We start from the raw sequence: 72,089 nt of genomic DNA on the forward strand, positions 1-72,089 counted from the left end.
TGAGATGAAAGGACGTTGTTAGTGCAAGACTACAAAAATATAATGATTCTTCAGCTGGAGGTCAGGAAGGAAAGTTCATGTTTGGAAACTAATGGGGGATCTGCGGGAACAAAAAAAATATGGACAAGAGAACCTTATTTAGGGGCCAACAGCAAGTTCTATGTACTTCTATTGTTCTATAGTCTTTAATTGTTGATATATATCTGGTTACCCTTCGGTGTTTAGTTGTTTATTATTTCTGTCCTCACCACAGATATCCATTGATATGTATTTGCCCCAAAGCATAGGAGTAATAAACTGTAGAGACCCTGGCTGAAGCTCGTCTGCCCTCAGTTCAGTGGCGGCGAATTTATGGCAGACTGGTGATTATAGACCTATCTCACTTTTTGGAGATTGATGTTAAAAAAGGGTTTGGATAAAGGGGTTTGCATTGATATATATGGCCACCATATATCATTTGAGATGATCGATAAGAGTCACTGTCATTAAGACAGAATTAAAATTCATTAGAGAACTAATTTCAAAAATCTAAATAGTGATAGAGATAGCAAAACTTTTGATTAGTCAGTCAGGGTGTTCGTATCCCAATCGATCTCTAGAACAAGTGTGGAGAAGCATGTGGCTGCTCTCCCCACTCACTGTGCCTATGACACAGGATGGTCACATACAGGGCTGGTGTAAGCACAAGGCTTACCCAGACAAGTGCCTCCAGGAGAGAAGGAGAGAGGCCCTGTGTTCTGATGTTCAGCCTGCTCAATGTAAAGCACTAAACATAAGAAGACACAGGAGAAGGAGCAGGACCTGTGAGTGTCCTGCACAAAGGGAGGGGTGAAGGACCTGATCACATGACCTGCAGGTCCTCAATACTACAGTGTGGAGAGCAGCCTGACAGAGAGGAAGATGGAGAAGACTGAGCTGTAAGTGCTGTATATATATATATATGTGTGTGTGTGTCAGTCAGTAATGTGTGTGTATGTTAGTGGTGTCTCAAGTGATTGTGCATAGTTGATGGATGGATGAGGGGCCCGCTGAGACTCTCTCACCAGGGGCCCATAAAAACCTGGAGCCAGCCCTGGTCACATAGACTTACTTTGGTAGTCTCTATCTAATGCACAGAACTAAGAAGAATGCCTAGCAGGCACTTCTCCCCCCTCATTCTAGCGATCAGTCAGAGTCTAAACATTCAGACCCCGACCAATCAAAACTTTTGACTCTATGGGGGAGATTTATGAAACATGGTGTAAAGTGAAACTGGCTCAGTTGCCCCTAGCAACCAATCAGATTCCACCTTTCATTTTCCTGTGAGGGATGAAAAGTGGAATCTGATTGGTTGCTAGGGGCAACTGAGCCAGTTTCACTTTACACCATGTTTGGTAAATCTCCCCCTATGTCTCATGTCTCTGACATGCCAGTATTTTTTATGTAACAATGCCAAATTAAGAAAAGGCAGGGGTGACACAGATTTTTTCCTCTCCTGCTAACCTTTTAACCTTTTAATTAATAAAATTGTAAGAAATCCAGAAAAATAAGGTGTTGGGTAACATAGAGGCAGTGTATTCACACTGAATCTTGGCTGAATCCACATTTTAAACCATGCAAATTTCCAACACTAATGTAGTGGGATGCCTCTTTTTTGGCATTGATTCCACCATAGATTTTCTGATGGAAGAATCTGCTGTATGAACAATCTCTTCAGCTCCCCCTAATGGTGGCTGCAAACAGACAGGATTTTATCTTTTACTTAGGTCTACACAGAAAATGTGGAGCTCTGTGTCAGAGCAAAAATAATGACTGGGGGATTGTTATTTATACTGTTCCCTAGTATGAAGTCTCAGAACTGCAATCAATATTCCCATCAGTATATGACAAGGCCTCTACCCTATTACTCAGTTGTAGGTTTGGTTCCTGTAAGCGGTGACTACTCTAAGCTCCTCTTGCCGCATCGTCCCCTTTCAGAAATGTCACTTGTTTGACTTTAGCCTGAGCTCCAGTAAGGCTTGACATATTGAGCTCACTGGCTTCCCCTACATCTGTTTCAATCTTTTTTTAGACCCCTCTAGTCTCTCCCCCTTCCCTCTCTCTCACACACCCTATACTGTACTTCTTCCATCCTGCAAGTAACATATGCACTGAGCCCAGAGCACTGAGGAGGCCAAACACAGTTGTTCAAGCAAAGAGCAGGTGCCAATGTCCCCTGATTTATCTCCCCTCTGGTATCTCCGGAGCCCTGCTGAGGCAAACTGCACCCACCCTCTACAAAAAAATAGGTGGTCCTAGATGAGGGTACTGAGCTGGGAGATGTGTTGGTGGGCTGATTTGATATCATTCGACTTCTAGAGTATTGGGGGACGGCCTGATTTAATACTTTTCATTCATCGCTACCTGTTGCAGTTGTGTGCGGCTACATGACTCAAGGACAAGTCAAGTATCATGGGCAAGTGAAGCTGGTAACCCAAGCACAGAGGGCCAGGTAAGTGAAGTATGCATGGCTGCAAATACAACTAGCCACTGAGGTGTTTTTTTTTCTATTCAAAACCTCAGAATTGAAAAAAAATCTTGTTTCAGATGTTCATGTTTTTCAAATTTATGTTTTCACTTGATTGAAAAAAAGTACATTTTGAGAGTCCCACCAATTTAAAAAAAAGTCAAAAAATTATATTTTGTAATATATTTATTAACGATAGATAGATAGGAGATAGGGTGCGTTTACACAGAAAGATTTATCTGACAGATTTTGGAAGCCAAAGGCAGGAATGGATTTGAAAAGAGGAGAAATCTCAATCTTTCCTTTATGACCCGTTCCCTGTTTATAGTCTGTTCCTGGCTTTGGCTTCTAAAATCTGTCAGATAAATCTTTCTGTGTAAACGCACCAATAGATAGATAGATAGATAGATAGGAGATATATTTAAAGAAAAGTCATTGCTGCAAATACATTTCTATTTTTATGAACTTTAGCACTACTTTTAGCTGTTTAGAAATATTATACAGATTACTTACTTGGCTGTATGTCTTATTTTAGTTATAGGGACACTGCTAGTATTGTAAAGCCCGGTTAATTTTATATAGAATAATGCATGAATATTACATGTGTGTATAAATCTGTTATCAGGCTGCTGGGATCTGTAGTCCTCCAGCAGCTGACAGCCACTATGTGCAGGTTAGCTGCTTGGATTCTATTCTAACCCCAAACTTGTTATCCTGGGACTATGTGAGTGCAGTGCGGCTCGGATGTCACACAGGCAGCTCGGTGGTGTGGTCTAACCCAGCTGCCCATGAAACCGCAGAAACAGCCAAGCTGAGAATTTTCCCTCACACCAGTCACTTTGTTCTTCTCCCTATTTGTACAAGAGCTTACAAGCAAACATGAAAACAGCTGCCACCACCAGGGCCTGTTCTACCACTAAAGGGTCTCACTCAAATTATACATATTTCTGGGTTTCCTCCTGGTACTCCAGTTTTCTCCCATATCCAGAAAAAATACAGATATGGGAATTTAGATTGGGAGCCCTCATAGGGACAGACGGATGTGAGTGATGGAAAGCGCTGCGGAATAAGGCTGGGTTCGCACTGCATCTTTGCTGTTCATTTAACATATCCATTTAATGGAAAAAAACTGATGCATTTATATGCCTTCATTTGGATCTGTTTTTCCATTGACTTCCATTGTTAAAGAAAAATAAATCAGTTTTTTTAGCTCTTAAAAAAGTTTTCTTTTTTATCTGTTTTTTGTTTTTTTTTATAATGGAAGTCAATGGAAAAACGGATCCAAATCGAGGCATACAAATGCATCAGTTTTTCATCCGTTTTTTTTCCATTGAACAAATAGAAAAAACTAACAGCAAAAGCGCAGCCTTAACTCTATATATAACTAAAGAAATTATTATCATCTAGCTCAACCAATGTGACTGATATGACCTAGTGTTCCCAGACTCCTATTTGATGCATATTGGATCAATTGGGAAAGTTGGGTAACAATAATGATGAATATGTTGACTGGAAACTGATAAGGAAGGGTGATTGGGTCTATAATATTCTTCGAGGAATAGTCCTGCTAGTGACACAGCAGCTGCCCGCTAACATTGCAGGAATTTGCCTTTGACAGTTCAGTCCTGTGGAGGGGGCTGGGGGTGACCAGTCAGTACAGAAGTCATTACAGGAGAGGTGACAGATGAATCGCACTGAGCTGCGACCCTGCTGCACACAACATGGCACTTAGCTGTAAACGGGATGAAGATCTGGGGATGGAATGGAAGGAGACACCTGGGGTCATAAAATCCCACTGCTTCCACATTCAAAGTGTCAACTCTTTGCTTGACTTACTGATTTCCCAGTTACAGCACCTGTATGAGATTTCAGAAAGAAAGGGGGATCTTTTTTTCTGGAACAGCGCCACTCTCGTCCACAGACTGTGTCTGGTACTAATATTGCAGCTCCACGTACTTGTCTATAGAATCATGTTAGGCTGGGGGTATGCAGACATACCGGACTATACACCATTGTCACAATGTGAAGTAGATGGGGTCAGACTGTGAGACAAACGTGCAACCCCATCTACTTACCTTAGACACAATGCTGTGTAATCTAGTGGTTTTTGGTCATGCTACCCTCACTGCGTAGCCCCAGCCCGATTGAGAACAGGGCTTCATGTAACAGAAGCAAGATCAGGATAGGGAACAATGCAAACAGTGTCAGCGGTGCAGAGTATTTTAGGAAAGGATTGGGAACAGTGACCTATTTATATAATGATTTGAGAGAAGATAGGACTACATGTGACATGCAGTGGTAGGAGAAAGATGGAGCAAAATAAGGGTTCTTTTACACGTACAGATAAATTGCGCTCATTTAGCGAACGACAGGTGATGATTCTTTCTTTTAAATGGTAGGCATTCAGACAAGAGGTAAATTGCTATGAAAAGTTGTTAATGCGATGGTAATTACATACATATATATGTATATATACTGTGAATGATCGTAATTGAGTTCGTATCTATATACTGTGAATATATATATATATATATATATATATATATATATATATACACTGTTTACACCGAATGATTTGAGAACGATTTATAATGATTTTTAGGTCCGCTCAAAAGATGCAATCAACAATATACGAACAAATTTTCTTTTGTAATTTAATCATTGCCGCGTTTACACCAGATGATTATCACTTAAATTAGACACCACAGACAGATGATGAAGTGTCTTTATAAGCATTTCCCATAGTAAGTGTACATTGATAATTTGTATAATGTTTTGGGGGCAATACAATACTTTAATAAAAAATTTTGCTGGACTTCTCCTTTAACTTAAAGCTCTCTTATAACATATAAGGAAAGCGGTTATCAAAAAGCAGACAATCGTTGGTAATGCTACCTACTTGGGGGTCTCTGTGCAGCGAGTCATAACTAATGTAGATGCACAGAGAGGCTTAACTACTATATGAGGGCAAAAAAGGGATTAACTAGTATATGGAGAGACAGAGTGGCCTAACTACTATATGGGTGCACAGAGATGCATAACTGCTATATGGGTGTGCAGGAGGGTCTAACTACTATATGGAGACAGAGGGGCCTAACCACTATATGAGGGTACAGAGGGGGCAGTACAGATGTGAAGGATGACGATGGTGCATGAGTGAGGAGCTTAGTCGTAGCTGGGGGAAGTCCTCATGATGGCCAAGGCCAGAAGAAGCCTCCCTGTGATTCACTTAGAGATGACATTCCCTTTAAGTCACTCAGAGAAGACATTCCCTGTAAGTCACTGGATATAACCGCACTGTAAACACTTATATAGTGTGCAGAGCCTGTGTAGGGCAGGATCTACCTCTATATAGTAACTGTATGAGGTGATATTGGTTTTTGTACGGTGGATTTTATTTGGCAGCTGAGTGGTGATATTAGTAATTACGTCTTGGTAATATTTGTCTCTGTTGGAATTATTGGTCTTATTATACTTGATTTGGTGAGTAACAGTATAGTGGCCATGGTATGGCGGCAATATTTGCCCCTTGTATACTGATATTATTGGTAAAATCGGATTTGGTCAGTAACAATATGGTGGTAATTTGTATGGTGATATTGTTTGCTCTTTATATACTGGTGTCATTTAATAGCTGTATCAATATGGTACTTGAGTATATGGTGTTATCATGCCTGAAAAATAATCTTATATTCTTAGAGAAGGGTCCTTTTAGATGGTGCGATATTGATGTTATTTGTATTGGGGGGAGGGGCTCTTTAAAGGCTGTTTAGAAAATACCCTTCAAGGCTTTGATAAAAAAAATGTTATAGCCTCCAGAATACATCCTAGCTGATACATCAACATCCATAAAGTTCTAATAGGGCGCACCATGAACATATCACTGCGCTGAATTAATATAGGACTTGGCCTCAAAATCCCAACCTGTTCAACAGCTGCGAGCAGCCCTCATACGAGCAGATTAGTGATGCATTTCATGGCCTGGTCCCCAGAGCTCAACTTGACATATCAAACATGGCCGCTCCCCCTGCTCCGCAGCACCTGGCTGGAGTTAGCACATGGGAGAGCGTTGGCCCATGCTCTATGTGCGTGTCTCTAGTAGAAATATTACTAAATCAAATCAATCATCGGTCAGATGCGCTCCATCCCCCGACACCTCGCCGCTGTAATTACATGTGTGCACCATTAACAGGGAACATGTGAGGAACATCATTTCTCATTTATGACTCCCACCTGACAGCAATAGACGGCCAGAACTATGGAGGCCTGAACTATTATTATATGTCTGCCTATATAATGTCACAGTGCTATAAGTCCCTCCAAATATCCACAAAAAGGTTAATGGGGTCTTCGAGGACTTAATTATTACCGATAGGATAGACAATCAACATTAAATCCGTAGGGGTCCTGCTCCCAGAACACTGCCGATCAGCTCATTGAAGGGCAGTAGCGACCATGCAAGAGCATAAAATCAAAGAAAAAAAACGGTCATAATTTTGAGGTTAAAATACAGCTTTATTTTTAAATTTAATAAGGTGCTCCATTAAAGTCAATGGAAAATTGGCCAGCAGTGCACACAACGTGTAGAATACCAGTCCTAATTTATATTTGCTGCGTTTGCAAAAATACGGCAGTTTTTTCTTTAATCTGGTTACTGTATGTGAACCAATCCCTTTACTCACCAGGTACAGCTCTGTACATTTTTCAGTGGTTCTTCCTGGTCGTGAAGCTTAGCCCATTATAGCAGGGATAGCAACTCCCATCATGCCTGGACAGCCAAAGCTTTAGCTCTAGCTGTCCAGGCATGATAGGAGTTGTAGTTTTGTAGGTTTCCTATCCCTGCAATATAGTGAATGAGAGAAGATGCAATTGGGGCAACACCTACTAATAGAAGGCTGGTAAACATCTTTAAAGGGGTTGTGCAGCAAAAAACTTTTTCTTCCAAATCAACTGGTATTAGAAAGTTGTATAGCTTTGTAATTTACTTCTATTAAAAAATCTCAAGTCTTCCCATACTTATTAGCCACTGTATGTCATGCAGGAAATGTTGTTTTATTTTCAGTTTGACACAGTGCTCTCTGCTGCCACCTCTGGCCGAGACAGGAACTGTCCAGAGCAGGAGAAGTTTTCTATGGGTATTCATAGAAAACCGAGACAAAGTTCCTGTCTCGGCCGGAGAGGACAGCAGAGAGCATTGTGTCAGTCTGAAAATAAAATAACACTTCCTGCATGACATACAGTAGCTAATAAGTATGGGAAGACTTGAGATTTTTTAATAGAAGTAAATTACAAATCTGTATAACTTTCTGACGTTAGTTGATTTGAAAGAAAAACTTTTTGCTGGACAACCCCTTTAAAGGGCTACTCCAGGGATTTTTTTTCCATCCAAATAAACTGGTGTCAGAAAGTTATATAGATCTGTAATTTATTTCTACTTAAAATTCTCTAGTCTCTTCCAGTACTTATCAGCTACTGTATGTCCTGCAGGAAGTGGTGTATTCTTTCCAGTCTGACAAAGTGCTCTCTGCTGCCACCTCTGTCCTTGTCAGGGACTGTCCAGAGCAGGAGAGGTTTTCTACAGGAATATACTGCTGTTCTGGACGGTTCCTGTCATGGAGAGACATGGCAGTAGGGAGCACCGTGTTATACCAGAATAAATACACCACTTCCTGCAGAACATACAGCAGCTGATAAGTACCGGAAGACTTTTTAAACAGAAGTAAATTACAAATCTGTATAACTTTCTGACACGAGTTGATGAGAAGAAGAAAACATTTCCCTTTAAGGCCCTGTGCCTTTTCAGCTATTCAGCTTCAGGAAATTATGATGGCAAACTCTGACATGCAGTCGTGGACATCCTCCTGTATTCATTGTCATCAAGCTTTTCTAGAATCCTGAATGGCAAACATGCCAACGTAGATATATTTATATCACCTGCTTATTTATTGCTGTTCAAAGGGGAACTATCAGTAGATTAGACTAATGTATAGCCCTGCTCATAGTCCCGAGGAGGAAGGTATGTCTCTTACCTTCCTCCTCCGCACCATTTCCATGCTGTTAGCAGTTGAATCCATGACCCGGAGCACCATTAGGAGCACTGCCCAGCCCCCCCGCTCCATTGATCATTATATAATAATCTGGCTTGGCTTGATGGGGGCGGCTCCTAACGGTGCTCTGGACCATGGATTCAACTACTAACTGCACTGGAACAGCGCCAAGGAGGAAGGTAAGAGACATACTTTCCTCCTCAGCGCGCCATGCGCATTTGAGTGGAAAATAATAGGTAGATTTACATCCCTGCATATGCATTGTATAACAGATGTAATGGCGGTTATATTTGTTATTAGCAGACCCCACAGCAGTAGATTGCGGATGGTGTCACTGCCAGGCTCGGCCCCCCCATCAGCTATTTCTACAACCGCGGCTGCTGCCAGGTGCATGTTTTAATTGGCCCTGTCCGGAATGGAATCTAAATTTAGTGTCAGCTTTTTTGCCTTACCAAAATAAACGTAAGCTGGAGGGGCAGCACTTTCACATACGGAGAGAGGGTCTTATGGGACAAAATAGCTTCACCATTAAGCTCTCATGTGCAGCCTTTATAATGCTCCGATCAGGGAATCGCCTTATGGGAAATTCTGGATTTTAATACTATTATAGTATCTGCATGCTGTGATGAAAAGTTTGATTTTAGCAGCTAAATGATTTCATTATTAAAGGGAAACTATCAGCAGGTTAGACGAATCTAACCTGCTGATAGTCCCCTATAGTGCACGGGGCACTGAGAATGAAGATATGTGTGTTACCTTCCTCCTTGGCACCAGTCCTGTGCTGTGCGGTGTAATCTTTGGCCGGGAACACTATTAGGAGCACTGCCCAGCCCCACAGTGTCATCCGGCCCGCTCACTCCATTGATAATCAGTAGAACAGGCAGGCCAGATGACACGGCAGTGCTCCTAAGGGGGCTCCCGGCTGATGATTACACAGACTTACTGCACGGGACTGGTGCCAAGGAGAAGGGTAAGACATCTACCTGCTGATAGTTCCCCTTTAAGTAAAGAAAAGTATAGCTGAGAAAAGACCCATGCCCATCCTGTGGAGGAGTGGAGAAGATTTACTTGGGTAGGTGTTGAAATAAAATTAATTTAGCTTTAATGTTCAATTTTTTCACTTAACAAATTGCAAAGTGACCTGCTGCAGAATAAAAATTTGTAGCCAATCAGATGCTTCCCACATGAAAGTGGTCTTACTTAGCAGAATTGTTTCCATACTACCATAATCCAATCTCTCTACAAGCCCAAGTTTTGCAATGTCCGCACTAGTTACTTTACTATAGGCCTGTAGCTAAAGATACTGTGGTAATAGTATACAGAGGTAGAGCTTGGGCCATGGTCTCTAGATGGACCCTAAGGTGTCTCTCTCCTGTATTATGGAAGGTGGGGCCACTGTGCAGAATTTATATTGGAGCCCCGGAACTTGATGTTACACAACTGTGCTTCATATACAATAGATGAGTAATATGACCAATCTGCGTTCTTGTCATTTCTTCATTGACTTGGCATGGACCAGGACTGACAAAGATCAAGGCTTGTGCTGTCTATACCGGGAACCAGTTGATCATTAGCTTTGAGTATGAGGAGAAGCAAACTATGGCTCTTGCTCAATGACTGCACAGTGAAGCGCCGTATAAAGCTTGTTTATTAGGTTTATTTCAGGATGAATATATTGGAAAACCCATAAATGGATGACTATGAAAAGGATACTTTGTGATCGGCTATCTACCTGATGGATTATCCTGTAGACTCATCAGATAATGTTGTAGATGATATGAGGATCCACCCTTATGTGACTTCTTGCAGTGTCCTTCATGAATTAAGGATTGGATCCTACTGGACAAGAGACGTCAGTGATGTTTTCCTCTCCGGTCCTGGTTGTGCTGCCGATGCCCTTATCTGCTCTGTGTGAAGGGCAGATTGGTTTTAGGCAGAGTCCTTAAACTGACAGCCACCGAAGCTCCCAAAATCCTTGTAGATCCAGAAAGACAGCTGCTTCTGAAAGTCCCGGATTATCACTCTAATGGAGGAGGACAGAAAAAAAGAGTGGACTGGGGTGAACACTGGCTGTCTTTGAAATATATTTCAGGTGCACAGAGTTCGTGCTTTTTCAACCTCTATATTTGCCAGAGGACACATAACCACACAAACACCAGAAAACACGCTCCACCGTAAGTCCGGACTGAAGAACTAATAATAGGATTATTATATTATTACACGTTACTAATATAGATACAAGTTTGGTGATTTGTTGCCCTCGTGTTGGTTATTCTAATAGGACAATGTGTTGTTTATCGACTCATGTTGGGACACTCGATCTCTCAATTATTCTATTAGCCCAGATTGCGTTAGATACTTAAAGTGGATCTCCTCAGAAATTGTTTTTAATTTAAGAAGCTTCTATATAGAGAGAGAGATGTAAGATGAATTAATTTAAAGTTATTGTGTTCCGTTTGTAATAACTTTGTGTTTAAAGGGGTAGTGCGGCGGTAAAAAATTATTCACAGAATAATACACATTACAAAGTTATACAACTTTGTAATGTATGTTATGTTTGTGAATGGCCCCCTTCCCCGTGTCCCACCACCCCCACCCGTGTACCCGGAAGTGTAGTGCATTATACATACCTGATCTGTGCAGACATGCGTCCGCCATCTTGTGCCAAACGTCATCTTCGGCCGGCCGTCATCAGCCGCTGAGCCACGATTGGCCGAGCACAGTTATGCTCAGCCAATCGCGGCTGAGCAGCTGATGACGTGGCCGGCACTCGGGAAGATCGGAGGTGTTCGGGCCGGCCGGCCGAAGATGACGTTTGGCACAAGATGGCCGACGCGTGTCGGCACGGATCAGGTATGTATAATGCACTACACTTCCGGGTACACGGGTGGGGGTGGTGGGACACGGGGAAGGGGGCCATTCACAGACATAACATACATTACAAAGTTGTATAACTTTGTAATGTGTGTTATTCTGTGAATAATTTTTTTACCGCCGCACTACCCCTTTAAGCTGATGCTAAGAAGTCTCCTCGTGACCTAGAGAGGTTCACCTGGCCTCAGCTGTGGTCAGAGCGGTCCCCTCCCTTTCCCATTAACAACAATTGATTTTGGCAACGAGCCAGGGCCCCCGTGGTTACAATATTTACATTGTTACAACAATATTTTGACACTCTGTAAGAACGGTTAACCCTTTGTGCTGTGTACAAATCGACTTTCTTCTATGAGACGTTTGTTTTGTTTGTGATCACATAGTTAGCGGGGAGGGTAAAAATATTACAATATGCAAATAATGGACTCCTATGGCGCCTGTTTCTGGCTGTGCAAAACAATCATATCTCCTTGAAGGAGAAGTCCAGCGAACATTTTTATTAAAGTATTGTACTGCCCCATAAAAGTTATACAAATCACCAATATACACTTATTACGGGAAATGCTTATAGGGTACAAACCCACTTGACGTATTTGCTGCGTGAATCAGTCTTAAAAATAAGCAGGCAAAACGCAGGTTGGCTTTATACGATTGTTCTGTGTTAAAATACGCAATTGCGTATTTTTGAAGCGTGAAGCTTGTTGTTAGCAAAGCATAAGTTGTTAAAATACGCAATTGCGTATTTTTGAAGCATGAAGCTACATGCGTTTTTCGCACAGGTTGTTAACAACTGATGCTTTGCTAACAACAAGCTTCACGCTTCAAAAATACGCAATTGCGTATTTTAACGCAGAACAATCGTATAAAGCCAACCTGCGTTTTGCCTGCTTATTTTTAAGACTGATTCACGCAGCAAATACGTCAAGTGGGTTTGTACCCATAAAGTGCTTTTTTCCCTGCACTTACTACTGCATCAAATCTTCCTGTTTTCTGACTGTTTCATGTTTTTTTAGAAAAAAAACTGTCAGAAAACAGGAAGTGCTGTGTTTTCCATGAACTAAAAAAATAAATAATAAATATAAATTGCAAACTTGTTTTATATCACATCTACTGTTGATTTAGATTTTGAAAGGTATAACAACAGTGACACTTTAAGGCTGTATTAGGGTAGCTTCACACGTACCGTATCGCTGCGTTTTTGGTGCGATTTTTACATGCGAGTTTTGATTTTCACATGAAAATCATGTGAAAATCAAAACTGGCATGTAAAAATCGAACAAACACGCAGCGATAAAAACGCAGCGTTAAATACGCAGCGAAACGGTACGTGTGAAGGCACCCTTACATTAAATGATTATCGGCCTTACTTTGCCAATTACTGACCATAATCGTTTAGTGTAATAGGACATGTTGAAACCCGGACGATGTAAGGATCTTCCAGGAAGCCCTACCCGCAGCCCCCCTGCTCGCTGTCTGTGCATGTAAAAGCACAGGCAGAGAGTGGAGAACAAGGGGGGAAGCAAGCGATTTCCCTTTAAAATTGTGCAGTGTGAATACAGTCAAAGCTGAGTTTATCATGGTGGTCTCTTGTGATGTGTAACTTATGGTCCTACATGGTATTGAATGCTTCTTAAGTCCCTATTACACCAAGCGATTATCAGCCGTATCTGGCCAATTATCGCCCCTTACGGCCGTTAATCATGGGTATAATAGCTCCTGTTAAAAGGCAATGATCAGCTGACATGCAATGATGTTTCACATGTTGAAAAACTAGAAAGATAGCGACTCTTTCCTATGGGCCTAAACATCTAAAGATCGTCCAGACAGCCCCTCTCCCACAGCTTCCCCCACTCCTCCCCTAGGGGTACGAGGATCAAGCAAGCGCTGATCTGACAGGTTGGTGCTCACTTGCTCCTAAACATTGGCCCGTGTAATAGAGCCTTTACTTAGCGACATTATCATTCAAAAACAATGCCAACCGATCCTATTACATTGGACGATTATCGTGTAAATTATCATTATATCGTTCAAATATATATGTCAACGATAATCGTTTTGTGTAAATGCAGGCAAACGACCAATGAGAAATTGTTCATCGTTTATTTGGTGCTGACACTATATTCATTGTTAATAGTTCGCTAATCATTCACTAATCGTTCAGTGTAATTCCACATTGTTCCTTCATTTGCTGAGATCAGATGGAGTAGACGATTGTAGTAACGAGTATGGAGTTGAACGATTTTAGGTTAATGATAAATGATCTAGTTTGCGATCGTTTATCGTTTAAAAAAAACGCTTTGTCTAATAGTACCCTAAGGCCACATTCACATTGTATATTTTTCCATTGGAAGTATACACTATAAAATTTACATCAGGCTCGCCCTCTTTATATTCCAAGGATTTTATGCAGGTTTTGAGTGTGGATTCTTATTTAAAAGCTGAATCCACGCAGTTTTCTTGCAGATTTGGAAGCAGTGTTCTAACTAGAGATGAGCTAACTTGCCAGATTTCTGGTTCGTATGATTCCCGCTGTCTGCTCGCTCCGTGCAGCGGGTGGATACAGCGTAAGGAACGCCTAGAAAACTGGGATACAGCCAATGCCAATGGCTGTATCCCAGTTTTCCAGGCGTTCCTAACACTGTATCCACCCGCTGCACGGAGCGAGCAGACAGCGGGAATCAGACGCCGAGATTTCTGGTTCATACGAACCAGAAATCCGGCAAGTTTGCTCATCTCTAGTTAGAACCTACGTGAATTCAGGAAGGGTTTATTTACATATCTGGTTATGTTGTAATTTTTTGCGGGAAAAAAAAATCACAGCAAAAATGATGACTACAACATATGAATAAACCCAAATTCAACTCAATAGAATTCTATTAAGCCTAGGCAAATAATACAACTCAGCATAGAGAATATCTGAAGATCTTAGCTTCTCCCTTGTATCTAGTCCAGAAAATGAAAAGTCTAATGAGCAAACAGGGTTGCTGGTGATTACATAATCTCATGTCTTGTAAGCTTCTTGATCTCCCAAAATAAGCAAGGTCTTTGTTATGAGAGTGCACAGTATTTTCATGGTAATATACATCTGCAACGTCTCCCTTCCTCATGACATCTGGCCACATGTTGATCTGGAAGGAAATACTTCTCGAGTCTTCAGAGAGCAATTTGCTTGACAGAAAAAGAGTTTGGCCAAGACAACTCCTCTTCCCAGCTGCGAATCCTCTAGTGTTCAGCAGGTGGACGTAAAGGGTGCCCCTAATTTTAATGCTTTATGTTCCGATCTCCATTCCCTTCCCATAGTGCCGCTTGCCTCAGTTCTTTGATGCATAGAAAGTTATGGCAGCAAATGGTTTATATTAGAAGAAGGTCAAGACAAGTCTGAGGCAAGCAAGCTTAACTTCTCAGTCCCCAGTGCAGGTGAAAAAAGAGATATATTGAAGAACGGGTGGGGGGAAGGGGGAGCAGATGTTTCCGATGGAAGAACATGATTTTTTTCCCCCTCCTGGTTGTAACATCTGAGTTGGGACATAAATCTGCAGCATTTCCTTAGCCGAGGCGAGATGAGGATGGCGAGATGAGTGGAACGCATTCATACAATTTTATGGTACTGTGGCGTGTACACAAGATGATGTTAAAAGGCTCGGCCGACAATGTGGTCTATGTGTGGGAATCTCTAATTTGTTGATTTCCCAAAAAAAAAAGAACATTATGATGTCACCCCCAAAACCATGTCAGCTGGAACTTCAACAGATGGACGCGGTTGGTGCCAAAGAATGTGAAAATAATGAGAGATTAACCTAAAATAACATTTCTAACCTCAGGAAGCCTGAGAGGAATTGGGTTCTATGTACAGTATGGGAGTGTATACACGGCTGGGCATTGAGATAGCTTGCGGGAGACAATGATGTTTAGAGAGCAAGAAAGAGAGTGCCACCTAGTGGAGGGTATTAATATATACTAATAACAATTTGTCATTTAGTGATGAAATATCACTTTCCCAATTAATTATTGAAGTATCCGTAATTTCTGATGGAGAGGTTAAACTCCTGGTCTGCCTTCCAGCATCTGTCGTAGGACTGTAAGAGTTGTTAGGGTTGTTAGATTTCCAGGAGGTCCCATGGAGGGGAAGAGGACACATGGCAGAGATAGTCTAAGGCTGGGTTCACACTATGTATATTTCAATCAGTATTGTGGTCCTCATATTGCAACCAAAACCAGGAGTAGATTAAAAACACAGAAAGGATCTGTTCACACAATGTTGAAATGGAGTGGATGGCCGCCATATAACAGTAAATAACTGCCATTATTTCAATATAACAGCCGTTGTTTTAAAATAACAGCAAATATTTGCCATTATATGGCGGCCATCCACTCAATTTCAACATTGTGTGAACAGATCCTTTCTATGTTTTCAATCCACTCCTGGTTTTGATTGCAATATGAGGACCACAACACTGACTGAAATATACGTAGTGTGAACCCAGCCTATGGCTGTATTACACTAAATGATTATCGGCCTTACTTTGCCAATTACTGACCATTCAGGCCGATAATCGTTTAGTGTAATAGGACATGTTGAAACCCGGACGATGTAAGGATCTTCCAGGAAGCCCTACCCGCAGCCCCCCTGCTCTCTGTCTGTGCATGTAAAAGCACAGGCAGAGAGTGGAGAACGAGGGGGGAAGCAAGCGATTTCCCTTTAAAATTGTGCAGTGTGAATACAGTCAAAGCTGAGTTTATCATGGTGGTCTCTTGTGATGTGTAACTTATAGTCCTACATGGTTTTGAATGCTTCTTAAGGCCCTATTACACCAAGCGATTATCAGCCGTATCTGGGTAATTATCGCCCCTTACGGCCGTTAATCATTGGTATAATAGCTCCTGTTAAAAAGCAATGATCAGCTGACATGCAATGATGTTTCACATGTTGAAAAACTAGAAAAATAGCGACTCTTTCCTATGGGCCTAAAGATCGTCCAGACAGCCCCTCTCCCACAGCTTCCCCCACTCCTCCCCTAGGGGTACGAGGATCAAGCAAGCGCTGATCTGACAGGTTGGTGCTCACTTGCTCCTAAACATTGGCCCGTGTAATAGAGCCTTTACTTAGCGACATTATCATTCAAAAACAATGCCAACCGGTCCTATTACATTGGACGATTATCGTGTAAATTATCATTATATCGTTCAAATATATATGTCAACGATAATCATTTTGTGTAAATGCAGGCAAACGACCAATGAGAAATTGTTCATCGTTTATTTGGTGCTGACACTATAATCATTGTTTCCACAGCCTTTCTGTGTTTTCAATCCACTCCTGGTTTTGGTTGCAATATGAGGACCACAATACTGACTGAAATATACATAATGTGAACCCAGCCTAAAGGTTGGTTTGCATAGGTCATGGGACATACCATACTTAGATGGACGCATTGGCATGCTGGAGCGTAACAAGAATTGACAAGACCCCCATAGCAAAATGAGATGGGTGCCACCAGCTACTAACAAGTATGCAAAAAGAGTCAGAGGAGCCTCATTTAAGAGTCTTTAAACAAGGGACAAGCCTGATATCCCTCCAGGCAAGGACCTACCCAAGTGGTGGCTTCTGCAAGGTGACCACCAAAACATCACTTTAAGTAGCCCCTTCAGTCAATATCCAACTCATTTTTTGAGTCTACAGATATGACAAGGGAAATACCAAGGCCATGTATCCATATACAGATAGCTGTTTCAGAGTGTTGCCCCTCATCAGTGTGGAGTAGGATTCTGGCTAGGTCAAACTGATAGGAACCACAAACAGAAGCATAAGTATCCATAACAAAGGGTGTGAATAATAGCACCATAAATTAGAACCCGCATACTAATACAACATAGCAGAAAGCCACCAAACTGGTATTCCATACAAACAGGTACAATGTTCTAACACCTAAATGAACCCTCCAAACATCTGGACCCTATGGCTAGCTATGGCTGCAACAGCTATTGTTAAGCTCTTTGCAGCCCATGTTTTTAAGCTTTTCTTTTTGTTCTCCTTCTCAGCCAATAAGGTTTGTAGTTGGTGCTGTGGTCTTGGTGTTAAGGGGGTGTTAATTTCATGGGCAGCACGCTGGCTCAGTCCTGGGTTCAAATCCCACCAAGGGCAACATCTGAAAAGAGTTTGTATGTTCTCTTCCTGTTTGCGTGGGTTTCCCCTGGGTACTCTGGTTTCCTCCCACACCCCATACCATACAGATAGGTGAACTTAGATTGTGAGCCCTAATGGGGAGCAATAATTGGCAAAACTATGTAAAGTGCTGCAGAATCTGTGTGCGCTATACAAATAAAAGTATTAGAATTATTAAGGGATTTCAATTAATTATTTTATATAGTAAAAATGGCCATTTTACATCTCTGAAAAATGCTCGCAAAACAGACTTTTTTTTAACATTAAATTGTATTGAATTTGACGTCCCTTCTTTGGGACTTCTTTTAGGCAGTATACATGCCAAAATGTGTCAGTATTTTGGGACATACTGTATTTTAAATTAATGTTTCAAAAAAGTCTCCTTTGCAAGGAGACTTTTGGGCTATAACTTTTTCTGTAGTCCCCCCCAAAAAACTGGGAAAAAAATATTTAAAAATGTTAAAAAGAACATTTGAACAAAAGTGTCCCAGATACATTTCAGACCTCCATATGTGTTGTTGTTTTTTTTCAATAGCGGAGTTAAGAGGGTTATCGATATAAAATTGTGAGAATGGGCTAGGACCAGCACGAAAATAAAAAAGAAGGTATATTCTCCTGCCCTTATTCCGACCCCACCACATCCATCCATCAGCACTTACTGTAGGTCAAGCCAAAAGCAGAAGGTGCTGCTTAGTGGGACCAGGTCATTAGGACAGAAGTGGTGGGAAATGGGACAGGTGAGTATAACCTATTTTTTTATTTTTATGCCAGTTTTGTTAAGACAACCCCTTTATGATGGGCTGTTAAACAAGGGGATATAATAAGGAATATACAATAAGGAAGAGGGATATTACATATTAGCTAAGTGAGTTAGGTGTGAGGGAATAGGCTGTAGAACAAAATAAGGGGGGGGAATATTTTTTGGGGGGAGGAAGAGAAACAGTGTTAGTTGGAGATTCAGAGATGTCTTTTCATATGCTGTCAATGCTAACTCTAATTTAAAGGGGTACTCCAGCAAAAATCTTTTTCTTTCAAATCAATGGGTTTCAGAAAGTTATATAGATTTGTAATTTACTTCTATTTAAAAATGTAAGTCTTTTTCATATGTATTAGTTGCTGTATGTTCTGCTGGAAGTGGTGTTTTCTTTCCAGTCTGACACAGTGCTCTCTGCTGCCACCTCTGTCCATGTCAGGAATAAAGATGAGCGAACCTGCCGGATTTCTGGTTCGTACGAACCAGAAATCTCGGCATCTGACTCCCGCTGTCTGCAGACTCCGTGCAGCGGGTGGATACAGCCTAAGCGCCTGGAAAACTGTGATACAGCCTATGGGATACAGCCGGCAAACAGCGGGAGTCAGATGCCGAGATTTCTGGTTCGTACGAACCAGAAATCCGGCATGTTCGCTCATCTCTAGTCAGGAACTGTCCAGAGCAGGAGAGTTTTCCTATGGGGATTTGCTCTTGCTCTGGACAGTTCCTGACATGGACAAAGATGGCAGCAGAGAGCACTGTGTCAGACTAGAAAGAAAACACCAGTTCCTGTAGGACATGCAGCAGCTGATAAGTACTGGAAGACCTGAGATTTTTAAATAGAAGTAAATTACAAATTTTAACAACTTTCTGAAACCAATTGACTTGAAAGAATAAGATTTTAGCCAGAGTACCTCTTTAAGTGGCAGGTCTTCATCTCAGTGATATGCACTTTAGGGCTAATAGTGAGGCACTATTGCCGTGATCGCGAGATCTGGAGTTTCGGAAGAACCTATTTCCTTAAAATGAAAAAAAAAAAATGGCTTCTACTGTTTAAGTTTTATTTGTTTGCCTTCTTCTGAATCTGTTCCCAGAAGTTTACTAGCATTATGGTATTTTACTGATCCCCAAATTTAAAGCACTCTATCCTACATATGTGTTCGCCTCCATCATGTACTATATGGGATTCTATACAACACGCCATCAATATGAGCAACTTACACACAGGAAAGTGGTGTCGCTCCATCACTCACTCCAGCCTCTTGTGCCCTGATAAGTGGCGCTGTGTATACGTTCCAGGCTTTGCACCCATCAGGGCACAACATGTGCACCAAGCAGCTCTCACAGCTGAGTGGTATTAGCAATGCATTCCTCTACGTGACAGGCCAAACGGCACACTTAATACCCTAAGCTAGTGAGAGTCTCCCAGATACAGATGGGATGTGCATTGCCAGATCGGCCATTTAAAGCAGGTCACATATGAAGCCCACATGAACTACTGCAGATGTGTGAGGGCAAATAGTGCTAACTAGACAAACTTCTTGCCTCTAACCTGGACAGGAAAAATGTTTTGTCCATATGTGACGGCAAACCTAAGTGATTACTAAAACACATGGCCCAAGCATAAAAAGAGAACAATATTATACTTCTTTGTATTGATCTTATTTATGAAGATAACCAGGGCTGTGGAGTCGGTAAGCCGCAGCTCCGACTCCAACTCCTTCATAAATGGCCGGTCATATACCAAGGGAGTTATTTATCACACTGGCTCAGCAGCTTCTCCGTAATGTCCTACATGATCCTGGGGCGACTTCTGAGGGAATAAAGGAATACTGTATATAAAGCAGCTTCTCCTGTGTGTGCAGTGGATGCAGCCAGTCTCCAGCCTCCATGTCCTGAACTACTCACAACTAGACTACATGGAGCAAGTGGTCTTTTCCTGCTGACAGTCTTCTATGTTTCTAACTAATATTCACCATACACACAGAAACACTGCTAACAATGCCAGATACCTGTAATATAGAGGTCAGCCATAGTGATATACAGGGGGTCACACATAGTCATATAGAGGTCATCCATAGTGATATAGATGTCACACATAGTGATATAGAGAGGGGTCACACATAGTGATATAAAGAGGGGTCACACATAGTGATATAGAGGTCACACAGTGATATAGAAGGGCACTGTGGGGGCACGCAATAGCACGCACACACACACACAGACACACAGCCTGCTGCAGCCATAGCATACACACACACACAGCCTGCTGAAGCTATAGCACACACACACAGCCTGCTGCAGCCATAGCGCACACCACACACACACACACACACAGCCTGCTGCAGCCATAGCACACACACAGACACACAGCTTGCTGCCGCCATAGCACACACACACACACTGCTTGCTGCAGCCATAGTGCACACCACACACACACACACACCCTGCTGCAGCCATAGCACACACACACGCAGCCATAGTGTGCACACACGCACACACAGATTGCTGCAGCCATAGCACACACACACAGCCTGCTGCAGCCATAGCACACACACACACACACACACACACACACACACACACACACACACACACACACACAGCTGCAGCAGCCATAGAACACAAGAAAAACACACAATCTTCTCCCAGAGAGAAAACACCACACTGAGGACAGATGTTACTGCTACACTACTTATGTCTTCTCCTCCTCCTCTATATTGCACAGGATATCTCCATATTACACGGCTGCTCATATACAGTCATCCAGCATCCAGGAAGAGAACAGCACAGATCTCCCCCCACACAATGGCCTCTTCCAGCTCAGAAACAAACTGCCAAATAGTGACCGACAACTTCTCCCCGACCACCCTCATCTAATAGGGCCAGTGTCCTATTACTGATATATTCCCCAACCACTGTTATGTAATAGGGCCAGTGTCCTATTAGAATGTTGCTCATAATATACAGTATATGCATGAGCAAAACTTGTAAATTTCATATCAAAATTCAATTTTACATTTTTTAAAGATTTTTTTTAAAGCTGGAGTCGGATTCGGTACATTTTTTTCCGACTCCAACTCCGACTCTGACTCCAGCCAAAGCTAGCTCCGACTGCAACTCTGACTCCGACTCCAGCCAAAACTAACTCCGACTCCACAGCCCTGAAGATAACATTTTTGTATCAATGGTAAATATATATATATATATATATATATATATTTTTTTTTATACATATAACCGGGCATTCCATTGATAATGTTAGTTGCTCAGCAAATATAACAAGGTAGACATATATGTTTAGTCTTCTCCCCAGGGTATAGGGATGTTTCCCTGGTCTAGCGAGTCGGCTGCTTCTCAGAACTTCTATGCAAGTAGGATCACAATGTCCTCCTCATCCAAGCAGACAGGGTGCTGCAGCTTCACAGGCAGCCAGACTAGGGATCCCTATTAGAGATGAGCAAACCTTGAGCATGCTCGAGTCGATCCAAACCCGAACTTTCGGCATTTGATTAGCGTTGGCTGCTGAAGTTGGATAAAGCCCTGAGGCTATGTGGAAAGCAGGGGCGGTCTTGGCATTTCTGGGGCCCCAAGCGAAGTTATGTCTGGGGGCCTCCCCCTCGACACGCGTTCCAAAACAATAGACCGCTGTGTGTTGCCCCCAGTAGTATATACCCTTTGTGCGCTACCGACAGTAATATATACTCCTTGTGTGCTGCCCCCAATAGTATATACCCCTTGTTTGCTTCCCCCAGTAGTATATAGACCCCTGTGTGTTCCCCCAGTTATATATAGCCCCTCTGTGTGCTCCCCCCAGAAGTATATAGACCTCCTGTGTGCTGCCCCAGTTGCATATAGACCCCCTGTGTGCTGCCCCCTGTTGTATATACCCCTGTGTGCTCCCCCACTAGTATATAGGCCCCCTGTGTGCTCCCTCAGGGGTATTTAGCCCCCCCTGTGTGCTCCCCCACTAGTATATAGGCCCCCTGTGTGCTCCCTCAGGGGTATTTAGCCCCCCTGTGTGCTCCCCCACTCGGATATAGACCTACTGTGTGCTCCCCCACTTGGATATAGACCACCTGTGTGCTCCTCCAGTAGTATATAAACCCCCTGTGTGGTTCCCCCAGTAGTATATAGACCCCCTGTGTGCCCCACCGGTATTATATAGACCCCTGTGTGCTCCCCCAGTTATATATAGACCACCTGTGTGTCTCACAAGTAGTATATAGACCCCCTGTATGTTCCCCCAGTAGTATATAGACCCCCTGTGTGCCCCACCAGTAGTATATAGACCCCTGTGTGCCCCACCAGTAGTATATAGCCCCCCTGTGTGCTCTCCCATTTGGATATAGACCTCCTGTGTGCTCTCCAAGTTGTATATAGACCCCATTCTGCTGCCACAAGTAGTATATAGACCCCTGTGTGCTGCCCCTAGTAGTCTATAGCCCCCCTGTGTGCGTCCCCAGTAGTCTATAGCCCCCCTGTGTGCTCCCCCTGTTATATAGCCCCCCTGTGTGCTCCCCCCAGTTATATAGACCCCCGATGTGCGCTCCCCAGTTAAACAGACCCCTCTGTGCTCCCCCTCCCATATAATATATAACACAATAAAACAAACACTTATACTCACCTGGGGCCGGGCGTCTCCTCTTCTCTTCACTCTTGTGGCCACAGGAAGGGTTTTCCCTGCGATCACAAGAGGCCGCACTCCCCTTGTCCTGGCGCCGATGCTCCAGTGATGTCACTGGAGCGCCGACACCACAAGGACAAAGCTGCCACTTGTGACCGCAGGGAAAACCCTTCCTGCGGCCACAAGAGTGATTAACAGGAAGGGAGCCAATGTCTCCCGCCCTGCCAGTGCTGCTGCATGTAACTATGAGCGCTCATTACGAGTGCTCATAGTTACAGTTCAGATGGCAGCAGCGAGCGCGGCAGCGGCTCTGTCCAGCAGTCTTGAGCAAAAGAGCGGGGCATTGGGGGCCCCCCTGGATGTTGGGGGCCCCAAGCGATCGCTTGGGGTGCTTGGTGCCAAAGACCGCCACTGGTGGAAAGCATGGATATAGTCATTGGCTGTATCCATGTTTTCCAGACAACCTTAGAGCTTTATCCAAGTTCAGCAGCCCCAGCTCATCAAATGCCAAACGTTCGGGTTCGGATCGACTCGAACCCGGTTCGCTCATCTTTAATCCCTATGCATACTCAGTAGAGTGAGAAGCATGTCCACCTTGGCATATTTACTGGGGTGAATTCAAAAAATGTATTGGAAAGTAACACCATATTGTCAGTATTATCATTATTCCTAAAATATCTGGTGATATATGAAAAACATGTTTCACATTTGGAGCTGGATTTAACTATAAAATATAAAATAATTTTTTGTAGGAAAGCCCCTTTAAACCTAATAGAACAATAAATGGGAAGTGGTTAGGCAACAATGCCCTCCCTTTGATTCACTGTATTTACCAAAAATGACCCCTTACCCTAGAAAAAAAAACAACAACTTGGTCATTAGATGCCTTACTATTTCACGGGCCGATGGGGGCTCGATCAACGATGTAAACAAGTGCTGATCTGCTAGATCGGCGCTCGTTTACTGGGCCTATTCCACGGCCCGATGATCGTTGAGCGAGGGCTGCAGGGACATCGTTACCGATGTCCTTGCAGCCCATGCAGCATACATTACCTGGCAGGACTTCTGCTCCGCTCCGTCTTCCTCCCCGGGTCCCGCGGCGCAGCATCAGCAGCTCCAGAGCGGCCTGTCAGACCGCTCAGCCAATTACTAGCCACGGCGGTCCTGGCCAGTGATTGGCTGAGCGGTCTGACAGCTCAGTCAGGCCGCTTCGGAGCTGCTGAGCCGCGGGCCCCGGGGAGGAAGTCGGAGCGGAGGAGAAGTCCTGCTAGGTAATGTATGGTGCTTCTCAAATCGTCAGTCGCCCACCGCGCACCACTATTCCACCGTAGCGATGTGCAGTGGGGGACTGATGATTTTAGGTCTGGCCCTAAATAAATGATCAGCCGATCGGCTGATCGTTTTCTCTATTACACCGAGCGATAATCGGCCGAATGGGGCCAATTCGGCCGCTTATCGCTCCCATGGAATAGGCCCCTTACTCTTCAATCTGCCGTCCACTTCCTGTTGTCAAGGGAAATCTGTCTCTGGTAACAGCTAAATCAGGACAAATTACAAAAGGTACAAGTAGGGTTTATCAACACAAGCAGCTCAATGTTTAATGTAACCCTTTCCTTGTTGAGATCCTGCTGCTCTTTATTTTTTTTCTGCTTACATAGCAGCTTGAAAACCTAGTGCATTAATAACACCTTCTCTCTTCACATGCTATCTTGTACTTTACTAAGCATAGTGCTTGGCTGTTCAGACCAGTGCACGTTCAGCATAGCATAGCAGAGAGGAGTATGTGCTGTGCTGTGACGGTTCGGAGTTGTAAGAGAAAGGCAAAAAGCCCAGCTCTGATGCTACCCCCTAAAATCCACACCGTGGAAAGAGCTCAAAGAACAAATTCTGCCTGCTAGTCTACTCATGTAAACACTAACATAAATCATTTTAATACTTTTAAAGTATTTAACACTCAAGTTGTGATATCACTAGAAAGCCTGATGGCATGCTACCACTAAATCCTGTCTTTTTTGGCCAATCCTTACTGTTCCCCCTTGAACTTCAAGAGGCACTTGAGGAAGACTTGGGCAGCCAGCCAGTCTCCATTGAAAACTTGGATGTGTTCCAGCTTTGGGATAGCGGGTATTCATGGCAAGAGGGGTCCATCACAAAAAGAAACTGCTAAGTTGCTGAACAGGCACAGAAAATGAAAATCGAGATGCTCCAAGGAGATAGGGGAATCTTGTTGGTAGATTTATCTTTGTTGGAGCTGTAATGAAAAACTTTGTGGTCAGGATATTGATAGAGGAGATCTATATTTATATGTGTTGTCGCACTCTATGACCTTGTAGTCCATAAAACTTTATTTTGAACAATATTTTTTTTTTTTAACAATTTGTCCATAAACAGTAAAAAAATAAGACAATATTTTAATAAACCTGATTGTTCCAGGTGGAGGATGAACCTGTGAGGAGTGACCATCAAGGGAGATCTGAATGGACTGGAATGGGTAGGCCGACCACTAGACGTTACCTCTCAAGAGTTACAGACAGTGTCCTCTTTAAGACCGTACTTCTGCTCATCTTCTGGAAACAAGGTAGGAAGAAACTGTATTTATTGCAATTTTCAGGGATGCACAATGTGATGCTCGATTTTGGCGTACAGTAAGGTAGCTTATGTGTGTGTACAATTTGACTAGACAAGGTAAAGCTGGGTCAAACAGCATAAACTATACTCATTAATCGGGCACATTTTTGGGATATATTCACACGATAAAATACCAAAATACGGCTGTAGTTATGAGTGAAAATAAAACCAGTGGAAAAGCAGACTTGCCTAGCTGTTCAGGTTTGGCAACGTTCTTCAATCATAACGCTCAGCATTTCACTTCCAGCGGCTGGAGAAGTTGAATGCTGCCCTAGGGAGTCCTGGAATACATAGGTACAGCCAACGGCCGTAGTTGTGCAAACAACGGCCTTCATTTCACAAATAATTGGCGTTGTTTGCACAACTATGGTCATTGTTATAAAATACGGGCTGTTGTTTTTACATAGTGTGAACCTGGCCATACACTGTATTCATGTATCAATTTGCAAATTGTTGTCTCTTTTAGGCTATGTTCACACAACATCAAAAAAAGAGAAAAGGCGGCCGCATTTGCTATTTAAAAAGACGTCCGCTTTTGCTGCAATTTGAAGCATTGAAGTCAATTGGGTGACGGGGGTCCAGTGCACACAATGTATTAAATAACGGACGTTGTCTGCGCGGACATCAAAATAATGTTGCAAAGAGCTGACTCTTTTTTAGTTGTTCACACACAGTTTTTCTTTATTCACCGTCCTTTCACTGTTTTTACTATTAAATTCAACGGACTTTTCAATTAAAGACACAGCCAAAGGGCAATCAGTAACCCCAAACTAGAATAATGTACCAGCAGCTGTCACTGCACTGAGGGGAGGCTAGAAAGCTAAATGATGTTCATCATTCTAGACTCTAATGCTGCGTTTACACGGAGCGATTATCGTGCGAATTCGCATGATAATGATAAAATTTGAACGATAATCGTACGTGTAAACGCTGCGAACGATCAAACGACGAACGAGAAATCGTTCATTTTGATCTTACAACATGTTCTAAAATTGTTCGTCGTTCGCAATAAATTCGCAGATCGTTCCGTGTAAACAGTCGTTCGCCTATTTAACCAATGTGTGAGATAGGCTTAAGCGATCGCAAAACAATTGCAAAACGAATTTACGTACGATATATTGTACCGTCTAAACGCTGACCGTTATGAAAAAAAAAATCGTTACTCCGACATCGTTAATCGTACGATCGGGCCAATTATCGTTTCGTGTAACCGCAACATAATTGACGGCCGTCAATTTAAACGGAGCTGAAGAAGCGTTGTGTGAACATAGTCTTACAATGTGGATTCAGCTTTATAGAAATGGCAGAGGGGCCACAGCGGCTCACCACAATTACTATGATTTATGCCATAAATTATCGTGGGAAACTACACCTGTTCATAGCTAGCATAGCCGCATAGGCAGCCACAGATGCACCTGATTTATTAAGAGTCCCTCACCTCTCAATAAATCCAGTGCAGCATACACGAGCGAGCTTTCACTTATGAACCGTATAAGAAATATGAAAATAGTAAATGCCCCCATGTGTTTTCCATACTATAGATTCTTTTTTCCTTAACTGTTCTAAGCCCTCCTGTCACTCTGCCCCCAGTTTTACTACTTAGTCCCAGCTCTCCATCTACACCAGGTTGTGTCAAACTCCAGCCCTCCAGCTGCTGCAAAATCATAATTCCTATCATACCTGGACAGCCAAAGCTTTAGCTGTCCAGGCTTGATAAGAATTGTAGTTTTGCAACAGCTGGAGGGCCCGAGTTTGACACCTGTGATCTACACTCTCCCCATCCTATACCGTAATTGCCCTCCCCACAAGTTACTAGGTAAGGGCCCATTTACACAGAAAGAATATCTGACAGATTATCTGCCAAAGATTTGAAGCCAAATCCAGGAATGAATTTGAAAAGTGGAGAAAACTCAGGCTTTCCTTTATGACCTCTTCTCTGTTCATAGTCTGTTCCTGGCTTTGGCAGATAATCTTTGGCAGATAATCTTTCTGTGTAAATGGACCCTAAGACCGTAATACAACTTTTTAACACTCCCCCCCCCCCCAATAAAGCCATACTCATTCAGGTGCAGCCAGTAGTGGATTATAATAGGGGCGTTTCGGGTGGCAGCCCGTGGCCCTGAGCTCCTGGGGGGCCCATGACCACCCAAAAACTTATACTTATACTTTCAATGGTGTATTGTCTCCTGGCTACAGTTCCGCCATGATTTGCAAAAAATCACTGTTTTTTATGGCAATTTTGCACAAATCAGGACATCATGACATTATCTGTCCTGTACTATGAACGCCAGGCTAGTGCTGCCATAGTTACAGTGGGGTGGGGGGGCCCAGGCTTGGTGAACAGCCCGGGCCTATGGTAAAGTTAATCCGCCCCTGGGTGCAGCCCATCACTAGCATAGGGCCAGTCGGCAATTTCTTCATGAATCCAAACCTTCTTACGCCAGCCATGTCCAACTGATAATAGCCATTTCTGGGAATGTATCTGACGCTGGAGCCAAAAATAAGTTTACAAAATGTCAGAAAAACAAAAAAATCTGAAAGAAAAACAACAAATGTGTCTCAAAAAACGGTGTGCACACATAGCCCGAACATAAAGTAACTAAAACCACTTTATCTTAAGTCACACACTTAAAAACAGAAATACACTTTAGGGTATGTGCATACTACAGAATTCTCTCGGATAACATCCCGCGGATTCCGCCGCTTGACTCTACCCATCCCATAGACTCCATTCTATGCTTAGGCGGATTCCGCGGGATGTTATCCGAGAGAATTCTGTAGTGTGCACATACCCTTAGATGGAAAACAACACACACAAGCACTGTGCACTCTCTTCCCATTTAGCTTCTACAGCAGTATTTCCTCACTGAGTTGCAGTAGGTGCTGCTGGTAAATTCTTCCGGTTGTAAACACTCAGCAGTTGGGTGAGAGGCCACTCTAGACCCACCTTGCTCTATGCATAATGGCCTTCTTCATCTAATCCATCCTGTCTCCCTCTTCAGTCCACCAATGTTCCAGGACCAAACTATTCAGGCCACACAACAGGCCTCAGAGTAGCCAACCTACCACTTATAACCTGCACACCACTCTCTCCTAGCACCATCTAACCTGCTTGGCTCTATCCTGGACTAACAGCTATCACAGTCCCAACATACTTACCAGAAAAAACTTCCCCCAAGGCCGACAAACGTTCTGAACCCCCACTTCCGCAACAGACTGACAAATTGGCTTTTCCAAGGCTAAAAATATTCCACCTCCAGTGGAAAAGATTCCACCGTTTTCTGGTGCCCCAATGTACTGTCATTACTCTTTGGTCCTTCATCCTACTGACTCTATCATGATCAGAAAGCTCCCCGTGTTTTTTGCAATGGATGAGATGCTGTATCTTCCAGCCTACTGTTGACTCCCCTCCCTGATCACACGCTGACCTCCATTCTCAAAGCTCAAACAATTGATAGGACCCTGTAACTATGTGTAATGGAGAATGGTACAAAACCTTAGATTACAACTCCACACATTTACGTTATAACTAGAGCCAGGCTGGCCCGGCCCTATAATGTACTGGGTCAAGACCAACATGGTGGGGCAAATCCGCCCCTGCCCCGATCCAGCCCACCCCTGGTTATAACATAACATTGATATGTACACTCACTGACTAAACAAATTATTTACCAGGAAGGAGTAGAAATCGTATTAAACTTTCGGGGTGAATGTAATGATGGTATATGTAGATAATTACAATAATAGAACACATGGTACTTTTATTGGGGAAAGCTGTACAATTAACAGACCCTGTTGGGCCACCTATAGCCTGGATAGAAGATGGGATATAGTTGGGCATGGTGTCAAACAGGATCTATATGGCACCCTGCAGCACATTTGCCCACATGCTGTAGCGGGGCACTGGTAGGTTGCTGAATCTGTCTTCCCAGCTGGTCCCATAAATGCCTGATTGGCAGTAAATCTAGTGACCGGGCAGGCAAAGGACGTGTTACAATCTGGTAGAGACATTCCTAGGAAACGCTTGCTGTGTGGGTGAGCATTATCCTGCTTACAAATGCCAGCTGGAAGCCCTGCTATGAGAGACAAGACATGTGGCTGCAGGATGTCCTGTACATATCACACCAACACTCAAATGTGAGGGCTCCCCAGACCATCACACTACCAGTAGGGTATGTGTCGCTCAAAGACCGGATTGAAACAATCACCATGTGGCCTCCATTCTCCAATCCAATATGGTTTTAGTCCATGTTTCTTGTTCACAATACCACTGCAAACAAAGGCGACAGTAGTTGGCTGTCAATGGCAGAACACATAACAAGCACCATGACACCAAATTTCTTACTACTAAGCACCTGGAAATGGTCTGAGCAGGGACAGGGGGTGTATAATAAAGATTCCACCTGTGTCTGGATGTTGGATAAGGATACTAGGGGGGGGGGGGGGGGGGGCTTCTCATGCTTGTCTGTGGATCAACTGATTCTCTCTCCTGGTGGTCTGTCTGGACCATCTGGAGTCTGTTCACCATGTGTGTGTGCTCTCACGTTACCCATCTTACATATTCGTGTAGTGGTTATAGTACAGTATCTATTGCAGTAAGCTTAAATCTAAACCTTTATCTATAAACTGAGCTTGGTTCCTGTGTCTATGTTTAAGTCTGGGTTCTGTTACCATATATTTTAAGTAACCCCTATTTCTAGTAAGATATTTATGTAGTAACCTTGGACTTCTTGCTGTATCTATACACTTGCCTTGCTTCAGATGTTCTGACCTTTGTATATGAGCTTATTACTTGTAGATTTTCTCTACTTTAATATTTATTTACATAATTAAAATCACTATCTTTTCTTTCCTGTACAGTGGATGCCCAGTGTAAAATTGTAAAATGTAACGCGGACTATGTTGCTGCCGTATCCAATCCAAGGATCTCCAACAAGAACACTGTATATTGCAACGCCTTACGTGCATATTCTCAGTGTACTCGTAATACAGCACGGACTTGCCGCGGGGACTTGGTGTACCATTCTGCAGTTCACATCATTGAGGATCGTATGATTCAGCACAACTGTTCCAAAGCGGGGCCCACCACGCCTCCTAGACGGCAGCCACCGCAACCTCTTCCTGACAGTCATGTGAAACAGGCCTGTGATTATGACAAGGTCTATCGGGAAAAGCACGAGACTGATCCCAAGTATCTGCACTGTGGAGTGTTTGGAGATCCCCATGTGCGCACTTTCAGCGGTGACTTTCAGACGTGTAAAGTGAATGGCTCCTGGCCTCTTCTGGACAATGAATATCTATTTGTCCAGGCAACCAGCACCCCACTCCAGCCTTTCTCCAATGCTACAGTTATCAGCAAGGTAAACGTCATGCCACATCAGTACAGATTACATTTATTGGCTCAGTTCACACTGAGCAAGAACGGTGGAATTCCGCGGCGGAATCCCACCATGCTCAGTGTCCTACTTTGAGTGAATAAGATGGCGCGCGCTCCTCCGCTGCCGCTGCTCCCCGCTCGAAGAAGTGACGTGCCATTTCTTTGAGCGGAGAGAGGAGGAATCGGACGTGTGCACGCCCTCTTATTCACTCGAAGCAGGACACTGAGCATGGCGGGATTTCACCGCGGAGCTCAGTGTGAACAGGGCCATTAAGGATAAGAGGAGCCTTGGAAATGTATACAAAATCAAGGCGATAAAATATAAACATCATGTATAATGTATATAAATAATGCGGCTACACTGTGCAAAGAAATAGTGTCACTATACAGTATGCAAATATTACGCTAATATAACCAAAGTGCCAAACCATCACCCTTAGGGCCCTATTCCACAGTAACGATAATCGGCCGGATCGGCCCCATTTGGCCCGATTCGGCCGATTATCGTTCGGTGAAATAGAGAGAACGATCAGCCGATGATCGTTCTCATCGTGTCATCGGCTGATCGTTCATTTAGGGCCAGACCTAAAATCATCGTTCTCCCACCGCACATTGCTACGGTTGAATAGCGGTTGAATGGTATAATATTTACTGTTAAAAGGCAACGATCAGCCGACATGCACAATGTCGGCTGATTCTTATCTTTCAACATGTTGAAATTTTTTTTTTTATCAATAATGACGGTCTACTGGCTGTCACTCCATGTAATAGGAGCGGAGGCAGCAGACTGCTGCTATCTCCTATAGGTTACCCTGAGCCCCTCCCGCACCTCCCTGCCCCTCCCTGCCCCCCCCTCCTTGACGCCCCCCCCCCCTCCTCGACGCCCCCCCACCCGCAGGTCCCTGCTCCCCTCCCCCCTGCACTTACCAGACTGCTGTCGGTGCGTGTAATAGCGCCAGCCGCGAGTGGGGAATGAGGAGCAAACGAGCGCTGATCTGACTAGTCAACGCTCGCTTATTCCTGCTGATCAGCCTGTGTAATAGGGGATTTAGGCTGGGGAAAAAAATGTACGTGATGAGATAAAGGGGTAAAACGTGGAAGCCAGACTTCATCTAAATACGGCGAGATCTTTAAAGTGTGATTTATCATCTTATTATGCTCTTATTTTCATAGCTAACTATAATCTTCAAGAACATGAAGCAATGCATTGACCAGAAAGTGTACCAAGCAGAAGTGGGCAACGTTCCAGCAGCTTTCGATGATGGCTCTGTGAACGGCGGCAGAAGAGCAGGTGGCAGCAGCCTCACCATTCATGAGAAGGAGCCTGGGAAGTACATAGAGATCCACGCTGCATACATAGGCACCACAATCCGTGTGCGCCAGCTGGGCAGGCAGCTGTCATTTTCCTTACGTATGGCGGAGGAGATCTCCCAAGCTTTCAGAGAAGAGCAGGACTTGCAACTCTGTGTAGGTGGCTGCCCATCCAGCCAAATCATCTCTAGGACTACACACCTCAGTAGGACTCATTCGCTGAGCGCGGACATCGCTAGGTCGCTGTGCAGGGAGAGACTGGCCATAGAAGACATGTACTTCGAGTCCTGTGTATTTGACTTGATGGTGTCAGGGAATGTGAATTTGACGGACGCAGCTTTCCACGCCTTGGAAGACGCCCGAGATTTTCACCCGGAACCAGGAACGTTACATATATTCAGCAAAGCGGACAGTAGACCGGTGTTATCAGCCAGTCTGTTACTTGTGCTTGCTCTTATTGGGATTCTAAATCACTTTCCTTGAATCTTCCAAAATGGAAGGTGACAGGTATAACAAATACAAAGAAAACATTGGAGCTACCTATCAGTCAGTCATTGAGAAGTACTCTTACCTTACTTTGTCATCACTTATGTTTTGTACTGATTTTAAAGTGACTCTGTACCCACAATCTGCCCACCCCAAACCAATTGTACCTTGGGATAGCTGAGATCTGTCCTGGGGTCCCTTCAGCAGGTAATGCAGTTATTGTCCTAACAGACAACTTTTAAACTTGCAGCCCTGTGCCAAACTGCTGTATCTGTGCCCAGGCTTGCACCACCCCTCCGTCCCTCCTCCCCTCCCTCTCCATCATTAGGAATGCCACTGGCAGGATTTTTCCTATTCCTCTGCTGTGAACACTGCACAAGTGCCTTAACGATCCAGCCCATGTGCCGTGTTTTCACAGCTGATGAATAGGAGAATACCTTCCTGGGGCATTCCTTATGATGAAAAGGGTGGGGAGGAGGGACAGAGAGGTTTTGCGAGCTTAATGCACAGACACTCTAGGCCAGGCAGTATGGCACAGGGCTGCACGTTTAAAAGTAGTTTTTTAGGACAATAACTGCATCACCTGCCAAATGGACCCCAGGACAGATCTTGGATTAAAAGCAGCTATCTGAAGGTGCAAGCTGTTTGGGGGGACAGATTGTGGGTACAGAGTCGCTTTAAGCTATTTATGTTGTTGTCTTCATCCACATACAGAGCTGCTCCCAAAACTCTGCTGGTTACCCCTGAAACAGACATAGGTTTAGCTCCGCCACTTGGTCATACATGGAGCATAGTTTTTGTTTTTTTACAGAGCACCAAATCCTTATAAACATTGGTAAGAAATTTACTAGGGTCTGTATGACATACAACAATCTAGGATGAAATGCAGATATATGCTGGAGTAAGAAATAACACATTTACTGAGGCACAGGTCTTTTAATAAATCTGGTATGTCCGTGACTGCCCATGCACCGCACCCTGATATTTATACCACACTTTTTGCAGTCACACATTTTTCCACAAGGCTTTCTGGTGTACGTGCCTCAGTAAATTCCCCCTATAGATGCTAGCTACCTGTTTTGCCAATAGTGTGGGGGCTCCATGGATATTGTACTGCTATTGAGTTTAGTGTATGAACAGTATGCAGTAAGCTCCTGAGCTCCCTCTGCAGGCAGCCAGAATGTTAGAATCCTATAATTATATATCTATGGAGTGGCTTTGGGGTTCTGTCTGAAAACAAAACAACACACAAGGCTCCAGCCACTATAAAGATATATTAAAGCTCAGTGCATACTGGATAGTTGACGATGCTATTGTATACAGCAAACAACAAAAAACCCTATATGTTCCAATGTGTTTTTTTTATAACTAGGTCAATGGGAAACATACTCTATGGTTTACAACAGAATCCATTTAACAAAAACATTTTATCCATTTAAAGTATAAAATGTGTACATTATATGAAAACAAATATGCAGTATGAACCCAGCCATATAGCAGCAGCCTGTGCTAGAAACATTACATTATACAATGAATAAGCTTAAAACGATTATACAGCAGCAGCAGCTGACTAGTTTCCTAAGAATACATTCCCTTCTTCATAAATCTGCAGAAGCATACAGCAGTGGGATATATAACATTTTATACGATATATCGTTATATATCCCTAGTTAGACAGTTATAGGGTATAGAATGGGTATAGGGTATAAGATATAAAATCCCACTTCTGCAGATTTATTAAGAAGCTCCTTAATAAATCTACTAATAAATCTACGACCTGAGCCACACAGTGGATGGCCTAGATTTCTCCTAAGATTTCCGCCAATGTATAGCAAATTCAATGGGCCATGTCCCTTTTATGCCAAACGTAAGTCATAAGTCATGATAAATTATAGTAATTAGAGATGAGCGAAACTTGATTAGTCCAAAACCTCAACATTTTATGACTGGTGGCTGAAGAAGCTGGATGCAGCCCCTTCCTAGGTAATTAAATTCCAAGAGTTCAGGTTTAGAGAAACCTGAGCATACTTGAGGTTCACTCATCTCCACAAGTAATCAATGCACTGAGAGACAAAGATGAATCATCCTATATGGTTCAGAACATTCATTGCACTTTTATGAAGATTGTGCAAATAGTCAGTAAACAAATGGGTGTACTGGAATAATAATAGATTGGACAAAAGCTGAGCATTGTACTTTCTACTGTTCCAATTTTGGTAAGAAAGCCATATTCTTAAATGTGTAAGCTTACAATGCAATATCTATGCTCCCAAAGTTACATCTCACTACATTGGGAAGAAGCTTAAGCTCCTCGGGGGCGGGGCTTAGCACAATTCTGCTTTTCAAAATAATGGTGGAATCAAAGCACTTAGAAAATAGAAAAGTTAGCCTTGTATTTATAATGTTTTACAGAGACCTTTGCCTTACCGACCAGCAGTGGGAGAGGGAGGTGGTGTTGGGCCTTCTAGGTGCCACAGATTCTAGAATTATGTTCTGTGCTAAAAGTTTTCTTCTGATGTGCGTCGACATACATTTCTGGGCAGATATGACATGATAGTCCCAGCTAAACAATGCATGTTACAGGTTTTAGGACATTACCTTGGGGTCATATTGTAGTTTCAAAGTTTAGTGTAAGACTCCAATTGATCTTGAGCAGCCCATTGGAAGCCATTGGCAGCCACGCAAATGATCAATATGTAATAATTTTTCAAACACATCTCAAAATAGAAAAATAACAGTGTACAACTCAAATAAAAGTACAGTTGGTTGTAAGTGATGGGATTGCATAGCTATGGTTTTCCTCTAGTTCTTGCCTTTTTTTCTGTCTTGTATCACCGTTTTGGAGCACTAGGTGGCAGCAATGTCTGGGTGATGACCAGTGTAACTGTAAATAAGTGACAAATGTCTATAAAGTTATAATATATTGAAGTAGAGAAGAGATTACTTATATTTTTGAAAAGTGTTTTTATAAAATAACTGGGCGAGAGAGGAATTTAGTTTTGGATTTATGTAGATGTTTTCCTGGACACTGATTTTCTTTTGTGTTAACTTGTTAATACGTTTAAATATATTTAAAGCAGAGAAATATAAATATATATGGAAAACGTTTCTGGGCCTAATGTGTTGCATTATTGATGATGTGATAATCCTGGCGCTACACCAGAATACATGCTGGCATTCTCATTTAGTTACCGATGATACTGTTCTGCAATCATTGCCTTTAAATATCCACCAGCTACCAGGGACTGCTGGGAGATGTAGTTTCACAACTGCTGAAAGGACCTAAAATTACATTTTTAGGCCATGTTCACACCCTGTTTTTCTTAAATAAAATAACGGCTGTTGCTTTCAGGCTTTAATAATTTCCATTGATGTCTATGAAAACAAGGCCATTGGTTCACACAATGCATTGAATAGCGTCCGCCGTCAAATTAATGTTCAGCACATTTATTGGCAGACATTATTTAGCAAACACACACCATTGTTCTTTGGGTTTTTTTTGTCCGTCCTTTTAACAAAATTCAATGGACCTTTAATAATAGCCACACCCAAAAGGGTGTCCAAGTGGCAGTCATTCAGCCTAAACTCAAAGGGGTTGTCCAGTGATATTTTTTTCCTTTCAAATAAACTGTTGTCAGAGAGTTATACAGATTTGTAATTTACTTCTATTTAAAAATAAAATCTCAAGTCTTCCCATACTTATTAGCTGCTGTATGTCATGCAGGAAATGTTGTTTTATTTACATTCAGAGACAGTGCTCTCTGCTGACATCTCTGGTCGAGTCAGGAACTGTCCAGAGCAGGAGAGGTTTTCAATGGGGATTTGCTGCTGCTCTGGACAGTTCCTGACATGGACAGAGGTGGCAGCAGAGAGCACTGTTTCTGAATGTAAATAAAATAACACTTCCTGCAGGACATACAGTAGCTTATACGTATAGCAAGACTGGAGTTTTTTTAAATACAAGTAAATTATAAATCTATATAATCTATGATCTCTATATAATCTATATCTCTCTGATACCAGTTGATTTGAAAGAAAAAGAATTTGCTGGACTACCCCTTTAATGTACCAATGGCCATCATTGCAATGGCAGCCGCCAAAGTATGTTAAGAACAGCTGTTATTTGGTACTCAAACATTTTAAGTATCAAATAGTTGATGATTGTTGAAAATCATGTGAACATAGTCGTGATATGCCAGCACATTTTCCCCATCACAGTTGTAGTACCCTTATGAACCTCTGGGAGTGCAGAGCAGACTGCTCAGATATCTGCTCCATTGTCCACTCTTCTGACCTCCTTATTTTACAGACAAGAAGACACATCCACTAGCAACATGGTGGTAAATGAGCATCAGCACATATATGTAGGATGCCTAGGTACCTGCAGGATAAACTAAAATATAATCCGCTCAGCTGCCAAAAGTTAGTTGAGCTACAGATGTTTCCGTACCTATGTGCCAGCTTCTCCTATAATTATTTACCCAATATTTTTTCCCCAGGCAACCCCAGTCTGCCTCAGGTGTCTCTTTTCCTGATGCTCCGTCTCAATCTGCCACCTATAGTGTCAAGTGTTCTTTGTGTGTGCCAAAGGAGGCCCCATTGTCTCTGCACCTCATGTTCTGCTCAAGGTTAGGTGATGCTGATAAATGCCGCACTTATATGCGGTACTTATCAGCAGATAGTGGCAGTAGGATATAGGAAAAAAAAGCCTTACGCCAAAAAGGAGGAGTTTCTGATTAGCAGCGCACTTACATGCAATGCTGATCAGCACTCAGCGGTAGTAGGGTGCGTAAAAAAAATGGGGGGAAAAAAACTCTCTACAACCCTATAGCTACTGATCAGCCGCTAGGGGGCAGTAGGACGCAAAAGCCGGAAAAAGCTGAAGATAGACTACGCTGGAGCTGAAAAAAGCCGAAGATAAACAACGGACCGAAGGAAAGAGACGAAGACAGCGAGAAGAAGTGGATGTCCAGAGCAGGTATTTAACGCTTTTTGGAGACATTTATCGCTATGCATGGCAAGCCGATCACGGCGATTGGGACCATCACGGCGTGGCCACCATTACTTTTAAGAGTAATAGCGGTCAGTGCCAACCGCCATTGCTTTCCGGGTCAGCTAAAGATCGCCATTATTGGCTGATCTGAACTGATCAGCCAATAGCAGCGATCGTTGGCACGGGGGGGGGGGGGTGTAAATGTATGCCTGTTTGCGTTAAGGCACGGGCTGCGGGGGTGTACATTTACACCCACGGTCGTTAAGGGATTAACCAAAGTGTAGGGATGCCACTCATTGCTCAATATGCCATAGATTCAATAATCTATAATCAGTTTTATTGGATGATCTGCTGCATGTAAGAGACCAGTATAATGAAGGTGTTATGGGGGATTGATGAGCTAATATGCCATTCAGAAACTACTCCACAAAAATTCCCAGGTGCCACCATGAATCCCGCTATTAAGATAATCAGAAATATAAATCATCCAGGGCCTCAGTATCCTGTGCTCTCTAAGTCTTGGAGATCCAGCAGAAAAGAGAGCAGCAACAGCTCTCCGGACACAAACACGACTCTCAACTGCAGACATGTACGTAACCCTCACTGCTGGCTTGTCCCAATGATCTTCAAAAAACCATCTACATTCTCTTGCTGTAGCAGCAGGATTGGGCATTTTTATTTTTATAAAGCATATTTTTATAACTCAAGCATGCTCAAGTCTGATCATTCAAGAAGCAGCTTACAAAATTTTTCTATTTGACCCCCCCCCCCCCCCCCCACAGTGCACTGGTGCTGATCAGCGGTGATCAGTGTCCTGCGGCGCCATTCAAATCCATCACACGTTCTTGTCACCTGCTCCTGTGACCCATCTTCTGTCTCCTGTGATTGACCAGCTCCTGTGATCACTCCCATAGGGAATGTATTAGAAAGCGTGCCTTTCGGCCTTCAATCACAAGAGGGGTCATGAGAGCAGGTGATGAGAATGCGTGCTGGATTTGAGTGACCAGAGGACCGGAACGAAAACGTGCCACGGGACACCGATCAACGCTGGTGAGTAAAAGGGCCAGCGCGCATATACTCAAATAAAATTTTTTGTGAACTGCCACTTTCAGTGTTTGAATACTTGTGGTTAAAGAAGTTGGACTCCAGGAAAACATGGATATAGAATATGGCCTATAGCTGTGTCCATGTTTTCCAAGCAGCCTTAGGGCTGCATCCAACTTCTGCAGCCCCAGATAATCAAATGATGCATACTCGTGGGAGATTCCCTTATCTCTAATAGTGACCAATGTGGGGCCCACAAAGCACATTACTGGACTATAGCTATATATTCTACCCGCTTTTATTCAAATAAATAAAGTTTTACATAAAGAAAAACTATTGCTATGGAGATCGACATGGCAGCACCATGTATATTGCTATTCTTCTACTTTCTGAGGAATCCAATCTGGCACAGCTGTACACTGTAGCTGCACAACTCAGCACTCAACACTCGGCACTCATCAACTGGGAAAAACAATGCTTTATTAGGCTATGTTCACACTACGTAAAACTACGGCCATAGTTCTCGCCGCTGAACTACGGCCATAGTTTTGAGGGGTGGAACATAGCCTTATTTTTAAAGGGATCCTGGCGGGAGCGTACACACATCGTATGCGCTCCGGCCAGGATCCCATGTAGCGCTGGAAAAAACTGACATGTCAGTTTTCTGTGGCCGGAATTCAGTGACCTGTCAATTCACACAGTGAAGCAAGCGGCTCCGGCCACTTGCTTCACTGTGGGCTATGGGAAGCTCTGATGCGGGCGCACGCTGATGCACCTGCATCAGAGGTCCGCGGCCGGAAAGATCACTTAAGTACCGGCCGGGATGATCCGGGCTGAGACCGGCTGTCACGGAACGGCCGGGTGTTCACGTGGTGTGAACATAGCCTTAGGGACACTATGGCATAAACATACGTTCCACAAACAAAGAGCAACAGCCGTCTTGCTTTACAGGTGAGTGCTGCTATCTCTTCTTCACCTGCTGTTGGAGTACCTTCTGAGGAATGTATGGTGACTCAATGATTAATGAATAACTTGTGCTTTATTGGTTGTGTCTATGATTGAGGGATGTCTTGTTGTTTCTGATTTCTCTTTGATTCGAAAAACGTGATATATGTAATTCCCAGATTTATTTTACAAATAAACTTCTATTGTATCTTATCTAGAATAAGATGCTCTATCAATATATATATATATATATATATATATATATATATATATATATATATATATATTTTGTGATTAATATTAAATATATTTGCTCAGTCAAGTAAAACTCAGAACATACATTATAGTTACATGAATGTTGTCTGTCACACTGAATGCCAGCGCTATAGACTGGCCTTACCTGATATTATACTTTCTCCTGATCGCCTGTAGAGGTCGCCCTAGGTTTATTTCAGAACTTTGAGTGCAGTGACGAGGCTTACCAGAAGGGGGAGATGTTGCATTATGTGCTGGTGTATATTGGCCCTAAATGTCTCTATGTTTTCTTTAATTGCAAGGAAAACTTGACTTTTGCACTTGTACATATTTACAACAAATAACTTGAATCTGCTACTAGTTTCTGATTGAAATATTTTACATTTTATTGGTAGTGCATTATTATAGTGGCCAGGGGCGGGCTGGGCAGGGGGGCAGGGTGGCATATGCCCCCCGGGCCGGTCCCCCCAATGCACCTAAGGACTGCAGCGTCCAGATGTAATTAACGCCGCTATGTCACTTTAACAGCACTTATCCTGGTGGCCATGAACTTCCCGCCCGCCCGCAGTACAGCATCTGTTGCTGCTGACAGGTGGGACAGGAGCTTCCCCCTGCGTCTCAGTGACCGATGAGGTCAGCTCCTTTGTGCTCAGACCACAGCAGCCAGAGCTGAGAGGAAGCGTCCCTCCCCCGGCTGACCCGTCCTGACAGAGAAGAAGTGTGAGTAATCAGTGTGAGGTGGGGGCAGCAGCAGCAGTCCTGTCACATCGGGGAAAGGGGGGGGGGGGGGGGTGCTCCAGTCTCTGGCTATGGCTGTCTCCTTATCTTTATCTGTTGGAGCAGTCAGGTTTAACCCTTGCACTGCTGTTCTGCAGCTAAAGTAACAGATAAGAATACAGGAGCAGCCAGAGAAGGTACAGGGGTCTGTACTGTGGGTCCCTAACACACACACACACACACACCACACCTAATACACACCACACTTGGAAGAGCAGCTGTTGCAGTACATCACAGCTATCCATCAGCATCCCACATGACAGATCCCCCATTCACTTCAACATAGCCAACTACAGATTGTTGGGGCCACTTCGGTTAATATACAGTAATTTACCAGGACTGAATAGTGTGGTATGCTGCGCAAAAAAGAAAACAAAAAACAAACTGTGAATGTTGCATTAGGATACAAACTGGGCGGATCCGCAGCGAGCTACTCGCTAGGGATGCCTGCTCTGTACACGTATGGGCAGACAAACTCGCAGCGGGGCAGCGCACTGATTGACTGAGCGGCAGGGGCGTAGCTAGGATTCATGGGGCCCCATAGCAAAGAAATTGTACAGGCCCCCCCGCACAACAAAAAGCACACTATATAAACCTCACCTACATGCTGCAGCACAAAAAAAACTTAAAAGCAGAAGAGAAGGAGATGGCTAGTGTATTGATAACCCCTGACCTCTGCAGGGCTCAGGGGAACAGAGGTCAGGGGTTATCAGACCAGTGAAGCAGAGATCCCTTGTCTTCTGCTTATTAACCTTACACACGGCAGAACATGATCGGTTAAGCCGAAGGACACAGGTTGACACTTATCTTCCCTGTGCATCCCCGGGCCCCCCTCCTACAGGGGCCCCATAGCAGCTGCCTACCCTGCCTCTATGGTAGCTACGCCTATGCTGAGCGGGACCTGCCGGGGAGCCCCGAAGCAAGCCTGAGCAGGGACTAGGTGAAGTATAGGCTCTGGTGGCCGGGGTGTTAATGGGGCAGGCTGCTGACATACTCGCAGCAGGATGTGCATCCTGCTGCGAGTTTGTCTGCCCATATGGGTACGGGGCAGGGATACGCAGCGAGTCTCGCTGCAAATTTGCAGCGAGAAACTCGCTGCGGATCCGCCCAGTGACTTTCTACCCTTAGGATGCGTTTCCACATTTCAGTCTGAACATTGACGAAGGCACACTGCCATTTCTTCACCAATAGCCATGCAATGTTGCTGGGATTATTCACAATATGGCACGGCTCTTGGTGAAGTAGTGCTGTGGTTTCCACTGTGTTTGAAATGCATTGTCAATGTGAAATAAAGACATTAAACAATTCTTCTGATGCCTAAGGGCCCTATTACACCAACAGATTTCTGACCAATTTATCTGACAGATTTTTAAAGCCAAAGCCAGGAATGGATGTGAAAAGAGGAGAAATCTCAGCCTTTCCTCTATGACCTGTTCTCTGTTTATAGTTTGTTTCTGGCTTTGGCTTCAAAAATCTGTTAGATAAATTGGTCAGAAATCTGTTGGTATAATAGGGCCCTAATGCTGGGTTTACACGGAGCGATAATTCGCCCAATCGTACGATTAACGATTTCTAAGTAATGATTTTTCTTTTATAACTATCAGCGTTTAGATGGAACGATATATCGTACAGAAAATTCGTTTTCCGATGGTTTTGTGATCGCTTAAGCCATAGGTAAAATCAGTGAACGACTGTTTACACGGAAAGATCGGCGAATTTTTTGCGAACGACGATTTAAGAACAAGTTAAAAGATCAAAATAAACGATTTTCGCTCGTCGTTCGATCGTTCGCTGCGTTTACACGTGCAATAATCGTTCGAATTCGACCATTATTGTGCAAATTCGCACAATAATCGGTCCTTGTAAACCCAGCATAAGGGTCCATTTACACAGAAAGATTATCTGACAGATTATCTGCCAAACATTTGAAGCCAAAGCCAGAAACAGACTATAAACAGAGAACAGGTCATAAAGGAAAGACTAAGATGTCTCTTTTCAAATCCATTCCTGGCTTTGGCTTCAAATCTTTGGTAGATAATCTGTCAGATAATCTTTCTGTGTAAATGGACCCTTATGGTACTTTTACATGGAGCGATAATTCGCCCGATCGCACGATTAACGATTTTGAATGAACAATGTTTTTTTTATAATGATCAGCGTTTAGACGGAACGATACATCTTACGGAAAATTCGCTATGCGATCGTTTTGCGATCGCGTAAGCCTGTCTCACACATAGGTGAAATCGTTGAAAGACTGTTTACACGGAACGATCTGCAAATTTTTTGCGAATGATCGACGATGATTTGTGAACATGTTGAAAGATCAAAATGAACGATTTATCGCTTGTCGTTTGATCGTTCGCTGCGTTTACACGTACGATTATCGTTCGAATTCGATCGTTATCGTGCAAATTCGAACAATAAATCGTTCCGTGTAAAAGGACCATTAGGGTGCGTTTACACAGAAAGATTTATCTGACAGATTTTGTAAGACAAAGCCAGGAATGGATTTAAAAAGAGGATAGATCCCAGTCTTTCCTTTATGACCTGATCCCTATTTATAGTCTGTTCCTGGCTTTGGCTTCAAAGATCTGTCAGATAAATCTGTCTGTGTAAACGCACCATTAGTCCTTGATCCTGGACTATGAATAACAAATAGGAGCTCAGATGACATGGGAAGCGTTTAATACCAGAGATATAAGATATGAGATCAGCTAGATAGGATAGTGTCAGGACATATAGGTATCTTGAGCTTTATCCCCTATATGTCTCTGTATGCTATATACAAGTGAATTAAGTGCTTTTGAGCACATTGCCAAGTATACTGTATGGCAAACTGGCCAGTAGACCAGGGGTAGTATACTTTGTAGTACACACAGCCTAGCTTGATCCTTCACAACATAAGCATAGTGAGTGTTTTTTGATAATTGTTGTTTGTTGTTTGATAATGATGGCCGGCAGTCATGGTCATTAACATTATTGATGGCCGTCATTGTAAAACAACGACCATTCTTTTTTATAAAAAAAATTGTTGGCTGAACATAGCCTTAAAAATGTCCTTTTCATAACAGCGTCACAGTCACCCTGTATGTCAATCAATCAATCCGCAACATCAAACCCATAGCAAGTTAAAGGAGAATTCTGGCTGCATCTAAAAATCCTGGGCCAGCAGGGAGTGAGGGGAACACAATAAAAAAATCTATACACAGTGTCACCAGCCCATTCACAGCTGCGGGTATCCTGTTCCTCCTATTCCTGCATTGCGGCAGAAGTACCCACTCAGCCAGTCAGTGACTGCAGCAGTGTCTTGCCCTAGTATGGAACGTTGCAGGAACGGGAGCTGAAGGAGGCTGATCTGTGACCAGTGATGCTGTGCTGCGGAAGCACATGGACAGGTAAGTATAGATTCTTTATTACATTCCTCCCCCACCCCCTGATGGCTTGGGATCATTAGGTTTGTCCGGAGTTCCCCTTTAAATACATGTAAACCCCCCCCCCCGATGATTGTCCGCTATTTGTGGGCCACTGCTTTGTGCTTGCCCCCCACGCTAAAATTTGCCAGCCAGCCCCTGATAGTGGCTGTCATATTGCCTAAGCTGTTTGTAACATGGACATAGACACAAGGAACATTTCCAGACCCTGATCTTTCTTATGGGACACATTTGTAAGAATGCCACAGGAGAGGGGGGACCTAAGTTGTGAATAACAGCTATTGCGTGTATGTTAGGCTATGTACAAACAACGGCCGTTCTGTGTGTTTAATGCTATCTACGTCCGTAATAATGATCACAAAACCTTCATTTAAACAATAGGTCATTTTCTGATGACACATTCCCTTTTAGTATTTTTACATCAGAGACCTTAAAAGTTTAGATGATACGGTCTTTGAGTGCAGAGAACGAGCCTGGAGAAGTGACCAGCTAAATGCTTGTCTCACAATCTCTCTCTTCACTGCAAGAGACAGGTTCTATAGAAAATCCATGGAGAATGACAACATGATTATGTCCCTGGCATTAAACTATATAAAAATATGACAAAACACAGTGTGATTATACTGTGTGTGCAGCATACTAGAATGCTATTTTTGATCACTTGTATGGGTGGATGTTTGCATACATTAAAATGTATACTTTTTTTTTTACATCTGCATGCACAGTGTCATGGGAAAAAAACTAGAAAACCTTATAGTTATTTAAATTATCCCCAGATAATTTACTGTCCACTGAAGTATATATGGTTTCAAACAGTAGAATGGTGCTGGTCTATACCAACACTGAGGTGGAAACATTTCTAAACTGCTCTATATCTTCCGAATAAATGGCCTGGATCCAAATGGGCTGAATGAAGGACTTTGGTAGGGTTTGTATAAATTAATTTTAGATGACCCTGAATGTGGTCACTTTCCTTCTTAAGACTTCAAATTAAAGTGGTTTTCCAGAGAAAAAAATGACACTAACTGGTGTCATAAAGTGAATGACTTCTGACAATTCCTGACACTGACAGAGGTGGCAGCAGAGAGCAGCAGAATCATTTAAAGGGGTTATCCAGTGCTACAAAAATATGGACACTTTCTTTCAGAGACAACACGACTCTTGTCTCCAGTTCTGGTGCAATTTGCAATTAAGCTCCATTCACTTTAATGGAACTGAGCAGCAAAACCCCGCCCAAGCTGGAGACAAGAGTGGTGCTGTCTCTGGAAGAAAGTGGCCATAACCCCTTTAATCATTGACTTACCAGCAGAAAATCTGCAGAACATAATTTATTTGTGAATATACCATTTGCAAAAGCACCTCAATGGATTGTCGAAGAATCCTGGAAGTAAGGATACTTGGATTAGGAGTATATCCCTTTATCCCAAGAAATTTGCAGGAAAGATGGATGAGGTGTATCAGGTGGACTTGATGAAGAAGTAGTACCTACAAACGTGTTGTCTGCTAATAAATACTTGTATGTACTACGACCAGCATTATCTTTGCTATGGTAGCACAATAGTAGAGGCGTTCCAGCGCCTGCAACTTCGAACTCCTGATACAAGTGGGCCTCCAACTGTGCAACTTTCCTGCAATTTCCTTCTCTGGTGACCCGGTGATTCCGAAGTGCAGCGGGCGGCTGACTCTGATTTCCCGGATGTGTTCGGCGGTGCTATGCTTAGAGCATGACCACATCAGGTGAGCGGACTCTCGCCTCACCACTTTGCATTATTCTATCCTCTATGGTCATACACTATACTGTATATGACCTGTGGTGCTCTCTTCTCTTCTTTTTAGTGCTACCTTGATCCCGAGGGGATTTTAAGGATTTAGCCCATGACAATTTTGTATATATCAAAAGACACTATACGTGTAGCTAATGACTAATCGTAGTACCATAGGGACTATAAAGATATGGAACTATCAATTTGTATTCATGGGGGGGGGAGTTGTGAATAACAGTTAAAGGGGTTATCCAGAGCTACAAAAACATGGCCACTTTTCCCCCTACTGTTGTCTCCAGTTCAGGTGCAGTTTGCAATTAAGCTCCATTTACTTCAATGGAACTGAGTTTCAAAACCCCACCCAAACTGGAGACAACAGTAGGGAGAAAGTGGGCTTGTTTTTGTAGCGCTGGATAACCCCTTTAACAGTAAGGGCCCTATTCCACCGGACAATTATCGTTCAGATTATCGTTAAATCGTTTGATTTTAAAACGATCATCGTTAGCAGTTAACGACTAACGACCGAACGAGAAATCGTTGATCGTTTAATAAGACCTGGACTTATTTTTATTGTTGATCGTTCGCAAATCACAGCTTGCTAAAATAAGATGGAAGAAGTGCTCAGCTATTGCTGCGTTTACACAAAGCGATAATTCGCCCAATCGTTCGTTTAACGATTTTGAAGCAACAATTTGGTATTTATAATGATTAGACGATTAGCGTTTAGACTAATAAATCGTTAGAAAAATTGTTAGAAAATTTGTAAGAAAAATCGTTATTGCAATTGTTTTTAAGATCACCCAAGCCCATCTTTTACATAGGGTGAATCTTTGAAAGACTGATTACACGAAGCAATCTGCAAATTTTTAGCGAACAACGATTTGAGATCATGTTGAAAAATTAAAATGACCAATTTCTTGCTCGTCGCTTTATTGTTTGCTGTGTTTACACGGAACGATTATCGCTCAAATGCGAACGTTATTGCGAAAATTCGAACGATAATCTTTCCGTGTAAATACAGCATAAGTGCTTCTAATATCCAGACAAAAGACATTGTGGGAGATTCATCAAAGGGTGTAAAATTTAGACAGGTGCAAACTGCCCACAGCAACTAATCACAGCTTCTCTTTCTTTTATCAGAGCAGAAAGCTGAGCTGTGATTGGTTGCTGTGGGCAGTTTGCACCTGTCTAAATTTTACACCCTTTGATAAATCTCCCCCATTGTGCACACAAGTAAGAGATCCTGGGGGGGTTGATCCTACCTCTGATAGTGAAACTATGTTTTTTGCTGACTTTCTCCTATTTGCTATATCATATATTTTCTCTGGGGGAAAGGTCATTCAAATTCAGTAATTCAGTAATTGTGTGGCCAGGGCTGCATGAACGATCGATAGATCATTTATACGACCCTGAGTTTATTCAGCTGCTGAACGCACATCCCTTCTTACTAGAGATGAGCAAACCATTAGCTATTGGGTCTCCTACTGTAATGAAGAGTCAAAGAGGAGTTGTAGCTCAGCATTTGTGCTGCACTCTGGCACACATCACAACTACTTCCTCCTCTTCTTCATGAATAATCAATACTGCCCGGCCTCCTGCTCACTCAGCTGTCAGTCAGTATCTGCCAACAGAGGACTGATCTGCAATCAGATATAGTTGAAATTCTGAGCCCAAATGTGTTGGAGCTGTGGTCTAGGGGTAAACCATTGCAAAGAATTCCCAATTAGGTCCAAATTAGTTTAGTATTTTAATACAAAGATGAGAAAATTACCCCTAGACCACAGCCCCAGCACATTTGGGCTCAGAGATTCAACTATATCTGAGTGTTTCTTTCAGACATAAACTGCCTACACAGGACTGATCTGCAATCGGAGACACTGGCTGACAGCAGAGCGAGCAGGAGGCCGGGCAGCATTGATTATTAATGAGCAGGAAAGAGGGGTGAGGTGTGCTAAAGTGTGGCACAAACGCTGAGCTGCAACTCCTCTTTGACTCTTCATTACAGTAGGAGACCCATGCACATTCCACTGCATGGACAAATTACCAAAAGGTGACATGCTTACTAGGGGACTGCCAGCTATAGCACACTGTCAGCACCTTACGTAAGGCTGACAAATTCACCTTAACTATAGCTAGTTACAAGGAAAATTGTATAGTCCTGTAAGTCACAGCAATCCCAAAATTGCTCAGAAAGGTTCACACACTGTTAGGCTATGTTCACACTACGTAAAACTACGGCTGTAGTTCTCGCCGCAGAACTACGGCCGTAGTTTTGCGGGGTGGAACATAGCCTTATGTTCAATGGGATCCCGGACGGAGCGTACACACATCGTATGCGCTCCGGCCGGGATCCCATGCGGTGCCGGATAAAACTGACATGTCAGTTTTCTGCGGCCGGAATTCAGTGGATTCCGGCCGCAGAAAGACCTGTCAGTTCACACAGTGAAGCAAGCGGCTCCGGCACGCTGATGCGCCCGCATCAGAGCTCCGCGGCCGGCAAGATCACCCGTCCAGTACTTAAGTACCGCCTGGGATGATCTGGGCTAAGACCGGCCGTTCCGTGACCCGGCCGGGGTCTCGGAACGGCCGGGTGTTCTTGTCATGTGAACATAGCCTTAAAATTGAGTGGATGGAAGTCGGTTAATGGCAAATAAAGGCTGTTATTTCAAAACAATGGCCGTTGTTTGAAAATAACGGTATTTATTTGTATTAGCTTTGCAAAAAAGCACCGGGTCTATCGTGGACCTGGAATTATGACCACTCACCCTATCTTTACTGATAATAATTCTTTGGTATACTGATTTTGCACTTTGGAGTATTCTATAAATTATAAAATGCACTTTAATATGACACTTTTTTCACTAGCAGATAGGGTCTGTTTACTTTTCAGGGCCAGGTTCAGAGGCAGTATATATTTCTGCTTTCCTCCATGTTATTGTATATGTATTCTAATGTTTTTAACCTGGTGGTTATTGTGTCAATGTCCCCCCCTCCCCCCCAAGTGCTCTATGATCCTATAAACTTTACTTTCTAAACTTGAATTGTTAAAATGACCCTCCCATGGGGTAACTAACACAAATTAAGAACAGTTTGTATCCTGTTTACCACACAGTACAATGTGAGGAATGTTTCCAGGAGCAGACTCGAACAGTACTTAGCTGAAGGAAGTGATTTTTCCAGTCTATTCTGTGTACACAAACCATGTACTCAGTAGTCAGTTCAACTTAAAGGGGTACTCTGGTGCTGATAAAAAAAAAACAATCAATCATAAACAGAGTTTTCCCATTTACGATCCCTCCTGAGTCTGTCTCCGTTTAAATTTCCCGCTGTTTGCAGGTCCATGAAGCTCCAGTTGGTGTCTTCATTTTTCTTCGCTTCCTGGTTTGGGGTTTCCCATGATGCACTTTGTCTCCTGTGATGTCTGACTCTATAAAACTGTTAGATGGTTTACATCTTGTTTAGCCAATCAGAGATTAGCAACCTGAGTCATCTGACAAAGGGAGGCTAGCTTAACAGGGCTTAGACCCACCTCCCTCTTGATGATGTCATTGTCACAAAATGGCTGCCACAGAAAAGCCTGGGGTCAACAGTCATTAGGTAAGAATGAGTTTACTTCACTTCCTGGTGGGGGGTTGTGGGGGAAAAAATAGGGAAGGGGGGCAGATAGGTGATTGAAGCATATTAGAAAGTTATATAACTTTGTAATTTGTTTCAATTACTGTGAAAAAGCTTTTCGCTGGAGTACCCCTTTAAGGGCCCGTTCACACTGAGTAAAAGTGGCGGAATTTCAAGTGGCGGAATTTCATGTCGCTATGGCTACAACATGTTATGTAAAGATCATAGTGTTGTGCTGCCTGCATCACAGCTATTCACAGATGGATTTCTGGTGACTATAAGGCAGCGGAGACTTGTGTTTTACAATGCGATCACATTCACTTGTGATGCGATGCAATGCAGGCAATGCGATACTGCGATCTTGATGTGTGATTTGTAGGGAAAAAGACCAAAAGAAATGCAGTGCTACATCAGCATAGAGGCTCTATCTGGATATGCCATTACTTTCGAAGATGGGAATAAGCCTTTAACAGAGAAGTCCACGGAGGCGGGGGGAGGTGGGGAGAAGGAATTATTTAGGGCTGGGGTTGGGGAAACATAATAAAGAAGGCATTTTTAACTGTCGAGGTGCCCCCGCAGCGCTGCATCCCGCTCCTGGACCCCAGCCGGCAGTCTTCCTAGTTCCCCTGAAGCTACGTCACGACTGGGGGTGACTGGGGCAGGACACTACTGCAATCACTGATTGGCTGAGTGGGCTAAACCCCACCTATTTGTGATGTGTCAGCAGAGTTGTGACGTACCTCGAATCCGGGAGAAGTTGACATCTGGTAGGGTACAGCTCCCTGCCCTGCCAGTCTCTCTTGTAGTCGGTGGCAGCATTGCGCCTCCAGAGACAGGGGGCCCTCCCCCTATGCACATACTCACATGACCCCGTGCAGTCCCTTGGCGTTCCCTTTTCCCAGGTTCCCACCATGCCAGTGACATAATTTGTGCAAAAGGGATCTGGCAGAACGAGACGCCGCCAGACTGCATTGGGTCATGTGAGTATGGGAGGCCCGTACAGGATTTATGGGGCCCTGTAGTTTCTTGCTGTGAGACCCCATGAATCCTGGCTACACCCATGCTCCCCATACATATGAAGAACATTCAACCCAGCCTAACATTCATCTGTTACCTATGGGGGGGAATGGGTAGCCACAGCCAGACTTCTCTGGCGGCTTATCTGTCCGAGAACAAAGGAATTGGGCATGGAAATTCCATTATGCCCCACCCCCATCTTTGTTGTCTTTCATTTCTTTTATTTATTGTAGTTTTCCATACATCGTTGTGACTGATAGGGCTTTCAGCATTCCCCCCATCTGCCGTGTAATCTATGTTATGTATATGGTATTTTAGAATTTTAGGCCCTTTTACACAAGCCAATTAACAGGTAAATAAGCATTCATAGGCATGCTTGTTCCCAATAATCAGCCAGTGTAAAAGGGCCAGTGATCAGCTGACAAACCAGCAAACACTGTAGCTATCTAATAAGGCCCTGAGTTCCTACAGATCCTACAGAAGAGTTAACACTCCCTATTATCCATATGTTTAGGTACTGTTATGTACACTGTGATAAGAACTCTACAAAACCAACACTGCAGGTTGATAGCAACATTATACCGAAATTACAGGCCGGATACTACACACTAAAATAAATATTTACTTAAAAGGAAAATCTTACTAAATAAGAATTTACCTGCTAAGTGAAATTAGTGTTTCCCCCTTTTTCTTGATTTTTTTACGTTTCCATTTCCAAATTCTCTTGAAATTCTACAGGAGAAGATATAATGGCTGCTATAACAGTGCCCAGGGGCCTCTTTCCCAGGGGCCCAACTCAAGGAATTATGGTTCGATAGAAAAGGGTCATTTGTCCTGGACCCTCATCTATTGGCCAGGGCAGTTGGCACTCTTAGAGAGAGTCTTTCTTTTGGGGGGGGACTCACACATCCATGTACGACACAGACAACATACTGAATTCATGTAATGTATTATTTGCCCTGTGTTGCTCGTACATTTTACACAAAACATGGCTAAACCTGCTGTCTAACCTGCTGTTTATTGTGGCCTTCTGCCCTCAAAGGAAGATGTTGGGAAAGAGAAGGGTCGGGCATGGTGGATGCCCAAACCTATTGTTTTTGGGGGGGAGATTACGCCTCCTTTCTCCTGTCCTAAAAGTATAACTATATTACTTGAAATGGGAATACCCCTTTAAGTGTATGGCCACCTTAATTGCTAGGATTCCCTACAAATTATAATTGATTGAAGGGTGTCAAAGCTGCAGGACACCCTCTAATTAGGTCGTCATCATCATCAATGGACTCAATTCAAAGTGAACAATCCATTTACTATATCAAACTTTCATTTGTTAAGAGGTTGCTATATGTCAAGTGTCTCACTGACCATTATTTTATCACATGTCACTTTTGAGACATCTTCATTAACTTATCTTATTAATTGCATTCTTCACTCAGTTAACATATCTTTATTATCAAGCCAAATGGTGCGTTTACACAGGCAGATTTATCTGACAGATTTTTGAAGCCAAAGCCAGGAACAGACCATAAACAGGGGACGGGTCATAAAGGAAAGAATGAGATTTCTCCTCTTTTCAAATCAATTCCTGGTTTTGGCTTCCAAAATCTGTCAGATAAATCTGCCTGTGTAAACGCATCATAAGGGGGCCATTACACAGAGAGATTTATCTGACAGATTATTAAAGCCAAAGCCAGAAACAGACTATAAACAGAGAACAGGTCATAAAGGAAAGACTGAGATTTCTCCTCTTTTCAAATCCATTCCTGGCTTTAGCTTCCAAAATCTGTCAGATAAATCTCTCTGTGTAAAGGCTCTCTTAGACAATGATATGGCGGGGACAAAACAGCCCAAACTAACCTGCGAGCCAAGCAGGTGCAAGACAGTGAAGAAAACATGCTTAATACAGCATAAAACATAAAAGCCCATTTATGACATTTGGAAATGTTCAATCTTTTTTAAAACAGAAGAGCCCCCAATGGGAGGATCAGCATACTAACCATGCCCCCTAGTGGTGGCAGATAAGTTTCACAATTATGTCTACCAGGGGCCAGGTCATGGGAGTACTGAAGTTGAATATACCTGAAACTGATCCTGACTACTTATCCTATTAGCAGAGCACAGAACCTTCCCCAGGGCTCCACCACATTCTATCACTTTCATTGGGTTTGTCTACACTCACTAGGTTTACATTTGGGGCCTCTGTCCCAGATTATGTCAAAGCGGGAAAGACAGGCAGCTTTAAAGTCGTTAAGTCTGTCAACATTTTCTTTTGCATTCTTCTAAAAACAAACAATATGGTGAACCTAGCCCTATAGGTCACATTTAATTAATTTGCATGGTAGATTGTAGGGTGAGTGGCCACTCATTTAATGTGTAGATCCCTTACAGAAGAGAGACGTTTGTGACATGACTGGCTAATATAGGGGAGGGGGGGGGACCATTATATGAGGTGATTTTACAGGGGTGTGCTATAGTAGACAATTCCTTTAATTAGCCTATGCATTATGGGGTGGTTATATTTTTCAGCATTCTGATACAGTTTTCTCTCCTAGTAGACTCAGTAGCTTGCAGTGTAGTAAGTGCTTTCTGCTCCTTACCCAAACCACTAGACACCATGTGCAGCTCTGGGACCTACGCACAGAAGAAGATGTTTATTCTAAGCTTAGAATAACAAAGTGTCTTTTCCTTCTGTGTCTGAGTACAAGAGCAACTTTTGTGTTGTCTTTTATGCTGGAACACTGTCAAAGACGTCACTCATGCAGGTCTAAGGGTCTCATAGTCTAATCTTCACATCCCATATATAGGGGTCAAAGTCACAGAGAGGCCTTATATTTAATATATAGCGTATATAAGTATATTAAGTCACAGGCCAGAGAAACATGCAAACACAGGGAGAACATACAATCTTTATACATGTCCCTGGCAGGGATGTAACTAAGGGCTAATGGGCCCTGGTGCAAAACTTTAGGTTGGGTCCCCGCCCGCACAGTTCCCTCTAAGGGTCCTATTAGACAAAGCGATTTAGCGTTCTCCCTGATTACCGTTAACCGATTGCAAATAAGTGCTTTTGCAATTGACCTGAAATCATTCTGTCACCAACAGTCAAGTAGGTATGAAAACAAACGGACAGTGAGCCCTGATTGGTACCATCCATTGACCCTACCTACTTGCCTCAAGACAGTTCTATGTGACTGCGGGTAACCACGGAGGCGGTCCCTACACTGCAAAAGTGCAAACACAAAACGTAGACAGACATACAAACACAGTATAACAAGTCAACAATCCGGGTCGGTAACAGTGGGCAGCAGTGGTACAAAATCGTAATGCAAAGAATAGTAAAGGACAGGCAAAGAGGTCAGGGCAGGCAGCAGACAGGTCAGGCGAAGGAACAGGCAAAGGGTCAGGAACAAACAGCACAGGAATCACAAGGAACGCTAAGCCTAGCAAGAACTAATAGCCAGCGACTTGCTGCTGGCTATGATCAGTATTTATAAGGACCAGGAGCCCGATCCCCATAGGACCGGCGCTCAGATCCACAAACACCTTTACTGGCAAAGACATCTGTCAGTCAAGGAAACACCACACTGCTCAGCTACAGGAATCAGGCTAGGAGAGAGCAGAGTAACCCTATCATTGCCAGAGGCTGAGAGGCAAAGCGGGTGGGGCTGAACAGACAAAAACAGAGCCCTGACACATTCACCATAAGGGTGCCTTCACACCTACCAGATCCCCAGTGGATCTCACTTCTGCGGATTCGAAGCGAGAACCGCTGCGGATCCGGTACCATTCACCCCTATGATAGCACACATCATAACATCCCACTGTGAATATGTGCTTTAACCCCTCGCTGTCCGAAGCCCCGCCACCGCCTCCCGGAGCCTCACTGCAGCCGCGCCACCAAGCAGGTACTTTATGCTCTCGGCGGCAGCCTGCAGGATGCGGCCGGGGATGCGGGCTGCTGGATGCGGCGGGGGATGGGGGGATGCGGCCGGAGATGGGGATGCGGCGGCGGGGCTGCGGACAGTGAGGGGTTAAAGCACATATTAACAGCGGGATGTTAATCCCGCTGGGAATATGTGCTATCATAGGGGTGAATGGTACCGGATCCGCAGCGGTTCTCGCTTCGAATCCGCAGAAGTGAGATCCGCTGTGGATCCGGTAGGTGTGAAGGCACCCTAATACATAGAACGTAGTCGTTAGTTATGACGTAATTATAATCATTCATATACTCTAGTATACGAAGGAACGATGTGTACATATACCAAACTATTATCAATGATTTTAGGGTCACCTTAAAAGATGCATGAAGGACACATGAACAGATTTTCCTTAGTCATTTGATCGTTTCCTGCAAAAGATTATCCCTTAAATTTCAACTCTATAACAATTTTTGCACAATAATCTTTGTCAGGCAGTACAGACTAGCATCAAATAAAGGGTAACTATTGTGTGTTACATCCAGTGACTTACATGTGACATCTCCTCTGATTAGACTTATTCAGTTTTGTTTTCCTTTCCCTCCGGCTCTTTTTTCAGTTACATCTCAACTATGCAGAACTGCTGCCCAGATGTTTTTTTTAGATTCGTACCCTGTATACTAGCTCAATTGTCACACACTGCCACGTTTGGCCTACTTATCGGAATTACGCCACTGGGGGGGATGGGGGGATGCACAGGGGGGCTATTCTATATGTGGGGATGCACAGGGGGGATATTCTATATGGGGGGATGCACAGGGGGGCTATTCTATATGGGGGGATGCAGGGGGGGCTATTCTATATGGGGGGATGCACGAAAGGTTATTCTATATGGGGGGATGCACGGGGGGGCTATTCTATATGGGGGATGCACGGTGGGGCTATTCTATATGGGGGATGCACGGGGGCTATTCTATATGGGGGGATGCACGGTGGGGCTATTCTATATGGGGGATGCATGGAGGCTATTCAATATGGGGGGGATGCACGGGGGGGCTATTCTATATGGGGAGATGCACGGTGGGGCTATTCTATATGGGGGGTTGCACAGGGGGCTATTCTATATGGGGGGATGCACGGGGGGGCTATTCTATAAGGGGGGATGCACAGGGGGCTATTGTATATGGGGGGTTGAACAGGGGGCTATTCTATATGGGGGATGCACGGGGGGGCATTCTATATGGGGGGATGCACAGGGGGGCTATTGTATATGCGGGATGCACGGGGGCTATTCTATATTGGGGGATGCACAGCAGTGGGGCTATTCTATATGGGGGGGATGCACAGGGGGGCTATTCTATATAGGAGGGATGTACATGTACAGCAATTGGGGTTTTCTATATGGGGGGTGTACAGCATAGGGGCTTTTCTATATGGGGGGATGTACAGGGAGGGGGCTATTCTGTATGGGGGGATGCACAGTGGGGCTATTCTATATGGAGAGATGCACATCGGGGGGGGGCTATTCTATATGGTGGAATGCACAGCAGGGGGTTATTCTGTATGGGGGGATGTACAGCAGGGGGGCTATTCTATATGGTGGGATGCACAGCAGGGGGGTTATTCTGTATGGGGGGATGCTCGGGGGCTATTCTATATGGGGGGATGCATAGGGGGCTATTCTATATAGGGGAATGCAAGGGGCTATTCTATATGGGGGGAGGCACAGGGGGGCTATTCTATGTAAGGGATGTACAGCAGGGGACTATTCTATATGGTGGAATGCACAGCAGGGCGTTATTCTGTATGGGGGATGTACAGCAGGGGGCTATTCTATATGGTGTACATGGGGAAGATACTGGTATTTGTACAGTGGATGTTATTTAGTAATGGTGGTGGTGAAGGGGTTGTGATATTTGTTTCTTTTATACTGGTATTATTGGTCTTGGTATACTGGATTTCAGTTATAGTGTGGTGGTATTAGTTAGTTTGGGGTGGTAATGGTTGTGGTCACAGTGATAATATATGTTTCTTATATACTGGTGTATTGGATTTGGTCAGTAATGGTATATTTCTTCTATCCCCTATTAGTTCTGTTCTGGGGTCACATCCACACACAGAACTTTGTGTTTTGATTTCCCACAAAGCCTCCAGTATACAATACACTTAGAATCCTCCAAGTACAAGAGCTGCAAACACTAAAACTCCCAGCATTTACTTACAGTCTACAGCCCTCAGGATATGCTGGGAGTTGTAGTACATATGAAAAATCCTTTGCAAACAGCTGGTGCTGTAGAGATTTAGTGCTGGACTTTTAGGGCTGATGGTTGTAACATGATAAGAGAACCAGAGGGGCAATGTAAATAATTACAGCACTCAGTGTCACCCGGTACACAGCATGGTACCTTAAGGGTGCTAACACACAAGACAGATGCGCAGCGTATTTATCTCTGTGAGATTCTCGCAACATAATTGGTGTCCATTGTTTTCTATGGGAAAGTAAACCCGCTGTGGATTCCATGCGGATACCATACCATGCATTATGGCAACCTGCGAGTTTCTGGTGTATTTACTGAGATAAATACGCTGCGCATCTGTCGTGTGTGTTAGCACCCGGGGGCTCGGTTCACACGTTGTAAGAGTGCGGCTGTATGTGCGGCTGTAATTGTGCGGCGGTATTTTTGATGGTTCGTGTGTATGCTGGGAAGTATAGGATATGCGGCTGCACAGTGCACACTATCTCTGAATCTACGGCCCTATCGTAAACGGACCCGTAAAAAATGAACAAGACCATTGTTTGCGGCTGGACATGCGGCCGTGGATTGACAGGCGGTCCGTACGGAGTACTTCAAAAATAGCAATGATGCCGAATGCCGATGCCTCTAATAGTTAATATATTAAATTAATCAAAGACATTTTATTTGTAATCAAGACACTTTCGTTGATCAATAATTTATTTCTAACGAATCCATCATTTTGCAATTAAATATACTGTTAAAAAAAATAGATATATAAATAAATGTATATTTATCTATATATTTATTTTTTGACAGTATATTTAATTGCACAATGATGGATTCGTTAGAATTAAATTATTGACCAACGAAACTGAATTTATTTCCAAGAAAATGTGTTTTATTCATTAAATATTAATTAGTACAGGAAGCTCTATAAGCCGTGAATTCATATGCCGGCAATAGAGCATTCTGTACTAATCATCACTTTACTTTAATGAAAACATCAAATGTTTCTTCTAATTATGTTATCACAATAACATTATTAGAAGAAACATTTAGAATTATATGTGCGCTCAGCTGATTGGCTGTTCGGCTGAGCGCACATATAATAAGCCGGTCCGCAGTACAGTCACTTCATTGTGCTGCGGACCAGCGAAGAGGACACATCGGGGTGAGTATAGAGCTCTCCCCACCCCCTCCCCGGCACTGCACCCCTCCCAGCAAGGAAGGGGGGGTCAGTTAACCCCTTCCTTGCTGGGATGGGTGCAGTCTGACATCAGTCTGGCCCCCCGGGGGTTAAGGGGGATGCAATACATCCTCCCTTAACCCCTTGGGGGTCAGACTGTAAGCAGCGATCTGTAAAGATGCTGCATACTGTAAGGAGCACAACACCGCTCACAATGATGGGTGTTGTGCTCCTGTTTGTGTTTTTTTTGTGTGTTTCTCCCTTTTTGTTTTTCAGATATCGGTATCCTGGGGATTACGTCGCATTCCATGGACTACGTCGATGACCAGCGGTTGTTCTTTGAATTTTTTAAATAAAATGGTCAATGAGGGGTGTGGGGGTGTTTTTATTTGAATAAAAACATTTTTAAACTTGTGTCTTGTCTTTATTTCTTTACTTTTTAGACTTAGTAGTGGAAGCCGTCTAATAGACGGAATCCATTACTAAGTTGGGGCCTAGTGTTAGCCGGTATAAAATGGCTAACACTAACCCCCCATTATTACCCCAGTACCCAATGCCACCAGGGGTACTGGGAAGAGCCGGGTGCCAGTGGTCCCGGAGCGTCAAAATTGGCGCTCCTGGACCGGGCGGCAGCAGGCTGGTAAGATTTAGGCTGGGGAGGGCCTAAACCAATGGCTCTTCCCACCCTGGTGTTACCAGGCTGCTGTCGTTGGTTTTTAACCCGGCTGGTTATAAAAATAGGGGGGACCCTATGCGTTTTTTTTTAATTATTTATTTATTTAAAAAAAAACTGCATAGGGTCCCCCCTGACTGTACTGCGGACCGGCTTATTATATGTGCGCTCAGCCGAACAGCCAATCAGCTGAGCGCACATATAATTCTAAATGTTTCTTCTAATAATGTTATTGTCATAACATAATTAGAAGAAACATTTGATGTTTTCATTAAAGTAAAGTGATGATTAGTACAGAATGCTCTATTGCCGGCATATGAATTCACGGCTTATAGAGCTTCCTGTACTAATTAATATTTAATGAATAAAACACATTTTCTTGGAAATAAATTCAGTTTCGTTGGTCAATAATTTAATTCTAACGAATCCATCATTGTGCAATTAAATATACTGTCAAAAAATAAATATATAGATAAATATACATTTATTTATATATCTATTTTTTTTAACAGTATATTTAATTGCAAAATGATGGAATTATTTACATTTAATTATTGAACAATAAAAGGGACTTTATTAGACAGAAAATGTGTTTTATTAATTCAATATATTAACCATGAGAGACATCGGCTATAGTGCAGAGGATCGCAAACCCCGGTAATAGCGATTCATGTAAACTGTGTTCCCTGCTTTCCCAGATGCATCCAGAGGTGTTTGCATCACTTTCTTAACATTTTATTTGTTATTTTTAGTTGAACCAGATTTCAAAGTAAATGAACGTATGTTTTGAGCCGCATGTCTATTTTTTCCCACGGCCGGAGTTTCACCCGCACATTTACAGCCGCATAAAAAATACAGCCGCACAGTTACAGCGTGTGAACCCAGCCTCAGGGTGCGTTCACACGTACAGGATCTGCAGCAGATTTGATGGCGCAGATTTGAAGTTGCAGATTCAAGGCAAATCCAATTTGAACCATGAAATCTGCTGCGGATCTGCTGCAGATTCAAATCTGCACCATCAAATCTGCTGCAGATCCTGTACGTGTGAATGCACCCTAAGGCTATGTTCACACTACGTAAAAGCCATCGGCAACAACGTCCGTACTTTGTACGCCTGTGAACACTGCCTATTGATCTATGGGATCCCGGCCGGAGCGTATACACGACATATACGCTCCAGCCGGGATCCGTGCGGCGCCACAAATAACTTACTTGTCAGTTTTCTGCGGCCGCAATTCAATGAATTGCTGCCGTAGGAAACCTTGTCAGTTCACACAATGAAGCGAGTGGCTCCACTTAAGTACCAGCCGGGATGATCTGGGCAGAGACCGGCTGTTCCGTGACCCGGCCGGGGTCACGGAAAGGCCGTCGTTCACATAATGTAAACATAGCCTAAGGTGAATTCACACAGACAGATTTATCTGACAGATTTTTGAAGCCAAAGCCAGGAATGGGTTTGCAAAGAGGAGAAATCTCAGTTTTTTCTTTATCACCTGTTCTCTGCTTATAGTCTGTTCCTAGCTTTGGCTTCAATTATCTGTCAGATAAATCTCTCTGTGTGAAGGCACCCTAAGGTACTATGCTGTGCACCTGAAATAGGTTCCCTTTAATCCAATAGATATATATATATCTTGGGACAGCTCTCATTATATATTATATAGCACGTGAGACACTGCTAGGTTTAAAAAAGTACTCAGGGGCTTGAGACATTTTGTCCGGAGGTGAGACAATTACAAGAGCTTTTCGTGGCTGGGAACTCTGGCCCCAATACTATAATTCTGTGGCACATGTGCTATCCTCCTTTCCCGCACTTATTTGGGGAGGGTAATACCAGGTAAGGGCCAGAGTGGTCCTTGAAGGATGGGCCGCTAGCCTGCCAATCAAGGGCCAGTGCTGTGTGCTTGCCCCCCAGGCTAAAATTTGCAAGCCAGCCCCTGAGCAGAAGGACACAGGAGACTCTTATCTTCCTGTGCATCCTGGGCCCCATAGCAACTGCCTACCCTGCCTCTATGGTAGCTACGCCACTGCTTAAAATGTCTTTACGTTTTTATGGTTCACAACGCAATGAGGGCAAGAGCCATTTCATGCTGACACATGCTTCCTATGGACCAAAAGGAAGCACGGGCCAGTGTAAAACCTCTGTTGTCCTCATTTTTGTCTGTATTGTGAACCATGTGAACCAGAAGTTTTAAGGATATTGGTTAATGGTGAGCTTCATTTACTCTTCTGAAGAGGTTTTTTCAATTTTACTTGCATTCCATCCTTAGTGTAACCTCTTCCTTGCTGTGCTGCTGTTTTTTTTCCTTCTTCTCCTTTCTGCTAGAACCTTTCAAAGCCGGTGCATCAGTAACTCCTTCTATCTCCACATTCTATCTGTAGTAGTGTACTGTAAATCCCCTAGGACAGTGCCAACCTGTCCAGTGCACTACACTTTCATCAGCACTATGTCATGGCCTAGAAGAAAAGACTAGATGCTGTGCTGTGATTGGCCAGAACACTATGGGAAGAAGTCTTGTGTGTGTACTACTAGGAAACCAGTCCCCCCCCAAGAAAAAAAAAAAGTAGAAAGAAAAAGAATGAGAAATACACCATGTACATCATGGAGGAGACTCTCATGGACTAAATTCCTCTTGTCACCACTCTAGGATTAATCAGGCACGAAAGGGTTAATCGGGCACGAAAATGTTTAGGACGGTATCCTGGAGAAGTTGAGGATGCCGGTAACATTGCAGGTACCCTCTATCCGGTAACATACAATGACGTGGCTTATAGCCAGTGAAATATATGGAATTAGAAGGCAGAGATCAAATTGTTAGCTGCATGTAAGAAGAAAATGTTTGGAGGGTTCTTATTACATAACCATCCTAAATATAGACTCATGGTAAGTCTCAGAATAGATGAACACCATAGATAGCAGATAGCAATCAATACCTGATGTTCAATATTTATGTGTGCTGCGATTAGCTACACGGACTTTGCAGATGCAAATTATTATTGTAATGCAAATGCTGATAAATAATAGTTTATATTATGCAGATTAGAGTTCTGCAGTATATATAAAGTTATATATAGTATGCACATAAATAGGAATGGCAAGGAACGGTCAACTGCTGTATCTATCTTGTCTTCTAAATGAATACATAGCATAGATGGATAAGATAGTCCAGAGCTTCAAGGCCGTGGAGCCTGAGTGGCCTGACAATCTACTCTGCTACAAAAGGGAACACAAGTACTATTTGATAGGGATTACAGCTCCATGTTTCAGGCACATAGCTCCAAATCAGCTGCTTCTCTTACAAAATGTTACATTTGTGAAATTTGCCTACAAGCATCTGCCGATAGGGGGAGCTTTTTGAATGGTTCTATTGAACTAGTTTGAAGTTTTACAAATGCATTGGCTAGCCCACTGCCAGTGTATCCAGACTTACCTCTGATTGTTGGAATGAAGATACAAGCAGTTTAGTACCATGCCTTTTTCCCCAATATCAGTGGCCTAGTCTGGCATATGCTAGATCAGCATTCCAGGGCTTAGCGGACAAGGGGAGAATTATCCAGAAGACAAGATAGTTGACCGTTCCTTGCTATTCTATTTGTGTACATACTATATATAATTTAATATATACTGCAGAACTCTAATCTGTTCATGTTCATTCTTCAGCGCGTACAGAGCAGCAGCGCGCGCCTCCCATAGACTCCCATTATGAGCGGGAGGCTAACGGCATTCCGCGGCGGACAATTCCGTCGCGGAATTCCGCTAGCTTTGCTCAGTGGGAACGGGGCCTTAAGATGGATATGTGGAGCTGGTGGTGATCCCGATTCCTATGGTGCCTAAAACAGCCCTAAAAATGACCACATTAAAGGGGTGTTCGGGTTAGGGTATGGAGAAAGAAAAAAAAAACTTTTGTCACCAGTGTCTTCTACGCAATGCAGTTCCTGTGTTTGCCAATCAGGTCAGAGGTGGGCCACTAAGGGTGCTATTACATGGGCCGGATAATCGTTTAGCAAGGGCTGCACGGACATCGTTAGTAATGTCCAGGGCCGGCCTTAAGGTAGATGGCGCCCTGTGCAAAACTTTTTTCGGCGCCCCCCATGGTGACATAAAGCTCCTACAGCCTCCCACTCCTCCAGACGACATCCAACACCCATCACCCGACCCTCCCAGCCATACACACAACTACTACCTCCCCCAGCCATACTCACAACTACTACCTCCCCCAGCCATACACACAGCTACTACCTCCCCCAGCCATACACACAGCTACTACCTCCCCCAACCATACACACAGCTACTACCTCCCCCAACCATACACACAGCTACTACCTCCCCCAGCCATACACACAACTACTACTCACCCAGCCACACACAACTACTACCCCCGTCAGCGATACACACAACTATTACCCTCGCCAGCCATACACACAACTATTACCCTCGCCAGCCATACACACAACTACTACCCCCACCAGCTATAGATTGCCCCCTTCTCAGGGGCTGGCTGGCAGATTTTAGCCTGGGGGGCAAGCACACGGCACTGGCCCTTGACTGGCAGGCTAGCGGCCCATCCACCACCCTGGCCCTTACCTGGTATTACCCTCCCCAAATAAGTGCGGGAAAGGAAGATTACACATGCGCCACAGAATTATAGTATTGTGGCCAGTGTTCCCAGCCACGAAAAGCCCTTGTGATATACATCTATTGGATTAAAGGGAACCTAGCTCCAGGTGCACAGCATAGTACCTTAGGATGCCTTTAAACAGAGAGATTTATCTGACCGATGTTTGAAGCCAAAGCCAGGAACAGACTATAAGCAGAGAACAGGTAATAAAGGAAAAACTGAGATTTCTCCTCTTTTCAACTCCATTCCTGGCTTTGGCTTCAAAAATCTGTCAGCTAAATCTGTCTGTGTGAATGCACCCTTAAGGTACCATGCTGTGTACCCGGTGACCCTGTTATCAGTGCTGTAATGCCCTCTTGGTTCTCTTATCATGTTAAAACCATCAGCCCTGAATCTCTGCAGCACCAGCTGTTATCAGAGGATGTACTACAACTCCCAGCATATCCTGAGGGCTGCAGACTGTAAGTAAATGCTGGGAGTTGTAGTGTTTGCAGCTGTTGTACTTGGAGGATTCCTGGTGTATTGTATACTGGAGGCTTTGTGAGAGATCAGTATACAGAGTTCTGTGGGGGATCAGTATGTGGATGTGACCCCAGAACAGAACTAATAGGGGATAGAAGAAATATACCGTTACTGACCAAATCCAATACACCAGTATATAAGAAACATATATTGTCACTGTGACCACAACCATTACCACCCCATACTAACTAATACCACCACACCATAACTGAGATCCAGTATAACAAGACCAATAATACCAGTATAAAAGAAACAAATATCACAACCCCTTCACCACCACCGCCATTACTAACTAACATCCACTGTACAAATACCAGGATCCTCCCCATAGAAGGTTCTCATTATTAAAATGTGTCTGCTGGTTGTGATCTCATGTGTAATCAAAGATACATAATGAACTGCTAGATAGCTATTTCCTACTGGATATCTATCTATCTATCTATCTATCTATCTATCTATCTATCTATCTATCTATCTATCTATCTATCTATCCATTATCTATCTATCTATCTATCTCCTATCTATCTATCTATCTATCTATCTATCTCCTATCTATCTATCTATCTATCTATCTATCTATCTATCTCCTATCTATCTATCTATCTATCTATCTATCTATCTATCTATCTATCTATCTCCTATCTATCTATCTATCGCCTATCTATCGCCTATCTATCTCCTATCTATCTCCTATCTATCGCCTATCTATAGAACACAGTTGTCAAACTCCGTCCCTCCAGTTGTTACAACACTACAAATCCCATCATGACTGGACAGATAAACCATGACGGGAATTGTAGTTTTGCAACATCTGGAGGGACATAGTTTGACACCCCTGATAAGTTATAAGACCTTATAAGTTATTATAGTGCAGTTACATTCAGTGACTCACAGTAGGCGTCTTCTCTGCATGAAGAGACGTCCACTTTTCCTTTTCTTCTCCATCCGGCTCCGGCCATCATGAAGGCTTCTCTGGCCAGGACTCCTCTCCACGGGATCTGTCAGACAGACATTTTAGGCTTCTTGCTCCAGCAACATCCTCATCAATACATCCCTCCATATAGAATAGCCCCCCGCTGCACATCTCTCCATATAGAATAGCCCCCCCCCCCCCCCGCTGCACATCTCTCCATAAAGAAAAGCCCACCTGTGTATCCCCCATATAGGATAGCCCCCCCCTGTGCATCCCCCCATTTAGAATAGCCCCCCCCCTGTGCATCTCCCCATATAGAATAGCCCCCCCTGTGCATCCCCCCATATAGAATAGCCCCCTTATGCAACCCCCCTCGTAGAATAGCTCCCTGTGCATCCCCCCTCATAGAATAGCCCCCTGTGCATCCCCCTTCATAGAATAGCCCCCCTGTGCGTTCTCCTTTATAGAATAGCTCCCCCTGTGCATCCCCCTTATAGAATAGCTCCCCCTGTGCATCCCCCCCTCATAGAATAGCCCCCTGTGCATCCCCCCTCATAGAATAGCCCCCCTGTGCATCCCCCCCAATATAGAATAGCCCCCCTGTGCATCCTCCCATATAGAATAGCCCCCTGTGCACCCCCTCATAGAATAGCCCCCTGTGCATCCCCCTCATAGAATAGCTCCCCCTGTGCATCCCCCCCTCATAGAATAGCCCCCCTGTGCATCCCCCCTCATAGAATAGCCCCCCTGTGCATCCCCCCATATAGAATAGCTCCCCCTGTGCATCCCCCCTCATAGAATAGCCCCCTGTGCATTCCCCTTCATAGAATAGCCCCCCTGTGCATCCCCCTTCATAGAATAGCTCCCCCTGTGCATCCCCCCATATAGAATAGCCCCCCTGTGCATTTTCCCTTATAGAATAGCCCCCCTGTGCATCCCCCTTATAGAATAGCCCCCCCCGTGCATCCCCCCAATATAGAATAGCTCCCCCTGTGCATCCCCCCATATAGAATAGCCCCCCTGTGCATTCTCCCTTATAGAATAGCTCCCCCTGTGCATCCCCCCTTATAGAATAGCTCCCCCTGTGCATCCCCCCCCTCATAGAATAGCCCCCTGTGCATTCCCCCAATATAGAATAACCCCCCCTGTGCATCCTCCCATATAGAATAGCCCCCATGCACCCCCCATATAGAATAGCCCCCATGCACCCCCCCATATAGAATAGCCCCCATGCACCCCCCCATATAGAATAGCCCCCTGTGCATCCTCCTTCATAGAATAGCCCCCCTGTGCATTCTCCTTTATAGAATAGCCCCCCCTGTGCATCCCCCCTCATAGAATAGCCCCCTGTGCATCCCCCTTCATAGAATAGCCCCCCTGTGCATCCCCCCCTCATAGAATAGCCCCCCTGTGCACCCCCCCTTATAGAATAGCTCCCCCTGTGCATCCCCCCCTCATAGAATAGCCCCCTGTGCATCCCCCCCTAATAGAATACCCCCCCTGTGCATTCTCCTTTATAGAATAGCCCCCCTGTGCATCCCCCTAATAGAATATCCCCCTGTGCATCCCCCCTCATAGAATAGCCCCCCTGTGCATCCCCCTAATAGAATATCCCCCTGTGCATCCCCCCTCATAGAATAGCCCCCCATGCACCCCCCATATAGAATAGCCTCCTTGTCCATCCCCCCTCATAGAATAGCCTCCTGAGCATCCCCCTCATAGAATAGCCCCCCTGTGCATCCCCCCAATATAGAATAGCCCCCCTGTGCATCCCCCCTCATAGAATAGCCCCCCTGTGCATCCCCCTTCATAGAATAGCTCCCCCTGTGCATCCCCCCTCATAGAATAGCCCCCCTGTGCATCCCCCCTCATAGAATAGCTCCCCCTGTGCATCCCCCCCTCATAGAATAGCCCCCTGTGCATCCCCCTTCATAGAATAGCCCCCCCCCTGTGCATCCCCCCCAATATAGAATAGCCCCCCTGTGCATCCCCCCTCATAGAATAGCCCCCCTGCGCATCCCCCTTCATAGAATAGCCCCCCTGTGCATCCCCCCAATATAGAATAGCCCCCCTGCGCATCCTCCCATATAGAATAGCCCCCTGTGCATCCCCCTTCATAGAATAGCCCCCCTGTGCGTTCTCCTTTATAGAATAGCTCCCCCTGTGCATCCCCCTTATAGAATAGCCCCCTGTGCATCCCCCCTCATAGAATAGCCCCCCTGTGCATCCCCCCCAATATAGAATAGCCCCCCTGTGCATCCTCCCATATAGAATAGCCCCCTGTGCACCCCCTCATAGAATAGCCCCCTGTGCATCCCCCTCATAGAATAGCCCCCTGTGCATCCCCCCTTATAGAATAGCTCCCCCTGTGCATTCCCCCCTCATAGAATAGCTCCCCCTGTGCATCCCCCCCTCATAGAATAGCCCCCTGTGCATCCCCCCTCATAGAATAGCCCCCTGTGCATCCCCCTTCATAGAATAGCCCCCCCTGTGCATCCCCCCCTCATAGAATAGCCCCCCTGTGCACCCCCCCTTATAGAATAGCTCCCCCTGTGCATCCCCCCTCATAGAATAGCCCCCTGTGCATCCCCCCCTAATAGAATACCCCCCCCTGTGCATTCTCCTTTATAGAAGACCCCCTGTGCATCCCCCTAATAGAATATCCCCCTGTGCATCCCCCCTCATAGAATAGCCCCCTGTGCATCCCCCCTCATAGAATAGCCCCCCATGCACCCCCCATATAGAATAGCCTCCTTGTCCATCCCCCCTCATAGAATAGCCTCCTGAGCATCCCCCTCATAGAATAGCCCCCCTGTGCATCCCCCCAATATAGAATAGCCCCCCTGTGCATCCCCCCTCATAGAATAGCCCCCCTGTGCATCCCCCCCTCATAGAATAGCTCCCCCTGTGCATCCCCCCTCATAGAATAGCTCCCCCTGTGCATCCCCCCCTCATAGAATAGCCCCCTGTGCATCCCCCTTCATAGAATAGCCCCCCTGTGCATCCCCCCAATATAGAATAGCCCCCTGTGCATCCCCCCTCATAGAATAGCCCCCCTGCGCATCCCCCTTCATAGAATAGCCCCCCTGTGCATCCCCCCAATATAGAATAGCCCCCCTGCGCATCCTCCCATATAGAATAGCCACCTTGTGCATCCCCCCTCATAGAATCCCCCGGCCCAGCCCGCCCCTGCCCCTTCTGTTGTCCCCCACTTATAGATTACACCCCCTATTGATTACCCCCTTCTGTTGTCTCCCCCCTTATAGATTACCCCCCCTATTGATTACCCCCTTCTGTTGTCTCCCCCCTTATAGATTACCCCCCTATTGATTACCCCCTTCTGCTGTCTCCCCCCTTATAGATTGCCCCCTTCTGTTTTCTCCCCCCTTATAGATTGCCCCCTTCTGTTGTCCCCCACTTAGATTGCCCCCATCTGTTGTCCCCCACTTATAGATTGCCCCCTTCTGTTGTCCCCCACTTAGATTGCCCCCATCTGTTGTCCCCCACTTAGATTGCCCCCATCTGTTGTCCCCCACTTATAGATTGCCCACTTCTGTTGTCCCCCACTTAGATTGCCCCCATCTGTTGTCCCCCACTTATAGATTGCCCACTTCTGTTGTCCCCCACTTAGATTGCCCCATCTGTTGTCCCCCACTTATAGATTGCCCCCATCTGTTGTCCCCCACTTATAGATTGCCCCCATCTGTTGTCCCCCACTTATAGATTGCCCCCATCTGTTGTCCCCCACTTATAGATTCCCCCCTTCTGTTGTCTCCCCCCTTGCGCAGGTTAAAAAAAAACAAAGCACATAACTCACCTGACACCTCGCTCACCAGACGCGGCTCCCGTCTTCTGTATCACCCCCGGCCGATGCGCGCTCCCTGAGCATGTCCTGGCACTGCACGCTCCAGTGACCTCACGAGCGCCAGGGCCGGTACTTCCTCCCTGTGCCGGAAGTACAAAGACGCCGGCTGACGCTGAGGTCACTGATGCGTGCTCTCCTGGGGAATCCCGGGGAGCGCGCATCAGCTGTAGGCGTACTGTCCCATCAAGCTTGTGACCGCAAGGTCACATGCTTAATAGTACAGTATGCGGCGCCTAGGTGGAGGCAGGGGGGAGCCCGGGAGGAACCACCTCAGGAGGAGGGCGCCGGGCAGCCAGCTAGAGAAGCGCTCGGGCAGAAAGACAGCTGTCTCTCTGCCTTAGCGCCCCCCCTGCTGGCCGGGGGTGATGCGCCCTGTGCAAGCGCACAGGTCGCACACCCCAAAGGCCGGCCCTGGTAATGTCCATGCAGCCTTTGCCTAAACAGTTTTTACCTGTGCACGTTCCCAGTCTCCTCCTGCTCTCTGCATGCTTCCTCCCTGGTCCCATGCACTGCAGCTTCAGAGCGGCCCTTCAGAGCTGACCGGGACCGCCACGGCCACTGATTGGCTGAACAGCCTGTCAGCTGAGACAGACCGCTCTAAAGCTGCAGTGCACAGAACCAGGGAGGAAGCAGGAGGAGACTGGGAAAATGGATAGATGATAGGTGCTGGTGAACCTACTGTGCAAACACTTTCCCACAAGTCCCTTATATGTGCTGTGGAGACCAACTGCCAGTACTTTCAGGAGACAGCAGTTAAACTAAGTTATTCTGACCAATGTAGTGGCTCATAACAAAGAACAGTTTTTTAAACCAGATGCAGGCACATGTACGTCTATATCTCAAACAATACATTTTACACATTCAAAATATGTTTAAATTCACATCATGCATCAGTTTAGACAGATTTTTCTTAACTTGGCAAGCCCTTTAACAAATATCTCCAATTTTTTTATGTAGTTTCCGACTGCCATTAGGGTGAGGCTGGGTTCACACTACGTATATTTCAGTCAGTATTGTGGTCCTCATATTGCAACCAAAACCAGGAGTGGATTAAAAACACAGAAAAGATCTGTTCACACAATGGTGAAATTGAGTGGATGGCCGCCATATAACAGTAAATAACGGCCATTATTTCAATATAACAGCAGTTGTTCTAAAATAACAGCAAATATTTGCCATTAAATGGCGGCCATCCACTCAATTTCAACATTGTGTGAACAGATCCTTTCTGTGTTTTTAATCCACTCCTGGTTTTGGTTGCAATATGAGGACCACAATACTGACTGAAATATACTGACTGAAATATACATATACTGACTGAAATATACGTAGTGTGAACGCAGCCTTAAAGATGCAGGTGAATAGTGGTCATGGTGCATAGTATGTCATCCATATTTTCCAGTTCCTCTTGGTCTTCAGCAGAATCAGGTACTAGGGCCCTATTACCTGGGACGATTATCGTGAAAAAAATCGTTAAATCGTTCGAATTTAAACGATAATCGTTTTGTGTAATTGCAGGCAACGATAATCGTCCTGTGGAATTGACAGCAACGATCAGCCAACATTGTTCATGTCGGCTGATCGTTGCAGTCGTTTGTTTTTCAACATGTTGAAAAACAAACGACTAATACAGCAAAGATCTGCTGCTGTCGCTCCGTGGAATAGGAGCGTCTGCAGCAGACGCTGCTGTATCCCATGAGCTGCCCGGTCGATCAGCGATCCCCCAGGCAGCCCCCCCAGACTCACTCGCTCGCAGCTGCCGTGTGAAATAGCGTCAGTCGACCCGTGGAATAGGGCCTTTAGAGCTGAACCTAAAATTATCGTTAATCGCTAATCGTTCGCTGTAATTCCACATTCGTTCGCTCAAGTTCCGCATTTGTTCCCTAATCGTTCAGTGTAATTGCACATTGTTCATTGCTTTGCTGGGATTAGAAGGAATTAAACGATCATAGTAACAATCTCAATAACGATCATATTAACGTTCGTAACTAACGACTATCGTTCTGTGTAATATGGTGAATGATTTCATGTTAACGATAAACAATGTCGTTTGCGATCGTTTCTCATTAGTCGTTAAAAATCGCTCCATGTAATAGGACCCTAACTGTAGAAATATGTGCTCAGTCGAGGGTGGTAATTTTTATGTTTGCCCTCGCATCCTGTGTAAGTGCCTAAATAAAAGCCCATTCTTTTTTAATCAATATGTAGTAATAAGTGATCAATAAGTAATACAATAATATTTATTGCATGTATTTCTAAAGGATGTAGCCTAAACTGCACCAAATGTATAAAATAAAATGTGCCATTTTCTCCACAGGAAAAAATCCCCAAAAAGTTACACTTAAAAAAAAAAAAAAAAAATCAACATCCTCAGTTTGGTTTGTTAGTGTAGACAGGTATCTATACCAACGCATAAGCCTCAGTAAGATACCCTGGCAGCCCTCCAGAATATCCTACTCCTTACCTTTCACAATAATATACTAGGGCCCGGGGGCAGGCATGCCACTAGATAACGGATATAAATACCCGGAAGGTTGGAATAGACCTGTCCTGTAAGGGAAGGGATATTCGTGTCTGCAAAATCCATCCTGCACACTGGAATTCACAAGTCATCAAGAGTGAATTCAATACTAGGAAGAGGGAGCGGCGATCAGACAACGTCAGGATGGTGGGAAGGCTACGAATCAACTTTTCAATAAAAGCAGGGAAATATATATATACATATTTTTTTAATTCTTTATTTAAAGAAAAGAGTGTGGGCACAATAAAGTGGCAACAACGCCAACACCATACGAAATAAAGAACAATAATAAGCAATATACAAATAATAAATTAAAACAATGTCAAGGCAGAAATATATATATATATATATATATATATATATATATATAGTGAACTTTGATTAGGTTTAGAGGGTTTTTTTGCATATTAAGTGAAAAACTGGAACAAATAAGGAAAAGTTAAAGAAGTCCCACAAAGTTCAAAAGAAGGAGGAAGGAAAGGGGGGGGGGGGATAAAATAATAAAGTTAACTAACCTGTCCCCATGCCTTCGTAGTGTTGCTCACAGGTTCTATTGACAGCTGTCATTCTCCGCTGAAATCCAAGCATGTCACCTGGTTCTTCCAGCTGCAACGTCTAGCCAGGTTGAACGATTGCCTGCTCAGCCATTCAATCACTCAGCCGGTATGTGACATTGCTACTGAAAGAGCTGCGGGACACCGGCGGCTGTGCTACGGAGCACAAGGACAGGTAGGTTTACTTTATTTTCCCACACTCCCTTACCTTCCTCCTTTTTTTGAATTTCATGGGACTTGTCCTTTAATCAATTAAGATTGGTCCGCATTTTGTAATTTTTGTAGTACATACCAAAGGTTGTTTGATATGGTCAGGTGGCAGTCTGCACCCCTATGAGATTCACTGGCAAATAGTCATACACGACTTTTGTTGGAAAAGGGTCCCGCATAGGGCCCTATTTATGAGCAAACGAGGTGACCTGTGATGTAATACACTTTCCCAACACTTGGCCTCATCTTACCAACAAAAAGCTGTGATTTCTCGCACCTGAGTGATTTGGTC

At 44.1% G+C, this 72,089-nt stretch overlaps 1 protein-coding gene across 4 annotated transcripts; it reads left to right on the plus strand.

Annotated features, from left to right (window-relative positions):
- The first annotated feature begins 836 nt into the window (after positions 1-836).
- HJV (hemojuvelin BMP co-receptor) lies at positions 837-34,469 on the plus strand. 4 transcript variants are annotated; one of them, XM_069950212.1, is made up of 5 exons: positions 837-917; positions 2,392-2,470; positions 25,378-25,522; positions 30,433-30,932; positions 32,123-34,469. In XM_069950212.1, the coding sequence occupies exons 1-5, from the start codon at positions 901-903 to the stop codon at positions 32,741-32,743; spliced, it is 1,362 nt and encodes a 453-aa protein (XP_069806313.1). In that variant the 5' UTR covers positions 837-900; the 3' UTR covers positions 32,744-34,469. The 4 variants fall into 4 exon arrangements, with proteins under 4 accessions (XP_069806313.1, XP_069806314.1, XP_069806316.1 ...); XM_069950213.1 differs by lacking the exons at positions 837-917; positions 2,392-2,470 and adding an exon at positions 9,417-9,502; XM_069950215.1 differs by lacking the exons at positions 837-917; positions 2,392-2,470 and adding an exon at positions 9,517-9,604.
- The last annotated feature ends 37,620 nt before the right edge of the window (positions 34,470-72,089 follow it).

The sequence above is a fragment of the Dendropsophus ebraccatus genome, chromosome 13, assembly GCF_027789765.1.
Source record: "Dendropsophus ebraccatus isolate aDenEbr1 chromosome 13, aDenEbr1.pat, whole genome shotgun sequence".
Taxonomy (NCBI): domain Eukaryota; kingdom Metazoa; phylum Chordata; class Amphibia; order Anura; family Hylidae; genus Dendropsophus; species Dendropsophus ebraccatus.

Excerpts from the sequence above, each read along its gene's own strand:
- HJV (XM_069950212.1), top strand. Across the intron at positions 2,471-25,377 it reads ACCCAAGCACAGAGGGCCAG|GTGGAGGATGAACCTGTGAG; the intron begins GTAAGTGAAGTA and ends TGATTGTTCCAG. Across the intron at positions 30,933-32,122 it reads ATGCTACAGTTATCAGCAAG|CTAACTATAATCTTCAAGAA; the intron begins GTAAACGTCATG and ends TTATTTTCATAG.